The 60948-nt window shown below is 31.0% G+C and overlaps 1 protein-coding gene and 1 long non-coding RNA gene across 3 annotated transcripts in view; both read right to left on the bottom strand.

The window, feature by feature from the left end:
* Positions 1-23554: 23554 nt before the first annotated feature.
* LOC129902740 (serine/threonine-protein kinase-like protein At3g51990) lies at positions 23555-25697 on the bottom strand. The gene has a single exon (XM_055978116.1). The coding sequence runs from the start codon at positions 25416-25418 to the stop codon at positions 23952-23954; it is 1467 nt and encodes a 488-aa protein (XP_055834091.1). The 5' UTR covers positions 25419-25697; the 3' UTR covers positions 23555-23951.
* A 28388-nt stretch (positions 25698-54085) lies between these two features.
* LOC129904650 (uncharacterized) overlaps positions 54086-60948 on the bottom strand; it is a 7730-nt gene continuing 867 nt past the window's right edge. Inside the window, exons 3-5 of one of the 2 annotated variants that reach the window (XR_008770463.1) lie at positions 60784-60860; positions 56955-57017; positions 54086-54402 (exon numbers count right to left, since the gene is read on the bottom strand). This is a non-coding gene — a long non-coding RNA (uncharacterized LOC129904650). The remainder of the gene's footprint in view (positions 54403-56954; positions 57018-60783; positions 60861-60948) is intronic. The other variant, XR_008770464.1, reaches the window with a different exon arrangement.

Here is a 60948-nt window from a genome sequence, read left to right as displayed (position 1 = left end):
TAAATTCACCCCTCAATTAGAATAACCCTAGTTATCAAATAGTCCAAAATACCCATTAAAAATTTATGGAATGAGTCTTTTATTAAATAAAAAAAAACTAGTACTCAAAATGAACTAATGAGTCATACAACAGATACCAATTTACCTACCGTTCGTCCCTAAATGGTCAAAAGAAGAGCGAGGGTTGAAAAGGGTACATGACTTGGCGAACAGATGTGGATATTTTCCACGCATATCCGCCTCAGTCTCTCAAGTGGACTTTTCAACCGGACAATTCTTCCATTGAACCTTCACAGACACAATCACCCTTGACCTCAACTCGCGGACCTCCCTATCAAAAATAGCTACAGGCTCTTCCTCATAAGACAAATTCTCATCAAACAAAACCGAATCCCAGCGAATAATATAATTTCCATCACCATGATATTTTTTTAGCAGAGAAACATGAAACACTGGGTGCACTCCAGACAAACCTAGAGTTAAGTCCAATTCATAGGCCACCTCTCCAACACGCTTAAGAACTTCAAACGGCCCACTATACCTCGGACTGAGCTTACCTCACTTATCGAATCTCACCACACCCTTCATGGGTGAAACCTTCAACAACACTTGCTCTCCCTCCATAAACTCCATGTCCCTGACCTTACGGCCTGCATACTTCTTCTACTTGCTCTGAGCTGCTAGAAGTTTCTCCTGAATAAATTTCACCTTCTCTAGTGATTCTCTCAAAAGATCAGTTCCCCAAGGTCTCACCTTAAACGCATCAAACCAACCAATAGGAGACCTACATTTTCTCCCATACAATGCCTCAAACGGAGCCATATCAATATTGAGTGATAGCTATTATTATACGAAAACTTTATTAAGGGTAGGAACTGATCCTAATGACCACCAAAATTTATTACGCACTCACAGAGCATATCCTTCAGCACTTGAATTGTCCTCTCAGACTGCCCATCAGTCCGAGGGTGAAATGCAGTACTAAGATCTAATCTAGTACCTAACTCAGCATGCAAGGTCCTCCAAAAGTTAGAAGTAAATTGTGTACCTCTATCTGATATGATAGAAATCGGAACTCCATATAATCGAATAATCTCGTAGATATAGAGTTTGGCTAAGTTCTCTGCATCACAAGTCACCTTGACTGGAATGAAGTGAGCAGACTTAGTTAACCTGTCAACAATCACCCATATCAAATCAAACTTACGCAATGTCTTTGAAAGACCGATCACAAAATTCATTGCAATCCTTTCCCATTTCTATTTAGAAATGATCATTCTTTGAAGTGTCCCTCCAGGCCTTTGGTACTCATATTTTACCTGCTGACAATTTGGATAATGGGCAATGTCACGATTCATTCTGCTCCACTAATAATGTTGTCTCAGATCGCGATATATCTTGGTTGCACCAAGATGTATAGAGTACTTCGAATTGTGAGCCTCTGCAATCGCTATTAAATGTCTATCTATGATATAGAATAAATCATAACCTACCTCACCCGAAAAATCGAATTCAAGCAAGCTAATTCACCAATGCTTTTTCTTTCTTCAATGCCTCACGTTTCCAATCTATCAAGTATACAATATTCGCAAGCAAATAAATTCATAGACACTAATATTATATATATGTCTAGTCTAGACCCAATAGCTCACCCAAATCTATAATCAATTTCTAAATATCAAGCGTAGGGTTAATTCTTAATTCCTCCTAGTAGCATAACTCTAATTGTGTTTATATAATATAAACACATACTATTTAATTATCTATCTCAATATATCAAAACTTGAATCATAATTTGATAACCAAATAAATTAAAAATGAATCCTCTAATTTATGCAATCAATCACTGCACTGCAAACACAATTAAAGCTTAACCACTTCCCAAATCTATTCAATATATATACTATAATAATTGTTATTACTCAATGATTGGCATTAAAACTTGTACCCCTAACTTAACAGACCAATGCACAACGTATTAAAACTCAAACAATGAAATTCGTGTTACTTCACTTTCTCCCTCAAACAATAAAATAATAATACTAATTTAGGTTACTCTACTTTTAGGACATCACTAACTTGTCCCCAATCCCAAATACACACAAGGTCATTTTCCAAACCATTAATTCACTTCACAAACCATTAATTCTCCCCTCCTTGATTTATATTAATATACTACTATGATTTATCACATACACAAGCTATAATTTAATGCTAACAATTTAATGAAGGAATTAGAGGTAAAACCCTCACGTATCGTTGCTTCTGGTCGCCGCACTTCGCAATATGTAGTTCCTTCTCCCTTTTGTTCTCTTTTTTAATTAATTAAGTACTAAAAGTGATAGCCCTACTAACTATTTTAATAAATATGGAATAAGTGGTACAGGGTATTAAATATATTACCACTTTAGCCCATTAATTAAATAAGTTATCTAAATTCACCCCTCAATTAGAATAACCCTAGTTATCGAATAGTCCAAAATATCCATTAAAAATTAACGGGATGAGTCTTTTATGAAATAAAAAAAACGCTTGTAATCAAAACGATCTAATGGGTCATTACATCCGTTCCATATTAGATGTGCACTTCTACTTTACACGATAATTAAGAAACCATTAATACATTGAAAGATTTTACCATTTTGCCATTTGTTTATATCAATGCAATATAAATAGGATATAGAAATAGCTAGTATTGAAAATTATTTACATTCAAAAGGCCATATTAATTGTAGAGGTAAAATAGAAAAAAATTTAATTAATTCTTTCTTGATTTAGTAAGTGATCAAATAATATGAGAGAAACATTTTAATAAGATGCCTATCTATTATGGGACATGGGACAGAGGGAGTATCCTTTTGATATATTTAATTAGAAGTATTAGTAACATCTAATGGGAAAGAGACAAAAAAAAGTTACTCTCTACATTTCATATTAAGTGAATTTTTGAGGGATTTTTTATTATTCAAAATAATTGAATTGTTCAAAGTTCCAGATAGATGTTTGAAACTTTTTTCATATTTGCCCTTTCATTTATTGAAGTTTTATATTTTCTAGGAGATAAATCATACTACTTGTAAAATTATAAATTATAATTTTACAAGGGACAATAGTGAAAAGTATTGTTGAAATTATGTCGTTGAATATTTTTTCTTAATATATGTATATTGCCTCACAAATTTACTTAATCTGAAATGAATGATACTTAGTAAAGTCATTAATTAATATGGGACGGAAGGAGCAGAAAAAAAGGAAAATAAACCTAATTAGCTCAAAGAAGCAAATAACCCGACGGATCATGAAAAATTTAGAAGAATTAATGAACCCTAAATTAATACACACGATTCTCTAAAAGTTATAGGGTTTTAAGGAAGTTTGAAAATGTAGTTAGAATGTGTCATTATTTACTTCCTCCGTCCAATAATAATTGTCTACTTTTGATTTTGCACATTTTTTAAGAAGTTATGAATAGAAAAATAATTTTAGTATATCACTTTTTGAATATAATAAATATAATGTCTTTAAAAATGTAATAGGGAAATGACTATAATTAATGGTGAAGATAAATTAGAAACTAAATGTAAAATTATTTTTTGATTTCATAAATTAGACAAGTACTATTAGACATCTATTTTTAATATAGTGGACAAGTAAATATGGAGAGAGTGAGTAATTTAAAAGTTTAAGTTATTGCTTGATTAAAGATTTTTATTCAATTTTAATATTTTAATTATTTTGGTCATAAATTTTAGATCAAATTTTTTTGTCTTCAAAAAAAGTTGAAGGTGCAAAAACTTGATTTTAATTTGGTAGCACAATTTTTTTATTTTTTCTCAAGTAAATACATGCCTAAAGTCTAAACACAACTTCAAGTTATAAAAATTCAAATTTTCTAATTCAAATTTTCTAATTTCAAATTCTATATCTATGGCTAATAGGGAGCTAAGCTATTAGCTAGTGAACATTTTATTCATGTACTTATATCTTTGAGCTCGCTTTTTGACGTGTGGCTTGATTTTATTTTTTACTTTTACGAGCCAAGAACATTAAAAAAAAATCAATAATGAGTGACGATGAGATTAAGCAAATATAAAATCTCGATTTGTTTGCTTTAATAACAGGTTATACTATTTTATTTTAAAATATAAATAAATAATATTCTTATTTACTTAAGTATCTCAACAAAATGATTTTTAACTATATTATAGAAGTGAATGTTGAGGAGCTTAGGTCAGTCGGTCATTTAATCGATTTGCCCTTCTCCTTTAATTTCTTCTTCCTTCTTTTTTAATTCCTTCTATTTATATACTTAGTATCTTTTTTTATATTATTTTTCTTTATATTATGTTATGTATTTAAAAATTATGAAAAAATAATACTATAATATGTTATTTAAAAATTACGTAATTATGTTAATAGTACTATATATTACAATAATTAACCACTTAAAATATTTTAAAAAAATATTAAAAATTTAATTAACTCTCAAACTTTACATGTGCTACATAAATTGGAACAGAGGGAGTAACATATATTATTTGAAAATTAAGTTTTGATTAACTTTCAAAATTTTAATTGTGCCACTAAATTGGGCCAGGGGAATAGCATATATTATTTAAAAATTACGTTAAGAGTATTATAAATCACAATAATTAATTAACAACTTAAAAATGTTTAAAAAAAACATAGTAAATTTGATCAACTCTCAAATTTTCACATGTGTCATGTGTGCAAGAGAGGGGGAACATATATTATTTAAAAATTATGTTAATTAAGAGTATTATAAATGACTACAATTAACAACTTAAAATATTTAAAAAATATAGAAAAATTTGATTGACTCCTAACGTTTCACCTGTGCCACATAAATTGCGACAAAGTAAGTAACATATATTATTTTAAAAATTACGTTAAAAGTACTGTAATATTTAACAATTATATTAAAATTTGATTAACTGTCCTAATTCTATTTGTGTCCACATAAAATGAGATAAATAAAATAATATATATTGAGTCCATGCTTAGACGAAATTTTGTATTTAGTTGGATCATATAAGAGAATGAAATGAATTTTTTTAAAAAAATCAATTTGATAAACAAGTACGAGTTATTCACTTTTTCCACAAATTCTTCCACTTATTTTGATTTTATTTTCATTTATTTAATAATTGGATAATCAACTCCATGTAATTAAGATTCATTCTTCTTATCCATAAATGATCTTAGTTCCTATACCAAACCAAATAATGCATGGCCGACATAAGTCTTCTAAGTATGTTGTGTCACGTATGTAGCCATGGTTATAATACTTAATATGTACTTTACTTTATTTTATAATTAAAATTAATGTTAAATTGCTTGTGTCGTGCAAATACAAGGAGCAATATAATATACTATTTTGTTCTAACCAAGCTAGTCAAAAAAGGGTTTAATTTTATAGGAAAAATTATCTAATTACACTCCCTAATTTATCATATTTTTCGTATTTCCATTCATTTTCAAAAATTTCAAAAATTCCTTTTTTCCATCCCTATACATTAATTCAGTAATCCAGATACATTAATTCTGATTCTTAAATTATCTCTATGTTCAATGCATCATGCTTTAAATGTTATCTGCTGATACTTAAAGATCCTAATTTGTTAGTAATTTTTGTATTCGGAATTGAATTAATGTATCCGGATTACTGAGTTAATGTATCAGAATTCCCATGTTTTTAAGGATTTTCTGTAAATTGAAAAAGGGTAGGAAAAAATGATAATTAACTCTTTACACTATGTGATTCCTAAAAATTTTACTTTATTTATTGATAGATGTTGGAGCAAAACTCACCGCAATAAATAAAAAAATTTATGGCAATTATTTAACTTCAACAATATAGTTATCGTTATATAATATTTAATAAAAATTATACAATAGAAATATTTATAACCAAACATTCAGTATAAATACACAAAATTTTAAGGACTCTAGATGTTCAATTACCGTGAAATATTTTTATAACAACATAATTGATTGACATAAAATATCACTTTTTCTGTAGTGGCTCCTTGATTATTTAATTAGAAGAAACAAAAAATGTTATCTAAACCAAAAGCATCCAAATTATTCAGGCTACGACTGGGGATGTCAAATGGACGAGTCTACTAATAAAATGCGAATCGTAATTCAATTCGCTCAAAATTTAAATTAAATTTTAGATATTTTTTTAATATTTCTTTTAAATATCTTATAAAAGATTTTTTCTTCTTCTTATGGTTATATGACATATATACTATCAAACAAAAAATCTCTTTAAAAATATTTAAATAAAATTTCTCGTGGATAAATTTGAAATACATATAAATTTATATTTTAGATGGATCAATTAAAATAAATTAAACTAATAAATAAGCACATCAAATTCAAATGAATCGAACGAATCATGTTAATTGAGGGTTTACATCATTTGATGGAACTTTGAACTTTGAAGTCATTCATAATTAGATGGATATGATTTGAACCTTAAAACCTTTAAACAACTACTCGTAGGTTATTTGATTGGTCTAATAACAATCCACACGTATGAATTTTGCAACTAAATCTACCTATCTTTTGTCTTGGTTAAGCTTTCACGCTATACATTATATTGCTGACTTCTTCCACCATTCAATTCATTCACTTCTGCATAGACTTGTGGTTTGAAAAGACAATTTATGAAGTATTTATTTGTTGAACCTTGGTAGATATCAAACTTCTGTATAGTCAAAATGTTTGACTAAAAAATTTATAGTTATTTGTTATTATTGACGGATCTAGAATTTGAAGATCATCGATGCTCACTACCTTTTAACGTAAAGTTGCTATCCAAAAAATGCTTCTTTCTATAAGCTTGCTAGTATTTTTATAGTTTAGTTAGTAAATAAAATAGTGAAAAGTATAAAAGGAAGAGTAAAAATGTAAAAGAATGTTGCAGTCACCGAAATTCAAACCCTCCTAGAGGGAATCGAAACACTTAAACTTCAGCTTCAGAACCAAAGCACCCATCAGACATTTTGGTTTATGGGTGTTCACGAATAGATTATATCAATTTTTCAATATTTTCTATATACATATACCATGTTTCTATCAGGGTCAATGGGTGGTCGAGCACCCAATATCTATATCTGGGTCCACCACTGATTGTTATAATAAGATGATGTTATAAATGTATGCTATTATCTAGTTGTTATAAAGAAAAGTATATAAATATGACAAACATCAATAATCTTTTCTCGTGAAGTTATGATACTAATGGGTATCATTTAAATATAATATTTTTCAATTTACATATTCATACTTAAAATTTACTATGTTTTACTATGTGCACGACATATGATAATTACTGTATATAGAAATTGACATCACTACAACAAAAGAAAAATCTAGTGGCAAAAGATTTTCTTTTTAGCGGCAGTATTTATAATTGCAATAATATTTGACGATAATTGGGTTAACATCATTATATTCAAGATTGCTAAAGCTTTTAGCAGTATTTATATAAAATATTAATTTTAAATATCATATTTATTATTGCTGCTTAATATAATATAATAAAATATATATTATTGTCGCTTAATAATTACAATTCAATCCTTAGTGATTCAATTATTAAGAAAAGACAAATTTAATACTATAATTTTCAATTTTCATTTTCAAAACACCTACTTTAAATACACTTCTCTACTTCTTATATCTTTCACATGGTTTACATTGTTAATCGTAGAAGTCAAATCAGGAAAATTAATTAGTTCACTGTGACAGAGGAAGCAATGTTGCTTCTTGATGATATCATTGATGGAAAAAGGTTATTTGATTTGAACCAAAGAAAGTTGACTATTTCTTAAACTAAGAGAATGTATCTATCGTAGGTTACATCAAATGATGGAGTTTTAATTTTTAGCCTAATTTACATTATTTGTATGTCAAGAATCCTATTTTATTCCATACGTAGCATAATTATCACACCAATTTTCAACTAAATCCAACTATCCTTGGTTTTTAACGCATTTTTACACTGTGTAGCCATTACATTATTACATATTTTATATATAATTAATGTATATTTTTTAATATTTGACTGGTGATTATAATTATTTTAATCGAGAATTCAAATATATTAAAACCCATGCCACTCATTTCTTCTTCCAAAATTCAATCCATTGACCTCTTAACATGATTGGAAATCGAATGGGCCCAAATAATTTTGTATATTTCTATTCGATTAGTTACGAACAGAATACGCAAAATTCGAAGAATAGAATATCACATTTATTCTTTAGAAATATGTTGATTTATCTTGTATTTTAAACAGAAAGTCATTCTATGATCTAAATTTGGGAATTTTATTACATATTGATCTATATATAGAACCTTAATCTAATAGTACAAAAATTTACTCGATATATTATCGATGCACTAAATTAAAATAATGACATTGTCATCAAGGTGTAAACTAATCCATTTTTCTCAGTTTCACAAAGTCGGTTGGATTTGGAAGGCAATTGGAAAAGTTACACGTATGACAGGTTGGTAAAAAATAATTACGTCTGTGAATCATAAATACAAAAACATTAAGAACCTATGTTGAAATCAAAAATTTGATGAAGGGCATGAAAATTTTCTTCTCAATTATACTCTTAAAATTGCATTTGCCGTAAATGTATAATATATGTATAATTTATGTATAATATATGTATAAATCATGTATAATTAGTATATTATCAATGTATGCTAAAGAAATTATACTATTATGTATAAAAGAACTTTCTTTATGCATATTATAAAATTGATATACAAAAAATTTATACAATTATTAAATATTATTTTGATGTACAATTATATAATTTTTGCTATTTCATTAAATTTTCGAGCACCTCTTTCAACTATCGCCTAATCCCTCAACATGCTTAAGAACCGAGAAACGCATGGATGGAAAGTCCCTTAAAATTTTAAGTTAGAGCTGCCCTAGTTTAGGCTTTAATCATGGAGCCTGAAGTATAGGGACAGATTGATGTGGTCCAACCCAAATATTACATGGATGACCATATGTGTTGGGACAATATTGACTCTAAATCAGAATGCCAGACTTGCAAGCCAAGAATTTTTAATACCATTTGATAGTAACGCGTGCCAAATTAGACTATGATTCAAATGATTATATGCTTCTAAAATAGGAAAAATTACAGATATATACAATTCAGTCAACTAATTTATTAACATGAACAAAATGTATACAATATATAAACTATCAATGTATTTATTGTGTATAAATATGTGTACATTATATAAGTAAATGTATATTAAGTAAAAATGGACACAATGTATATATATTTTACCTATTATATAAATTAGTTGTCGGAGTCTATAGAATCGTAATTGTCTATATTATAATAAAAGCCCAAAGGTTCTAATAATGTTGATATGAGACCCAACTCTCAGATTCCAAATCTGCTCGAGATTGAATCTTGATTTCGGTGTCGAGTCCTACATAAGCTTTGGGGTTGAATCCTGAGTTGGGTGTCAGGATTCGGACTTGAGTCAGGTGTTAGAATGGTGTTTCGAATCGAGTGTCAAAGTAGGATTTTGAATCGAGAGTTAAGTTTGGGTCATAGGTCAACTGTCGGGTTTGGGTCCCAGATCAATCATTGGGGTCAAATATCGAGGCCGAATCTCGATTCAGAAATCAAGCCATGGGTCGACTTTTAGGATCGGGTCTCAATCAAGTGTTGGGTCTGATATTGCTTTGAAAGTTGGATCTCGAATTGAATATCAGGATTGGATATGAGTTTGAAAGTCGAATCTTGAGGTCGGATCCTAAATCAGTCGTTACTGTCAGGTGTCGAGGTCGAGCTTGATTCAAAAGTCGAGTCCTAGGTCGGTTGTCGGGGTAATGTCCTATTTTGAAGGTTGTTCTGGATTGAGAGGCAAGCCTCGAATCGGTAGTCGAGAGTTTGGATCAGGTCCCGCCTCAAAACTTGGGTCCCACATCGGGTCCTGGTTCAGATGTTGGATCTCAATTTGAATGTCGAGTCCCGAGTGAGGGATTCAGAAGTCATGTCTTAGGTCGAGTGTCAGAGTTAGATCCCAATCGATCGTCGAGGTCATGTCTAGATTCGAATGTCGAGGTTAGAGTTTTCCATAGAAAACATTTCTTACATCTAATTTACTCCCTAATTATTGATATGGTGGTGAGTTATAATATTTCTCTTTAAGTGTATTTTTATCTTAAAAACTTACGTTATTTCATAAAAAATTATATATATATATATATATATATATATATATATATATATATATATATATATATATATATATATATATATATATGTCATTAATTAATGCAATATACACGTGTAAATTACGTACACTTATATATATATATATATGTGTGTGTGTCATTAATTAACGCAATATACACGTGCAAAATACGTACACTTAACTAGTTCTTCTAAAATATGCTTTTGCTTTCTTTAAGAAGACTTAATGATATTAACGTTAGGAGTAATATATAAGTTAGGCTTTTCTAGGAAAAGTTTGTTTCAACTTTCAACCATTTTATAGTTTTAATTGCAAATATGTAATCATGATTCGTTTTTCTTTTTATGACCCAAAAAAAAGGGAAAAATTTTGCATTTTACTCCACGTATATATTTGCATGAAATTTATTTTATCCAAATGGATGTGCGCTGCCAAATTAGTACAATACATGCAATAATTATATTATGCAGAAAAACAACGTAGGTGTTCATGTGTTTGAATTCTTCGAGAAAACAACTTTTGATTATGGTCTAAATTGGAGCCCCGTTAGTGGGTAAGATTGAAAAAAACAACTTATCCATTCTCACCTCACGTTTTAAGAATCAAATGAGGACATACAATAATCCAAGCTCTTTTCAAGAACCATAAGCTTTTAATCATTTCATGGAAGTAGATATACATGATATAGCTGTTGGGTTTAACTAAGGTAGTGTGAATTAGAAAATGAGAAAATGAGAATTGAAAAATGTGGGGAATCAAATGAAGGAAAAAAAGAAAAGTTATTTTTTTCTCATTGGTAGAAAAAAGGAAATTTTTTGTCCTTATATAGGAAAAAGAGATAAGTGTCAAAAACACACCTAAACTATTTCCCATTTTTTGAGTTTCATATCTAAACTATTGAAAGTGTAAGTTTCATACCTAAACTATAACTTACTAGTTTGAAAAACATACCTCAACGGTGTGTGTAATACACTCTCTCTACTATCTCTATTTTTTGAAAAAATCTTGCCACATGAATAAAATATTTCAAATTGACAAAAATTAAATAAACTATTAATATTAATTAAAAGTTAAAGACTAAAGTATTTCTGTCCCAAAAAAAGAAATTATTTTTTTTAAAAATAAAATTTAAAATATTTTTCTGACCCACTCCACCACCTCCCCCCGACAATCCCCCGTCCTTTTATTTTTATAAATTCATTTTATAAAATATTTTAAAAAAATTCATACTTCACCCGTCCCCCGCTCCTTTCTAAAAAATATTGTTATTTTTATTTTTTAAAAAAATAAAATTATACCACCCCATCTAACCCTCAGCTCTTAATTTATATATATATATTTACATTTTTCTCATTTTGTGTTGGATATGTACATATATTTTTAGGAAAATATTTTTTTCTACTTGTATATCGAGTATGATAAAAACAAAAATTTTATTTTAGGAAAAATCTTGCGGCAAGTACAAAATCCTTTCCTAAAATCATATGTATATATCTAATACAAAACGAGATTTTTTTTGAAAGCAGAGTGTTTGTAATGACCCTAAAGGTCATTTTTTTGGAATTTTTGTAAAATGACCATTTTATCCCTCCCTTTAGATGCCCCGAGTCGTTTCTAATTGTTACCGATTGTTGATTTTTAGAAAATCCCATGAAAAGTTAAGTCCTTAAAAATTTTGAGTTTTCATAAGCTTTAAATATTAAAAAGTGATATTTGGAGTCAATTGGAGCCACGGGTCTTAGAATGGAATTCTGTCGATTCCAGCAGCTTCGAAATGCGAAATAGGCTTAGGAGACTTTACGGAATCAGTTTTAGAGTTGTAACGAAGATTTGAGGCCTTGAGTTGAAAATTTGAGGAACTTTAAGCCAATGTTTGACTTTGGTCAACTTTTGGAGTTTCGATGCTCGGAATGGAATTCCGACGACTCCGTTGGATTCGGGAGATGGTTTTTGGTCTAGAAGAAGTGTTGGTTGAATTTTTAGAGGTCCCGAGTCCATTTTGGTATTTTGAAGGCCTAAGTTAGTTTAGTTGCGACTTTTCGAGTTTTGGTTCAACGAAATCTCGGATTCAAATTCTGATGGTCCCATCAGCTCCGGAATGACCAAATTAGGCTAGTAGCACTGTTGGAATGACTATCGAGTCAATCGATACGAGTTTGGGGCCATTTGGCGCTTTTGACTGTGAAAGTTAGCCTATGGTTGACTTTGATCAACATTCTTAGAAAATACGCTCGAATAAAAATTCTGAAAGTGCGGTTAGTTCCGGAATGTCGATTTTGGTTACGAACGACCTTTCGTTCCCTTTCCGAGGCTTCCGAACAAATATCGAGGCCCGTTGTGGAAAACGGCTCTTCGGTGTGGAATCCACTTTTTAATAAAATAATCTCGTATGGGAATTCTGAATGCGTCATTGAGTCCGTAACGTTAAATTTAGTGGGGTAGCATATTTGGTTTATTTTTATCAGATTCCCAACGAATTCCGAGCACCCCATCGGAGATTTTGAATTTTTCAAAATCTCATTTGACAACAGCTGGTGCAATCCCATTTTTGGGATATTTCTTCAACTTTAAAACCCCATAACTTGAGTTATATAACTCCAAATTGGGGGATTCAAAAGTTAAACTTGTGAGATTTTTCACGGAGAACGCATTGGAGTGATTGAAAACTGATTTGGAGCATTCGATTTAGGTAAAAATCATAATTTTATTCGCAGCAGTGTCCATTTTCGGAATGCATTTTTGAAGAACTTTGACAAGTTATTTCTTGACCTATATAAATCCGATTTGGGTGATTCCAGAGGCTATCTTGCGTGGAATTTTGAGGAAAACATCGTGGAAGTTTCAGAATCTGATTTTGGCACGTTTTTCGAGGTAATAAATTGATAGTTTTACTGCAGATTTAGTAATTTTCGGAATCAAATTTTGTTGAATTTTGAAATAGTGTAACTTGGTCAATATAACTCCACTTTGAGTGATTCTTGAGGCTAAATTGTGGTATTTTTCGCAAGGAACATCATGGTATAATTTATGTTGATTGAAAGAGTTTGTTTTTGAGAAATTGATGCGTAAAGAGGCTGCCTTATTTGTTTTCTTAGTTAGAAAATGTGGGAATTGATTGTTTGATCGTCTTGCGTAATTTTCCACCCCGAATTGTGTTATAAATCTGATTTGTGAGCTTGGGGTGATGTTTAGAACCTGTTTTGGGGGTCAAATCTGGAATTTCGTATGTGGGTCCCACAATTCCAGTTTTCGATCCCAAAATTGGTCCGTCTCCAAAAATTATGAAATTAGTATCTAAACGATCGTATTGACATCTTGGTTCTATTTTTGACAGCTTGGAAATATTCCGAGGTAGTTCGAAAGGAAAAAGTTCCGACACAGTGATTTGGAGCCCGCGTGTTTAGCCTACAGGTAGGCTACGATTTTACCTTCCTTTAGATTGAGCTGAAATATGTGAAAGCATATTGAAATAGTTGGAATTTGGGTTGGGTAGTTTGATTGTATAACTTAGGTGTTTGAAATCATGCTTTATGCTTATTTTTGGGTTTTCGGATATTTAGAAGCATGTGTATCTTGTCGTTATTTGTTAGTATTATAAGGAGAGTTGAATGAGCATGTTGTTGATACGGTGGGGTATGTTGGCCTTAGTATAGGATGTAAACTTGCTTTAGATGTCCCGACGTCGCTCCGATAGACTTAGATCCTTATAGAATGGTGTAGCGGGCTAGTGCCTGGTAGTTTGATCTTAGCTAAGCGTTACTCTTGCTCTTAAAAATACCATCATCCATAACTCGGTATAATCGTAACTTTCATGATGCGTCAGCAATACTAGATTTCGTGATCATTGACTTTGGCTCCGATTTTAGTTTTGACGGTATATTAGTTGATTCATTGGGAAGAAAATTCTTGGTACTATTATTTTTTAGTTGAAAAGGAGAATATTCGGCACCATAGGATAAAATATCTGTGAGCATCCGGGTACCCAGCCCCGACCTCTGCCGACTTGCTAGTATGATGAGCATCTGGGTATCCAGTTCTGGCCTCGATTATATCGATGTGTTACGGCATGCATTCGGGTACCCAGGCCCGACCTCGACCATTTGAACATTCGGGTGAGCATTTGGGTCCTAGTCCTGTCCTCGACTCCTAAGTCACCACTAGATTGATTGACTCTTAGAGATTCTGGGTTTGAAAATGATATAGTACTTCGGCTCCTAACATGGTTCCTAACCTTGGTAGTTGTAGCTATTCTGTGTACTCGACGGGCTTATGGGAGTTCGTCCGAGTTTTTATTTAACTTGTGCACGAGTGTTCTGGCTGGGCTTATGGGGGCCCAGTTGGGTATAGTTAGCTGTAGTTCTCATAGGTAGTACTCTTTCCCCCCTTTTATACTTATGTTGACTCCTATATAGGCTATTCCTCTTTTTCATATTGTTTTTACTTTTTTTGCTCAGTCGGTCTATGATGCCTATTGGGTACCTGTTGTCTTGGTACTCATACTACACTCTGCATCTACTTTTGTGATGCAGGACCGAGCACCAGCTATCGACGTGGATAGATCGAGCCTGTTGCAGTCAACTTCGGAGACTAGGGTGAATACTTGGCGTTTTGGATCATTCATGTCTCCTTCTGCATAGATGGCCCGTCTTTTGCCTTCTAAGACTAGCCAGTTGTTATATATATTTTTGGTCCACTTTCGGGACTTGTACTCGTATTTTATTTTGTAGCAGCTCTGTACTTGTGACTTCTAGGTTTGGGGAGGGATCTTTAGTTGTTTAAAACACGTTTTGGTTTACTTCCGCTTATTCATTATGTTTACTTTTATAATTCGATACTCTTATTTAGTTTCTGCATCAAACCCATTACTTGAAGTTCCGGGTTGATGGGTTGGCTTACCCACTAGAGGGTTATAGTAGGTGTCATCATAACCTAAGAAATTGGGTTGTGACAGTGTTAGATGGAGCGGGGTAGATTTTTTTAAGAGAAAAATTAAAATAATATCTAACTTATTATTTGAAGAGAGAGGGAGGCGAGGGGGGGGGGGCAGTAAGAATATTTCTTAAAAACTTTTTTAAATGAAATTTAAAAAATAAAAATAAAACTAAAAATTTTGGGGGGACAGGGTGTATGGTGGGAAAAAGTAGTGGGGTGGGGTAAGAAAAATATTTTATATTTCATTTTATAGTTATTCTTCTTTTTTTTTTGGGGGGGGGGAGGCTAATAGTAATACTGTAATCTTTAGTTTTAATCAATTCTAATAATTTATTTAATTTTTGTCAAGGTGTAATGTTTATCAATGTGAAGTGTGATGTGTCAAATTTTTAAAAATGAAAGAGAGAGTGTAGTACACACCATGATGAAAGTGGAATAAAAGAAAGATGTGTGTTTTTTAAACTAAAAGTGATAGTTTAAGTATGAAAGTCACATTTCCAATAGTTTAGGTATGAAACTTAATAAACGAAAATAATTTAGACGTGTTTTTGACACTTATCTCGTAAGAAAATATTTCTTTTAGCTCTTAAAGGGTTAAGTAGAGGGTACCCCTTGCGCCGTCGTCGTCGCTCGCTCGGCTCGGCTTTGGCTCTGGCTTTTAATGTAATTGGTTGAAGACATAATTTATTTATTAATCTTATTAATTTATTTCTTTTTTCTGAATATTAATTCAGAGTTGTTTATTAATTAATTATTTATTTGATGAATTAATTTTAATTAATTAAATTCATGCAACCGAATTAACTAAATTAATTTTCGCATTTGAAATTCACTCAAAAAGGACTTATTTCTTCAGAACAAACATTTATCTTTCTAAAAGATACCATGACTGTTCTGAAAAGAAAGTCATTCTGAACAGGCACTTTCGCTCATGTAGATGGCTATAAATTGAGAGGTTTTTTGTCATTTTTCAACATCGAATTTTCCCCCTTCTCTTGCATACTTTTCTTACAAATAAATTGATCGAGTTAATGTGTGATATTATTGCTGTAGTTTGAGTTCGACGAAGTTATAGAAGTTTGAAGTACTGCTATTTCTGTAATAGTTAATCCATTTTATCTTGGGAGAAAATAATCTACAACCACGAGTATAGTGAGGGGGTTACATTCCTTAAGAACACATAGTAAATTTTGTGGAGTCGAATATTATTTTCCTTTTAATCTTTAATTTTTCTGGTTTGATAACATTGTTACAAGAGTCAACAATAACTTGTGGATGTAAAACTAGACAATGATCCAAGTCTTGTCAAATTTCGAATTTCTTGTACAACTCAAAGTTTGTGAATTTTTTGAACATCGACACTAATTTTGTTGAAAAAAAATCTATCATTTTAAATTTTATTAAAAAAGACACTTGAAGAGAATGTTTGTATCATATGAAAAAGTTGTATTTATATGTGTTTGTAATCACAAATATTTATTTATAAATAAACACATGAAGATATGCAATTTATCAATATGTTATCTTAGGATATACTTATATATATCTTATTTATAAACACTATGGTTTGCTCATTTGGTAAGATTATATAAAAATTTAAATTTTTTTGATATTTTTCACAATTTGTTAGGTTTTGATCATATTTCTGATGAACCAAAATAACTTCACAAAATTCAAATTACATATCCAAATAAAACTTTAACTTCATATAAAAAAAAATTCAAATCATGTCAAAAAGTGACCTGAGCTTGGAATATAAAGACCCATTAAGCTCAACAAAATATTGAGTGAACCTCATGAGCAACGTTAGTATCTAAATGAACTGAATTGAGAGAGAAGCCCAGTGCAGCTCTATGAATTAGTCGGAAAAAAAAGGGGATATTTACAGAAATCTTACTAATTTTGGAGCTAATAACTTAGAGGTATTCTAGCTTATAATATTATGAATCTTATCAAATTTTGATACATTCAGATATGTCTAGATACATGTATATTGGGATATATAGGGTTAAAATTAGGTATAATTTATTTTAGATATACTATATTTTAGTAGATTTGCATGTATCTGGATATATAGAAAAATATCGCCCGCCTCCCTTCATCTCACTCGCCACTCTCTTATGTATCTGGTATCTCAGATACGCAAATCACATCCATACATATATATATATCTAGTGTGATTCGCATGTATTTGAGATACATGACTTTTCCACTCGCCTCCTCTATCTCGCTCGCCTCTCTCCCTAGTTTTATTGTATCTGATAGTAAATATATATATATATATATTTAGCTATATCTTTCTCAATATATGATAAGAAATTCTCAATTAACGATAAGATCCGTGATTATTTTAAATTACATATAGAATTAGTAGACGGATGTATCGATGGAATGACCAGGAAATTATGAACTCTTTCTATAACCCTTACACATTTGATACTGACAAAAGTATTTCTCTAACAAAGTTATCTTGAAAAAATATAAAATAATTCAAGGGCATATATCAACATGGAAAATGACAGTTTAATTATTTTTTATATAACTTAGATTGTGTAGAAAACCCTTTTACATTATGTAGAAGTTAACTCTATTTTATTGCATAAAACTTGTGGTGCTCTACATTGCCATAACTTTATAATTATGGATGGAGACTTTAAATATAAATTAATGTCTAAGAAGCTTTTTAGTATGTGCATACATAATGCAACCAAAATATTTGCAAATTCGTGTAGCGCATTGAATTGTTTTTTATCGTTGATTCTATCTGAATATATAATTATTATTTTTTGTTTTTAAACGCACTCCCTTCCTATGTTTATTTTTATTTGTTTTGTATGAACTTCATATATTCTTTAAGAAATAATAATTAAAATAAATATTTATTGTAATACTTATATTATTTAATGTTTAATTTTAAATTTCGTAAAATGATTTGGAGAACAAATTGTTTAATACTTAGAGAAAAACATAAAAATATAATTGATTATTTTGATATATTTATACATGTCAAGTAGAAGTAGAAGTGGAAAAAAAATATTTTTTTACGTATTTAAACAAGTAAAAGTGAATTAAAGGAGTAATAAATAAGACACAAAACTATTCTTACGACATGATACACGACAGTTTATTAATAAATGAAATTAAATACAGGAAGGTTAAAGCCGCTATACATAAATGCTCCTAATTCCCCTATTATCGACAGCCACCTCTCAGCTAATTAATATCTCCGTTATTATTAAACATTAATCTTCCAAAATTTCTGCCATCCCCATGCCATGTGTCGTAGCCATTTTTTTCATATTTCTATCAAGTTCCTACTATAAAAAAATACTACTGAAGAGATAAGATCTAATGTTGGGAAGAATACTAAGAAAAGCAAATAAATACTTTAATGTTTTTTGAAAGCTAAAATTTTGCCAGCATTTTGTCCTGATTTTGAAAATTTATCTTCAAATATTGATTTGGTCATGAAATTTAATCAAAATTTGATTTTCAAGTTTTCAAAAATCAACTCAGATCAATTTTGAAACTTTCATTTACAAAACTTCAAAAAAAAAAATTAATATAAATACAAGTTCAAACACGACTTCATATTTCAAAAATCACAAATTTTTAAAGATTCAAATTTTTAAATTTCAAACTTTAAAATATATGATCAAACAAAAATTTGCTTAATAAAATCAACTAACATTATGGCGGGGATAATAGATACAAGAATGTCCTTAGAAACACCCAGTGTTGTCACAGCCTGAGAAGTACATATAAGTCTTGAGAGAAAGTGACCTGCATTTTTTGCTTCTTTTGGAATGTGTCTTCTAAAATGTTAGTGGTATTTTAAAATTAAAGTATTTCTATAAACTCAAAATATTTTGTAGGGTAAGCATTTAATAATATTTTGATGATAGATGACATAACTTGAATTAGGACCTATATAATTAGAATATTGAATTATGTGACCACTCATATAAGATTAATCTTTAATCGTGGGGAATCAAATGAAGGAAAAAATGAAAAGTCATTTTTTCCTTATTGGTAGAAGAAAGGAAATTTTTTGTTCTTATATAGGGAAAGAGATAAGTGTCAAAAACACACCTAAACTATTCCTCATTTTTCGAGTTTCATACCTAAACTATTGGAAGTATGAGTTTCATACCTAAACTATAACTTATTAGTTTGAAAAACATACCTCAACGGTGTATGTAATACACTCTCTCTACTATCTCTATTTTTTGAAAAAATCTTGCCACATGAATAAAATATTTCAAATTGACAAAAATTAAATGAACTATTAATATTAATTAAAAGTTAAAGACTAAAGTATTTCTGTCCCCAAAAAAAAATTATTTTTTTAAAAAAAGAATTTATTTTTTTAAAAAATAAAATTTAAAATATTTTCTCACCCACTCCACCACCTCCTCCCGACAATCCCCCGTCCTTTTATTTTTATAAATTCATTTTATAAAATATTTTTAAAAAATTCATACTTCACCCATCCCCCGCTCCTTTCTAAAAAATATTCTTATTTTTATTTTTAAAAAAATAATATTATACCACCCCATCTCTCTCTCTCTCTCTCTATCTATCTATCTATCTATATATATATATATTTACATTTTTCTCATTTTGTGTTGGATATGTACATATAATTTTAGAAAAATATTTTTTTCTACTTGTATACCAAATATGACAAAAATGAAAATTTTATTTTAAGAAAAAAAATCTTGCGGCAAGTACAAAATCCTTTCCTAAAATCATATGTATATATCTAATACAAAACGAGAATTTTTTTTGAAAGCATAGGGCTAGATGGGGCGGGATAGATTTTTTTTTAAAAAAAAAATAAAATAATATCTAACTTATTATTTGAAGGGAGGGGGAGGCGGGGGGGGGGGGGGGAGTAAGAATATTTCTTAAAAACTTTTAAAAAATGAAAATAAACTCAAAAAATTTGGGGGGAGGGGGTGTATGGTGGGAAAAAGTAGTGGGGTGGGATAAGAAAAATATTTTATATTTCATTTTATAGTTATTATTCTTTTTTTTTTGGGGGGGGGAGGGGGAGGGGGAGGCTAATAGTAATACTTTAATCTTTAGTTTTAATCAATTCTAATAATTTATTTAATTTTTGTCAATGTGTAATATTTTGTCCATGTGGAGTGTGATGTGTCAAATTTTTTAAAATGAAAGAGAGAATGTAGTACACACACCATGATGAGAGTGGAATAAAAGAGAGATGTTGTGTTTCTCTAACTAAAAGTGATAGAGAAGCTCTTTGTCATTTTTCAACATCGAATTTTTCCCCTTCTCTTGCATACTTTTTTTACAATTAAATTGATCGAGTTAATGTGTGATATTATTGCTGAAGTTTGAGTTCGCCGAAGTTATAGAAGTTTGAAGTACCGTTATTTCTGTAATAGTTAATCCGTTTTATCTTGGGAGAAAATAAACCACAACCTCGAGTATAGTGAGGGATTAAATTTCTTAGGACACATAGTGAGTTTTGTGGAGTCGAATATTGTTTTTCTTTTAATCTTTAATTTTTCTGGTTTGCTAACATTTTTACGGGAGTCAACAATAACTTGTGGATGTAAAACTAGACAATGATCCAAGTCTTGTCAAATTTCAAATTTCTTGTACAACTCAAAGTTTGTGATATTTTTTGAACAACGACACTAATTTTGTTGAAAAAAATTCTATCATTTTAAATTTTATTAAAAAAGACGCTGGAAGAGAATATCTGTATCATATGAAAAAGTTGTATTTATGTGTGTTTCTAATCACAAATATTTATTTATAAATAAACACATGAAGATATGCAATTTATCAATATGGTGTCTTAGGATATACTTATATATATCTTGTTTATAAACACTATGATTTTGCTCATCTGATAAGATTATATAAAAAATTATTTTTTTTTATATTTTTCACAATTTGTTAGGTTTCGATCATATGTATGATAAACCAAAATAACTTCACAAAATTTAAATTACATATCCAAATAAAACTTCAACTTCTTATAAAAAAAAATATTCAAATCATGTCAAAAAGTGACCTGAGCTTGGAATATAAAGGACCCATTAAGCTCAACAAAATATTGAGTGGACCTCATGAGCAACGTTAGTATCTAAATGAACTGAATTGAGAGAGAAGCCCAGTGCAGCTCTATGAATTAGTTGGAAAAAATGGGATATTTACAGAAATCTTACTAGTTTTGGAGCTAATAACTTAGATGTATTCTAGCTTATAATATTATGAATCTTATCAAATTTTGATGCATTCAGATATGTCTAGATACATGTATATCGGGATATATAGGGTTAAAATTAGATATAATTTATTTTAGATATACTATATTTTAGTAGATTTGCATGTATCTGGATATATAGAAAAATATCGTCCGCCTCCCTTTATCTCGCTCGCCACTCTCCTATCTATCTGGTATCTCAGATACGCAAATCACATCCATACATATATATGTATCTAGTGTGATTCGCATATATCTGAGATACATGACTTTTTCAGTCGCCTCCTTCTCTATCTCGCTCGCCTCTCTCCCTATTTTTATTCTATCTGATAGTAAAAGTACATGTATTTAGATATTATTTTCTCAATATATGGTAAGAAATTCTCAATTAATGATAAGATGCGTAATTATTTTAAAGTATAGATAGAATTAGTAGACGAATGTATCGATGGAATGACCAGGAAATTATGAACTCTTTCTATAACCCTTACACATTTGATAATGACAAAAGTATTTCTCTAACAAAGTTATCTTGAAAAAATATAAAATAATTCAAGGGTATATATCAACATGGAAAATGACAGTTTAATTATTTTTTATATAACTTAGATTGTGTAGAAAACCCTTTTACATTATGTAGAAGTTAACACTATTTCATTGCATAAAACTTGTGGTGCTCTACATTGCCATAACTTTATAATTATGGATGGAGACTTTAAATATAAATTAATGTCTAAGAAGCTTTTTAGTATGTGCATACATAATGCAACCAAAATATTTGCAAATTCGTGTGCCGAAATAATAGGTGCATACATAATGCAACCAAAATATTTGCAAATTCGTGTAGCGCATTGAATTGTTTTTATCGTTGATTCTATCTGAATATATAATTATTATTTTTTGTTTTTAAACGCACTCCCTTCCTATGTTTATTTTTATTTGTTTTGTATGAACTTCATATATTCTTTAAGAAATAATAATTAAAATAAATATTTATTGTAATACTTATATTATTTAATGTTTAATTTTAAATTTTGTAAAATGATTTGGAGAACAAATTGTTTAATACTTAGAGAAAAACATAAAAATATAATTGATTATTTTGATATATTTATACAAGTAGAAGTGGAAAAAAAATATTTTTTTACGTATTTAAAGGAGTAATAAATAAGACACTAAACTATTCTTACGACATGATACACGACAGTTTATTAATAAATGAAATTAAATACAGGAAGGTTAAAGCCGCTATACATAAATGCTCCTAATTCCCCTATTATCGACAGCCACCTCTCAGCTAATTAATATCTCCGTTATTATTAAACATTAATCTTCCAAAATTTCTGCCATCCCCATGCCATGTGTCGTAGCCATTTTTTTCATATTTCTATCAAGTTCCTACTATAAAAAAATATTACTGAAGAGATAAGATCTAATGTTGGGAAGAATACTAAGAAAAGGAAATAAATACTTTAATGTTTTTTGAAAGCTAAAATTTTGCCAGCGTTTTTGTCATGATTTTGAAAATTTATCTTCAAATATCGATTTGGTCATAAAATTTGATCAAAATTTGATTTTCAAGTTTTCAAAAATCAGCTCAGACTAATTTTGAAACTTTCATTTACAAAACTTCAAACAAAAAAATCAATATGACAATATAAATACAAGTTCAAACACGACTTCATATTTCAAAAATCACAAATTTAAAGATTCAAACTTTAAAATATATGATCAAACAAAAATTTTCTTAATAAAATCAACTAACATTATGGCGGGGATAATAGATACAAGAATGTCCTTAGAAACACCTTGTGTTGTCACAGCCTGAGAAGTACATATAAGTCTTGAGAGAAAGTGACCTGCATTTTTTGCTTCTTTTGGAATGTGTCTTCTAAAATGTTAGTGGTATTTTAAAATTAAAGTATTTCTATACACTCAAAATATTTTGTAGGGTAAGCATTTAATAATATTTTGATGATAGATGACATAACTTGAATTAGGACCTATATAATTAGAATATTGAATTATGTTGACCACTCATATAAGATTAATCTTTAATCCTCCTAAGAGTATTTCATGCATTACTCTCAACAAGGTATACTAGATTTCAATTCTATAAGCAAATTACAAATTTCTCTTTCAAACCATGAATGAATTTAATAGATACTATTTCAAGAAAATGATCTTAATGGTGAGAAAAAAAAACAAATGTCTAAAGTTACAACAAAATGGAAGGAAATAATATTACAACAAGCAAGAACAAAAAAAAAACAATGCAATCAATTACTCCCCCCTTTGGGGTTCTTTCCGAACGAGAAAGACAACATATCCAGCAAAATTGCACAAAGTAGGATTTGAAAAGGGTTGAATGTCGATGGTATGCAGACCTTACACGTATCTAGTGAAGATAGAGAAATCTCATAATTTGAGAAGATCGATTATATGCCGACCTTATCCTATCTCATGAAGATAGAGTGAGTTTTCGAAAGACCCTGGACTAAGTGCGTTGTTTCACTACATCAACTAGCAATTTAGACTCCTCTAGTTCTTTTCCATTTGGTTTCTTTACAAACTTAACCACAACTCCATTACTATTATTCTTGTTCATTAATCTTGTACTACTTTGTATCATGCCCATTGATCTTGACTTACTCAACCTTACCGTAGGCATCTTCACAGCCAATCCTCCCTTCCTCCTAACCGTCTGATTATTATTGTTAGCCAGATCCAACGGCTCAGATGCAATCTCACCAAGTGAACCGATAGATTTTGATCTGATTACTGGTTTTATTTTTTGACCAATCACAGAACTTCCTAATTCTGCGCTCACCACATTGGATACTTTCCTATTTCTTCTACTTCCGATTCTCGAGATCTTGACTATTTCCATACTATCATCCAACGGCTCATATTTCACCACGCGCGTTGATTCTCTCACGCGCCCCACTCGCCGCCCTATGTTATTCCATATTGGCGAGCTCTTTCGTTCATAGACCAGTTTTAACCACTCCACCACCTCCGCCATCGCCGGCCGTTTCGCTGCCGTCTTACGGACGCAACGCGCTGCCACTACGGCCAACTGCCGTAAAGCTCCGTCGTCCTCCGGTGAGCTAATTCTCGGGTCATAAATCTCTGTATACTCGCCGGATTTTATCAGCGGGACAGCCCAATCCACCACTGACGGCGGACTATAGTTCACGTCGATTGCATTCCGGCCACTGATGATCTCTAATAACAAAATCCCAAAGCTGAAAACATCAGATTTTGTACTGAGATCACCCGGTGCAAGATAAGCAGGATCCAAGTACCCCAACGTACCCGCCGGCGGTGTACTTTTAACGACGACGTCTTCAACATGTCCTCGCAAAGACAACCCAAAATCACCAAGTCGAGCCCTGAAATTTCTATCAATAAGAATATTTGAAGACTTAATATCTCTATGAATCACCGGCGGATTTGAAGAATGTAAAAAATGAACACCCCTAGCAATTTGCAAAGCAAATCGAACACGGCGATTCCAATTAGGAGGTTTAGAATCACAATGAAGCAATTCATATAAAGACCCATTAGGCATAAACTCCACCACAATCAATTTGTTCTGATTAGAGTCCACTGCATAACCCAGCAAGTTAACTAACCGGGGGTGGTGTACTCTAGAAAGGATTTCGATCTCATTATCCGCCGGAGAATTACTAGAACTGTTACGGGGTTCAGTTAATTTACCCCTTTTGACAGCAGCAATATTGAGCTTATATTGATGAAGATGAGCTCTGTATACATATCCATGGCTTCCTTTACCAAGAAGGTTATCTTGAGAAAAGGCATTTGTAGCAGAGTGAAGATCAGAGTAAGAAAACTCTCTGATTTTAAATGGTTTATTATGGGTATGATTTTTTTTAAAGTTCCACTTGTAAGAATCGCAGGTGGCAATAGCAGATTCGGCATTGCATGAAAGATAACCCATAATAAATTAAGAAGATTAATGTTAAAGGAATTCAGAGAAGAAGTATTGTAATGTGGGAAGTGAAAAAGAAGAAAAATTGGGTTTTGAGAAAAAAGTGAAGAGGCAGAGGCCATAACTGTGGAAGAAGAGGAAGAGTGGGTGAATGTTTGAGGTGGTCGTAAAGACATAAAGCGGTGGTAAAGGACGGATCTTTCTCTCTCTTTTCTTATTTTTTAACAGCTTTTGTTAATACCCATTTGAATAGAAACTTGTGAAATGTGTAACCCCATAAAAGTTAAAAATGAGAGGAAAAAAAAAACTAGATAAAGGAAAAAATTATTTAAAATTAAAAACAAAAAAGACTAGAGAAAGAGAAGGAGAAAATGATTAAATTTTTTATGTGATTAATAGGAAGAATTAATTTTGAGATAGTTTTTGAGTGATTTTTAATCTTTTGTTTGATTGTAAAAAATGGGATAACTTATCTCAAAATTAATAATTAGTATAGGGATAAGTTATTTTTTTCAGCGGATGGAATAGTAATCTCAGAATAACTTATCATAAGATAAAGATGTAAAAAAACAAAATACCCCCTTGAACTTTCTTTTATACAACACTTTTACATTCATGTATATTAAGATTATTTTTAACAACATTTCTAATATCAGTCATAACTTTAATTAATCATTGTTTTTATGATAATATATTTTTCTATTAAAAAATTACATTTTATAAATACAATTTCTATTTATAAATATATTACAAGTTGAATTTATTTGTCTAATTCTTATGTTTATTTATATTTTGATTTCTCTTAAAATGTCCACTCCACTACTAAATTACATATTAAATAGTTTATTACTAACTTAAAACTATATATATTATATACCAATCAAAATGTAGATAACTTTAAATGTAGATAATTTTAATTATAAAATTTTCTTTAATTTAATAAAGTTAAAATGAATATTTTATTTTTTAAGCAAAATAATATGGACATTTTATTTTAAAATTATATAAGATGGAAATTTTATTTAAAGCTAAATAAGATGAAAGTTTAATTTTAAAACCACATGGCACAATCATGAAAATGCATAAATAAAAATATTTAAGTTAAATAAGATATAAAACTTATTTTTAGGAATGAATAACTAAAGCTTGCAAAGAAAATATAAAAAAAAAATTAAATAAGATGGAGGGTATTTTTATAAATAAATAATTTATTCTTACAAATTATGTAATGAATATAATTTTGAATATGACCAACCAAACCAACTTTAAAAACTACTCTCAACATAATTTATCTTAGCATAACTTATCCCATCAAAACTTATTCCAACATAACTAATACCAACATAACTTATATTTAACCCTTAGTGTATGCACTTTGATGGAAATAGTCTTTTATGTATGTTAAGAAGTGATTAGTTCAATTCTAAGTCATATAAGTAAAAATAATTGTTTTTTTTGCTTTTAAAATAAATGGAGACATCAGCTTGTAGTTTCTATTTTGTCTCATAAGAAAAGCAAGGATTTGCCCCCCCCCCCCCCCCAAAAAAAAAAAATGGAGACTCTTGACATGTGCATTATATATGAGTGTTAAACTACGGAATAAAAGCACTTACTTATATTATTCAATTAATTTTAGTATTGCTTCAAGAAAATATGGTGAATATATTTGATGGAAGTATGACTTTGACGGGGCTAAATAGGTTTTGTATGGAGGAAGATGTTAAGAGTCTATTTATTATCTATCTATGTGGGAATAATACTCTCAAATATCTAAGTTCAAAGGATAATTGATAGTATTATTGATATTTTTAAGTGTGCAATTAATAATTCGTTCCATATTTAGAAGACCTTTGATGTTTTAATTATTCTTTCAATTTACTTGAATCATGTTGACTTGATATAACTTTTTAGAAAACTTTTACTAGGAACTTGTTTTGATCACTATTTTATATATTTATTTAAAACTAAGAGTCGTATAAAAAAAAGTTAATTAAATTGTCTTGATTTGTTAAAATGGACAAGTTAAAAATAAATTTTATTTTGAATATTAAGGATAAAAAAATGAAATGAAGAGAATAATTTAATAAAAATAAAAAGATTCTTTACTTATATGAGTTTAAGAATTTTTTTTTGATCTAATTGGTGAATACGTCCGCCAATTCTTTATACCAATTTGTCAATATTGGCTACAAATTACATTCATTTAATCCTTGACTTTGTTAATGTCAAAAAAAAACATCCTTAACTTTCCGTCCTTTGAAAAATACTCCCAGCATTTCATATACTTTACAGCTTGATTTTCCTATTCATGTTTGGACTGTTTGGGTGAAATTTTATAATTTTTCTCATCATACTGGAAGGAATTTGTTTTTGATTATTTTTGTGATTGAGAGACCCAAATGACTTAAAGAAATGGGAAACATATACAAAGTCAAAATCTTAAGGGTTGAAAGTGTAAATATGAAAAATTAGAGGACGATTAACTTACATTCTCTTGTTAGTTAATTAAGAACAAGAAGAAGTGAAATAGTAGCTCTTGAAATTTGCACCAATGCATATGTTACTTTTCCTTTTAGTAACGTTGACGTTATTATAAAAAGAAAACATTTGTTTTGCTTCAACAGATAAAAGTAAAGTTACTTGTCGATTATGAGATGGAAGTGCAATGTAATTGCAATAACTAATGGGGCAAGAAAAATAAACTAAGAAATAGAGGGTTCAAGAGGAGATAAATTTTTAATAGATAGAATTCAGAATTTAAACATTATAAATTTAAGCTTAGAATATTGTCATAACTCAACCTTTTTTATGGTTATTATATATTTCATTTATTTAAGCATTCTCTAATATCATCATAGAGTGTATTACAAATTTTGCCGTGATCACAAAATATCTAATTTTTTCAGCTCTTATTTTCTTCTTTATGTTTGTGAGTTAGTAAATGTTAGTTACCTCATCAGTATTGGTAAGGTAAGGTCTATGCCTCATTGCTTGTAGTTAATCTTATTGAGATCTTTTTATTTTTAATAATAGGCTGGTAGACACTTTGTATAATGGTAAATTTGCCAGAATTGTTTTTTTTAAAATTGAATTTTTCCTCTTTCGTCCATTTTTAAAAAGAACGGAAAAAGACCTAAAATATTCTTGAACTATTGAAAATGGTATAAAACTACCTTTCATCCACCTATTAGCTCCAAAATACTCCCGACGTGTACCTTTAGGTCCTATATTGCCCTTATTTCTAACGACCTCTAATTTAAACTCAATTAATACATTCATTGATGATATGACACTCATCTATTGATTATCCTATAATTAACCTAAACTAATTAAAAACACACTCATTTCCAAATCAAATAGATCCACTCCAAATCAACTAGGAGCCCGTTTGGATGAGCTTAAAAAAAGTAACTTTTATGTATGAAGTTTTTTTAGAACTTTGAGGTGCTGAAAGTTATTTTTATAAATAAGCAGTTGAGTGTTTGGATAAAAGTGCTTAAATGAGGAAAATGATGTGAATTTTAGGATTAGAAAAATAAAAAGGGTAGTTTGAGAATTTAGTTAAAATATAAGGGATATAAAAGTAATTTTCATGGTCAAAGAAAATGATTTTAAGCACTTAGAAAAAAAAAAGTTAGGAATCCTAACTTTTTATTTTTGACTGACTTTAAGAACTTTATGGCTTAAAGTTAGCATTAGGCAAACACGTTCATAAGCTAAAAAGGGGTTTTAAGTTAGTTTTGACCAACTTAAAGCCCATCCAAACGGGCTCTAGACCCGCCCCAAATTAATTTAACCCATCCCCCAAATTAAGCTAACTTACGTATTCCTCATCTCTTTCCTTGTTCTTCAGCTTTCATCATTCTCCCTCTTTCTCCGGCGAAAATCAAATTATTAGTTTCCTTCTTTATTTCTCTTGCTCTATCATTCCATCTCTTTCTATTTCCTCTTCTCCAAAACCCTAATTTCGTCTCTTTTTTTTTGAATTTTGTGATTCTTTGTGTTTTTGGTACACTCAGATCTTGAACGTGAAACAAGAATATATAAAAGGCCATAAAGATGAGATTTTTATTTTGACATTTTGTTAATTTTCAGTTTTTCAAATCAAAGTCTTGGAGTTTATAACATCCGTCTAATTTTTCAAGCAGTTGATTTCTATTTTATTCCAAAAACAACGAATGTAGAATTCAATTTCTTATGAATTTTTTTTGTTTCTTCCATCAATTCTCACCTATTCACAGATACTAATACAATCAATTAGTCAATCTTTTTTTACTCAACATGGTACATTTATCCCGTCTTCATCATTAGTTGGAGAATTCTTGAGTAATTTATTAAAAAATAAAAATGAATCTGATATGGAGAGAAAGCCAATTTGAACAAATATGGAGAGAACATTGTGAAGTTAACTATGCAAAGCTTACAGGATGAACAAATACATAAATTTTATTTAAATAACTCCAATGATTGATAAACAACCAATGTGCCATTAGAAGTAATATGATCCCACGTGTTGGGCGGATGGATTAAATAAACTTGGGGCAGGTCTCTTTGATTTGGTGCGGGTATTTTGGAATGGGCGAGCTTTTAAATTAGTTTAGGTTAATTATAAGGTGATCAATAGATAAGCGTCATGTCATTAATAAATTTATTAACTGGGCATAAATTAAAAATCGTTAAAAATAAAGGTAATATAGGACCTAAAGGTAGACGTTGGGGGTATTTTGGAGCTATTAGGTGGATGGAGGATAATTTTATACCATTTTTAATAGTTCAAGGGTATTTTAGGTCTTTTTTCATAAAAAAAACCAACAAATTCTTTTATTTGACAAATATTGAATGACACTTTCAATATTTTAAAAATATTGGGTCTCATTTACTTGACAAAAAATTCAGGTGTACTATTTTTAATGATAGTTTTGGGACGTTGCAAAGTATTAACAATTTTTTAAAAAACACGTGTCAAATTTAACTATATTACATAAATTGAGACAGACGAAGTAATATAATCATACACAAAAATAGTAACCAATTAGGTTGGAGTCGAATCCACAAAGAACACAAAAGAACCTGTTTCAGAGGCAAAATGTTGAGAATCAGTATCGAAGTTCACTCAGTCATGGTAAAGTTGACTTGCAAACAAAGAAGAATATACACGAAGGAGATGAACTGAAAGAGACTAGTTCTCCTTGTATGAATCAAAAATCTGATACAAAAGGGAAAGGTAGAACACGTGGCAACATCACAAAGAAAGTCTATATATGTGATGGATTAAATCCTAAACTTCCTCCTGAAAAGCACAGCTATGCAAATCCAGAAGCTTCTCAAGATATTTTTCAGCCTTTGCACAAGCTAGTCACGTGAGAATATTTGAGGTTGTTCGAAAGTTTTTTTACATAAAAATCAATTATTAGGAGACAGATGTACAAAAATTATTTCTCTTTATACTTTATTTTATATAGAATTTAGATATACAAGATTGTATAAATACAGTACCTTTGTACAGTGATTACATCAATGAGAATTACAGAAAATTTCCACATATTTTCTTTCACAAAATAAGCAAACAAGTAATGAAAAAGAGCAACTTAATGAAGTAAGCACCGTGGTTAATTTTTTTTTGACCGTATTCCAGCAACGGCGCCAATTAGATTCAAATATACAGGTAACAAAAGCTCTAGTTAGCCTCTGGGTTTCTCTGTAAAGTAACACAACTTACCACAGTAGTGACTTATTCAAATGAGAAGTAGATAAAAACAGTGCAATACTTGTTATAGTCAAAAGTTAGTGTAAGAGATGCGAAGCTGCGCCTTTTTACTTTTAGTCAATGATTTTATTTTTGAGTTTAAAGTATGAAATCGTTTTTGATAAAAAGACATTTTATTAAAGATTAGTCGGACATCAAAACGAGGCTGGAAACAAAAATAGAAAAAAGTGGCGTGCAAATGGCTTAGGGAAAAGGAGAGAAGAGAGGGGGAATATATCGGGTACGTGATCTAAATACAGTAGGGTCAAAATGTTCCCATCATTTAATCTACTTTAATTATTATTTAGTGCTTCTCTGCTTTTTAGTCCCCCCTTTTTCAGTATAATACTCTTATTAGTGGGGGTTTCTAAAATTATTAAAGTTTCATAGAGTATACTCTAACCATGTACAACATAGTTTTATGCAACTCGAATTTTCTCTATTATTCAAACGCTTACAGAATATATAATTGGGCTCTAAGCGTCGTAAGTAATTTGAATTAATAACGTCAATGAATATTGAATACCATATGATTATAAATAAAAAATTCAAATAATAATCTTTTGGTTCCTTATAATGAAAATTGCTATCAATCTTGGAAGAACAAAAGGATAAAAAATGTGAGGTTAATGATTTGACTATATAGATATAGGTCTATAATATACTATCGAATATCAATTCCAATAAGTGAGTAGTTCACAATAATATTCGTCCTTTACTTTTTTTTTTTAAATTAAGATTTGTTCGTCCCGTTGGTGTTTATTTCAAACAACAAAGATAAACGGACACCTAATAACTAGATTATTGATTTACAATAAACCAATTTTATGTGGATAGGTAGCTTTTCATTTCAGCAACCTAAAAATCATAAATGTACAGTAATTTGATATAATTAATTTGTACATCGACTTATAGCTCAAGTGCTAGTTAAGCTAGTGCTTGAGCAAGTACAAGTTAGTAATTAAATTACAATAATTCCTTTGTGACATTTGTCTTCATCACGTTGATTGATGAATTTGTGGACAATATAATACAGCAAGCTAATGAAATAATAAACCGTCAATAATAACACAAGAATAAGAGTAAGATAGTGAAATACCCTCCTGATTAATATTTTTTTAATTGACGTATAAATAAAAACACGATAATTATTTGATACATGGGATTAACATTATCTTTTTGAATGTTCTATTTAAAGAGTATTGACTACTTAGTTTTATTGGCTTGGCGTTTAGCAATCATATTAATTAGGTGTGAAAAGGACTAGTTAAACAGGTATCTCAATGCCTTAATTAATTAATTAATTAATTAATTCTCCGTGGTCTAGCCTTTAAACTTATTTCTAGACTTAAATTCTTCAATCAATCTCATAGGCATCATTTTTGAAAATGAGAGGAAGAGGTTTCTTTTCTTCAACTAAAAAAGGGTAAAAAATAGTTTTCATTTCCTACTAAAAAAGAGTACTATTTAAGGTTAAAAAACGTGGAAAGATGGCAAACCAAAGACAAGGATGTTTTACACCTTGTTTGGATAGTTGTTAATTGTTGTATTATATTGTACTGTATTGTATTATTAATCTAAATGCAATATTTGTTTTGGTTGTTTCTTAAATTCTATTGTATTGTATCGTTTAAATCCATCGTTAGGCAACGATGAAAAGACACATTTGGTGTAACGATCGAGTTGGGTGCATCGTTACCTTAATATTTTCTTCTTATTTTGTCTTTACTTATTATTTAATAATTCTATTTTATCATTACCCTACCTTTTCATAGAAGAACTTTTTTTTGTAGGTTTATCATTCAAATTATGAATATGTGATATTATGTAACGACAGAAAATAATACAATCTATCCAAACATTGTATTTATTAAAACAATACAGCACGATACAATACAATACGATACAATAAATAATGAAATAATACATAACTAATGGGTAGACGTATGATCTAAAATAATAGATGAATTTTTATAAATATTTAACTAATGTGTACTTGCACATTTAGAAAGCTACACAACTAATTTCTAACTAGATGGCCATTTATGTCATCTCCAAAGAGGAAAAGGTAAGACTATCGTCGAAACCTACCAGAATTAATGTCCACATGCATATGTTTTTTCTTTTCTTCTGGCCATTTAAATCGATTTTATGTCATTTATATAGTGACATTTGATTTTATTGTATATATTGAGTTTAAATTGTATTAATTGATGGCTTATAAATATTTATATAATCAGGTCACCTAAAAAAGTCACTAATCATTAATGAAAAACCTAAAATAAATAGTCAGCAACATATTATAATGGATTAAACTGTTATAAATTAACTAACTTGACAATTTTATAAAAGAAGAAGAACAAGAGAATATGTATATAGAAAGTATTAATATAGAGAGAGTAGTAGTAATTCTCTTCTTTTATGTATTTTTTGTGTGTTTTTACATTGAAGTTTAAGGCTATATTTATAGTCATATTTACAAGTGGAGGAAAATATTAGTGGACAATTTACCACTTAAAAAGTAAATGGACTATCCACCATTTTAAGTGGACAACCATTTTACTTGGTTAATAATACTCCCCCTTGGATGTCCACGAGAAATGTGTCTCGTTAAAACTTTATAAAAAATAAAATAATATACATTGTTATTTTAAACATCCATAGATGTTGTGCCTCGTTAAAACCTTATTAGGAAAAACCCAGTGGGAAAAAGCCTAATGAAGGAAAAAGAGTACACATATCTGATAATACGCCTTGAGTGCTGCCTCATTAAAAACCTTATCAGGAAAACCCAGTGGGACAAAACCTTGACTAAGGGAAAAAGAGTACAACGCGTATTTTGCTCCCCCTGATGAAAATATCACTTAATATCTCGAAGACGACGCATTCCAATTTTGTATCTCATTTTCTCAAAGGTTGAAGTTGGCAATGCTTTGGTGAACATATCCGCCAAATTATCACTTGAACGAATTTGTTGAACATCTATTTCACCCTTCTTTTGAAGATCATGAGTGAAAAAGAATTTTGGTGAAATATGTTTTGTTCTGTCTCCTTTGATGTATCCTCCCTTCAGTTGAGCTATACATGCAGCATTGTCTTCATACAATATTGTTGGAGCGTCTTTGTAATATCCCCTAAAAACGTTGTATACGATGTTTCAATTTTTGCCTAAACATGATAAAACCTCTGTATTTTGGTCATAACTTTTCATAGAAATATCCAAATTGAGTGATTCAAATTTTTGAGTAACCACAAGATCATTACCTACAACTTTTAGGAAGACCATATTTTAAGATTCGGAGGTTAAGTAGGTCAAATAAATTAATCTTTGTAAGGTAGGATACTGTTACAGAAATGAGTGTTTATAGAAGAAAAATCATATCTCACTGTAGGTTTATCCAAATTGGTTGATTCTTGAACGATATGAAACTAGACTTCCATATCTACAATTCTTATGAAGACACCAAATCCTAATAAGGAATTTATCTTATTCAAACGCAGCTCCCAAAAAGAGTATTCTGTCAAAGATAACTCATTTCACCTACCATAGAAAGATCTAGATACATTTGACATCACTCATGACATAAATTGTCCTCCATTTAACATCATCCATGACATCAATATATTCCACTAAATTTTCAGATTTTTATTTATAATTATTTTATTTATTGTTAGGTCATCTTTCCCACCTATAAATACCCACCTTATTTCCTCATTTTATTCATCAAGCTTTCTCAAGCAAATCTTCTCTCTATACACATTCTCAAATATAGTTTTAGTTCTTAGTAGTGAAGAAATACTATTCCGGTGATTCATATATTCCGGGTAGTACACAAAACGTTCCGGCAAGGAGAGAAGCTAGGACTCAAGAGTGTTCATTAAGTCTTCCGGTACCAACTAAAGCTTCGGTTTCCAGGTATGTAAGGCTTCAATGAGAGTATTCCTTCCACTCTCATGTCTAAATTATTTTGATTATATGATAAATTATGTTTATTTTCTTTAAGCTTTACTCTAAGTTATGTGGGTGTTTATCCATGGGTTCTTCCACCCATGTAGTCCAAAAACTCTTTCAATTAAGTCTCTTGGTTTCAAGTAATATTTTCTTATGGTAAATTCTTATTTTTACTTAATAGTATGAATCATGATTAAACTAATGATTATTGCTCTATTTTGATGCAACATAATTTCATATATATGAATTGATGGTTTACAAGTAATTCCTCTATTTATCTATTTAAAGGCTCTTGAAATTCATGGTGGGTTGTTTAAATCATGATTTTTAATTAATGGATTTCAAAGTATTTATGAATATTTATTTACATACATATTTGCAAGTTGAAGTGATTTGAACCCACCTAGTTTTACTATATTTTTAATAAAGTTTGACTTGAAAGCTTTGACTCCAAATAAATGTTTATGAAAGCAATATCTATGATAAAAAATGGAGTCTTATGAAATGAAAGAATGATGAAATGATATGAATGATGGATTCTTTATGCAATAAGGACAATTCTTGCATATTTGAATTATCAAATGTTTTAATGAGCTATTCTACCGAATATGATGTTTGAATTCTCAAGTTATATGCTATGAATATTTTGAAGTATTAAACTATTCTGTGGGATTGACTTAGCACCGAATGAGGCATTGAGGTGAGATTCGGTAAGGGAATCCTAGTAGCAACCCCTTGTCTCATTAACTATGTGCCAACATAGGAGCCCTTGTAGGCTTAGGCTAATGGATCCATAAATAGCCCTTAAAGTTAAAGTTAAAGAAATGAATGAAGTTGACGGAGTTCTACCTGGCAAGTAGTCTCCCCGGCCAACGTAGGGGGTTATGTTGGATTCCATGTAATAGCTCGCATGGTCTTAAATGTCGGTTATGGTTAGCTTCCCACAAAATGAATGTTTTAAAGGATATCCATATGATTTATTATGCATGTATTACATTATGTTTCATATTACATAAATGTTATAATATTTTCTCAATGTTCATGCATCCTTACATACTTAGTACATTCAAAGTACTAACGCATACTCTTTTGCCTACATGATATCACCATGTAGGGATCGGTGCTCCTCCTCGTTCTCCTCCACGTGGCTAGTTGATATTCCATTGAAGACTACTTTTGGTGAGTTCCCATGTTCCGGGAACAATACTCCTTTGTCTTTCTAGCTTATGATATGTTAAGATATTTTATTATGGCATTTCTTCTATTATGATTGAGGGTGAGCTAGGAACTTGTCTTAGCCCCATTAAATCTAATAGTTAGAGGTATTGTTGGACATATGTAAGTTGAAGATTTATTATTATGATTTCCGCTTGTCTATTTATCATCATTACCTATGAAAGGCTAAAAGAATGCTAAGAGGCTTGTTTGAGGTACTTTCGGGTTTCTCATTCGCCATGTCACGTCTAGGCCCTAGGCTTGGGTCGTGATAGTCTTTTGTCAAAGAAAGACCACATGTTTCTTGAATGTGTTCAGTTATTGATCTTAACCAAACACATTCTCGACTTACTTCATGAATGATTATTATCTCTGCATGATTTGAGGAAGTGGCAACCATAGTTTGCTTTGTTGAATGCCATGATATAGCTGTACCACCACATGTAAATAAATAGCTTGTTTGCGATCGACCTTTATGGGGATCAGATAAATATCCCGCATCTGCATAACCGATCAATTGTGACGTGGAATCATTTGAGTAAAACAATCCCATATCAATGGTACCTCGAAGGTATCTGAATATATGCTTAATTTTATTCCAGTGTCTGCGTGTTGGTGAAGAACTAAATCTTGCTAACAAGTTTACTGAGAAAGCTATATCTGGTCTAGAATTGTTGGCAAGATACATTAATGCACCAATTGCACTAAGATATGGTATTTCAGCACCAATAAGTTCTTCATCATTTTCATAAGGCCGAAACGGATCTGTATTAATATCAAGAGATCTCAACACTATTGGAGTACTCAATGGGTGTGCTTTATCCATATAAAATCTCTTTAAAATATTTTCAGTATATATTGACTGATGGACAAATATCCCATTTGTAAAATGTTCAATTTGTAGACCAAGACAAAATTTTGTCTTTCCAATTGGGACATATACCGCACACCCAAATATTCTAAGATGGAATATATTTGGCTCCCTTCCAAACGCCAACTGTAATGGGGAAAATTCATGATAATTTGTTGGCCTTATGCGCACAAGTGCTGCTGCATGCAAAATAGCATGCCCCCATACTAAAATAGGAAGTTTTGTCCTCATTAGCAATGGTCTAGCTATCAATTGGAGGCGTTTAATCAATGATTCTGCTAGACCATTTTAAGTATGTACATGAGCGACCGGATGCTCAACTTTTATTCCAACCGACATACAATAATCATTAAATGATTGAGATGTAAATTCACAGCATTATTAAGACGAATTGTCTTTATTGCATAATCTGGAAATTGTGCTCTTAACCTTATAATTTGAGCTAACAATCTCGCAAAAGCCATGTTGCGAGTTGATAATAAGCACACATGTGACCATCTTGTAGATGCATCTATCAAGACCATATAATATTTAAATAGTCCACATGAAGGGTGAATTGGCCCACATATATCACCCTGTATACGTTTCAGAAACGCAGGGGATTCAATCCCAATCTTAGTTGCTGATGGTTTGATAATCAGTTTTCCTTGGGAACAAGCAACACAAGAGAATTCCTTAGATTGAAGAATTTTCTGATTCTTCAAAGTGTGTCTATGTGAATTCTCAATAATTCTGTGCATCATATTATAACCGGGATGGCCCAACCGGTCATGCCAAATGATAAAATCATTAGAATCAGTAAACCTTTTGTTTACAATGGCATGTTATTCAACAGTACCAATATTTGTATGGTACAACCCAGAAGAAAGTGCAGATAATTTTTCGTGCACAATTTTTTTCTCCATATTTATGTAGTAATATAAATGTATTCAACCTTTTCTTCATTTGCAGTCTCAATATGATAGCCATTTTGGCGAATAACCTTGAAACTTAACAAGTTTCTTTGAGACTTATTACAATACAATGCATTATCAATTACCAATATCGTTCCTCCAGGTAGTAATAAGGCCGCTTTTCTAGAACGTTCAATCAATTTTGTACTACCAGATATTGTATTGACATAGGCCTTTTTCATAATCAAATGACAAAAATATTTCTTTTCTTTTAATATCATATGAGTTGTGGCACTATCCAAAATGCACATATCTCCATTATTCATCTTGAATCCAATTGAAGACTGATAAATTTATTTATCTTCATAAAATAAAAATGCATTATAAGAAATAAAATAAATAACAATTTTGCTAGAAAAATATAAGTCCCTTTTTTTTAAAGTTAAATTATGGTAATTTAGAATTTAAAAAATTATATGATTCAATTATGATGAATGTTACAATAATTTAGTTTATGGAATTATATACTTATTAACCTTAAATAAATATTATACACAAGTATTAAAAACAAATATAAAATATTATAAAACATTAATATAATATTATTCATCATGTATAGATAATTTGTTTATTGGCAAAAACAATACAATCATTATATATTATTAATGTCTAAAACATTTACAAGAATAAACAATTAGTATAATGACATTAAATAAGACAAATATTATTTTTAGTAACAATATGATATTAAGATTAAATAATAGCACACTAATAGTAATTAATTACAGCATTGTAAAATAGCACAATGTAATAAATAATATACAATTATCATAAAAATGTGGCCTTGATTTTTTTTTCTTCAAATACATAAACGTAAAAATACAATAATTCGAAGTACATGACAACATATTGAAAAACATGAAATTAAACATCAATTAAGATCCTTAAAAAAATCTTCAACCTCCAAATGAGTAATATCATTGAGGTCATTAAAATCATCATCCCTTAAGGCCAGATTTGCTTCAATATTATCATTATTCAAAGGCCTTGCCTCAACATTATTTTCGAACGCCAAGTGTGACTCTATCCGAGCATTAGAAGAAGAGGCATCACCTCTATTTGCCTTTCTTTTAAAAGAATTTTGATAAAGTCTTACAAAATGCTCAGGCGTTCGACATTCATTTTTTCAGTGGCCTTTCATGCCACAACGATGACAGTTACTTTTTGAAGGGCCATTTTGAGAACTGATATTGTTCTCCCTTTTATGTTGACCACCACCTCGACGATTATTAAATCGTCTTCTGTCATTGCCACGTCCACGCACATTATTGTGGCCATAATTTTTATTGTCTTCTTTCAAACTGGCCATGTGCCTTACCATATTTACCTCCGATAACAGAGCAGTTCCAGTGGGACGGGCTTCATGATTTTTCATTAAAAGGGCATTATGTTGTTCAGCCACCAGAAGGCATGATATCAATTCAGAATATTTTTTAAAACCCTTTTCATGATATTGCTACTGTAATATTACATTTGAGGCATGAAAAATAGTTAGTGTCTTTTCTAACATGTCCTCATCATTTATAGTTTCCCCACATAATTTTAATTGAGAAGTTATTCTAAATACAACAGAATTATACTCAATTACGGTTTTAAAATATTGAAACCGTAAGTGCATCCACTTATAATGAGCTCTTGGCAATACCGTTGCCCTGAGGTGGTCATACCTCCCTTTTAAGTCTTTCCACAATTGTCTCGACCCAAAATGGGCCATGAGTGACACCCACACTTAACCTCTTGGGTGGGAGAACCAACGATACAAACCCCAACTAATAACAATAACGCGGAAGCTCAAATAAATATATTTTTCCCCAAAATCTGAAAGTCATCACATCAAGGACATATAATTCTAAAATACTAAGTCCAGAATGTCAAACGCTAAAATAAAATAAGTGGCATAGTTCATGTTCGAACACTAAGGACATCATGTCATGACTAAGAGAATCCATCACGAGCTAGAAGGATAGCTCACCCTGAAATCCGATGATCTTGAGACTGACTAGAGCTGAGGTCGAGTCGAAGTCTGTGGAACACTCGCTGCACTCCACAAAATAAAATAAGAAAGATACAAGTAGGGGTCAGTACAGGACAACATGTACTGAGTAGGTATCATCGGTCGACTCAAAATAGAAATCAATATACATAAAATAATAGTGGGAAATCAACAACAACACTTAACAGGTGGCAACCAACGAACAATTACATAACCAGTCAACAATATCAAGATCACACATGAGGACTCAAGCCTCCACACCACACTCTTTGAAATATGAGTTTTTGGAGATTGGGTAGCATTAAGTAATTTTAATTTATTTCCCTTTAATATTACCGTGCCGGAACGTGATATCCGATCCAAATATACCATGTCGGAACGTGACACCCGATCCAAATATACCGTGTCGGAACGTGACACCCGATCCAAATATACCGTATCGGAACGTGACACCCGATCCAAATGTAATTAATTTATCATTCCTTATGATTATATTCCCCTTCATTAACAATATTTCATCAAGACTTCTTTATTCAAGGCACCATTTTTGATAAGGCAAGTTCAAGATTATGGATTTCATGGCCTCAGAATTTTAGACCAATCACAATAACATATCAACCATCCAAACCACAACAATTAAATGCGTAGTAAACTTCACACATATTACTCCATGAATATCAATCACTATTAAGAGTCTATCTATGATGTAGAATAAAACTATAACCTACCTCAACCGAAGAACCGAAGTCAAGCAAGCTAATTCACCGGTGATTTTCCTTTCTTCGATGCCTCAAAACGTTCCCAATCTATCAAGTATACCATATTTATAAGTAAACGAGTTCGTAGACATCCATAATATATATATATGTGTTTAACCTATACCCACCAACTTATCCAAATCTATAATCCATCTCTTAAATCTTAAGCCTATGGTTAAGTCTTAACTCCTCTAAAGAACATAATTTTAATAATATTTATATAATATCATACACATATTATTCGATCATCTGTATTAATATATCAAACTTAGATTACAAGGATCACTCACCGAATTTCGGTATGCAAAAGCAGTTTAAAAAAAATAATAAATAAACCTAATTGTCAATGCCATCCTATCATCAACCAATCGTTAGTTTCCTTTTCACATTAGTTTCCTTTTAAAAAGGAAATTACCTTGCACATTCTTAGCAGTACTGACTCAACAATGGAATTTTGAAAACTTAGATTCCTTTTCACAAACTAACCAATTTGATATAATATATATATATATATATATATATATATAACCAACCTTCTAGAAACTTATGCATATAGAATTAAATTGGTCTTTGTTTAAGTTATTACCTGGAGCACAGAACCTTCTCGTCAATTCGTGCAAGTTCGCCGCAGGGTTAGTTTCTCCTTTCTTGCTTTTCTTTTCTTATTAATTAGGGCAACTAATCATGAATTAATAAATAAATAAAAGCTAAATCCCATTAATATATTTTTATATGTATTGAACAAGTGGTATAGGACATTAAATAAATTACCACTTTAGCCCATTAATTAATTGGTTATTTAAATTTACCCCCCAACTAAACAACTATGGTTGTCAATTAGTCCAAAATACCCATTAAAACTTTACGGGATGAGTCTTTTATGAAATAAAAAGCTTTAGTTCTCAAAACGATCTAATGGGTCGTTACAACAATTCAAGTGGATCTTTCACTGTCAAGTATTCCATTTTTAGGCTTTCATCTAGATGATGACGAAGGAAAATCATAGCCTTTGTTTTATCCTGACTTGATGTTGTATTTCCTTCAATTATAGCATCACCAAGACCCTTAGCGGTAAGGTGAATTTCAGCATCAAGTACCCATGACAAATAATTTTTACCAGAAATATCAAGTGCCACAAATTCCAATTTTGACAAGTTTGACATGATGAAAATTAATTTGAAAGTAACAAAGATAACTTAAAAATTAAATTTCTTTAATAGATATACCTGATATAGAAGTTAATTTTCTGAAAAATTAGAGCTTCGTGCTGATAACGTGTTATAAATTAACTAACTTGACAATTTTATAAAAGAAGAAGAACAAGAGAATATGTATATAGAAAGTATTAATATAGAGAGAGTAGTAGTAATTCTCTTCTTTTATGTATTTTTTGTGTGTTTTTACATTGAAGTTTAAGGCTATATTTATAGCCATATTTACAAGTGGAGGAAAATATTAGTGGGCAATTTACCCACTTAAAAAGTAAATGGACTATCCACCATTTTAAGTGGAAAACCATTTTTCTTAGTTGATAATATAAACATATATATATTTGTAGCGTAATTGTTTTCTTTACACTATTAATATAAAATTTTAAAATATATTTTCTAAAAAATTATAGTTGTCACGTCATTAAATAGGTACTAGAATTATATTTTCAACTAAAATGACCAAAGAAACTAATTAGAGAAAGTTGTGCTTTTTGAAAAATAAATAAAGTTATGTGACTATAATGACTAATTACTCAAAATTAAGTGAACATTCAAACAGTTGGGAAAGACAAGCACCAAATAAAGGTGCACAATAGGCAATAACGGAAGAAAATCCAATCAAAACTTTCCCTTTTATTTGAATCAAGAGAAGAAAAACTAGTGCAAGCACAAACACTGTTTGGGGCAGCAAACAAATTACCAAAAATAAATATGGCAAGGCAAAATTAAATCAACATACGAGATAACAAGATTTACGTGAAAAACTTTTTTGGTGTGAAGAGTAAAAACCACGAGACTAAAAGCTCCACTATAATCAACAAGAGTTACAAAAGTGTTCCCAAAATGGCAACCAATGAATTGCCAAACAAAAAGAAACAATAACTACAAGATAGCACCAAAAACTAGAGAAGTAAAAGGAGCAAAATCACCAAAATGCATCTACTATTCATGAGCTAAAATCTGGAGCTACAGAACTCTAAATCCACTTCTGTTAGTTCCCAATCAAAAATTACTTTGAAAGAAACAAGATGTCCAAAAATCAAATTAAACCAACAAGAAACGAAGTGGGAATCATGATTTGAAAATGGCTGCTAAGGCTGAAAGTAGGGTGCGAAAATCTGCACTCTTTTCTCTTTTGTGTGGCTGCTATACTCTCTCTTGTTCATACTTGAAAATAATACCTAGATAAATCTTACATATGCACTATAAGAATTTGGATTTATGGGAAAAAGTGGGCTAGTCTAAATTGAGCTTTTATTTATCCACATAAGAAGGGAAAAAGACCAAAATCCAATAATTCTCCCCCTTCCGACTATGTGGAGGAGACCTCCATCCCGGCGATCATGCAACATTCTTCAAACTTCCCTCTTGGCAAAGATTTAGTCATCATGTCGGAACCATTATCATCCACATGAATCTTCTCAAGTTCAAGCAACTTAGAATCCAACACATCTCAAACCCAATGTTATCTCACATCAATGTGTTTAAACCGATCATGAAATTTAGAATTCTTGCCAAGGTGAATAGCACTTTGACTGTCATAATAAAGCACATACCTCTCTTGAGCACAACCAAGTTCCTCAAATGTCTCTCCATCCTAAGCAACTCTTTGCAAGCTTTAACAACAGCAACAAGCTCAGCTTCTATAGTAGATAACACAACACATTTTTGCAACCTAAATTGCCAAGACACAACTCCCCCGGTAAAAGTAATCAAGTAGCCTGAAGTAGACTTATGAGTATTAACAACACCGGCCATACCTAAATCAGTGTAGCCACAGAGAATAGGTTTTCCTACTCCAAAACACAAAATCAGACTAGAAGTGCCACAAAGATATCTCATGATCCACTTTACAGCATTCCAATGCTCTCTTTCTGGATTAGAAAGAAAATGGCTAATAATACCAACAGCATGAGCAATATCCGGTTTGTACACACCATTGCATACATCAAGCTACCAATGGCTGAAGCATAAGGAACTTTCTTCTTATCTTTCTTCTCACCATCACTTGAAGGACAATGTTTTGTGCTCCATTTGAAGTGCATAGCTAAAGGTGTATTGACAACCTTAGCTTTGTCTATGTTAAATCTCTGAAGTACTTTTTGAATGTACTTCTCTTGTGACAACCACAACTTCTTAGCCCTTCTATCATGGACAATCTACATGCCAAGAATCTTCCTTGCTGGTCCTAAGACTTTCACAGCAAAAGACTTATTCAATTCTTACTTCAAATCTTGAATCCTGCAAGCATTCTAACCAACAACAGGCATGTCATCAACATAAAGCAAAATGATGATAAAGTCAATATCAGAGAATTTTGGCACAAAACCACAATGGTTTGAAGAAGTCTTCTTAAAGCCCTACTGACTCATAAAAGAACCAAACTTTCTGTACCATTGTCTAGGAGCTTGATTTAGACCATACAAGCTCTTCTTTAATTTGCAAACATAATTCTCTTTTCGCTTGACTTAAAATCCTTTCGGCTGCTCCATATAAATTTCTTCATCTAAGTCACCATCGAAAAAAACATTTTTAACATCTATTTGCACAACCTCTAAATCTAAAATTGCAGCCAAGTCTAGAACCACGCAAATGGATGACATCTTCACAACTGAAGAGAATATCTCATCAAAATTAACTCTCTTTTTCTGGTTAAATCCCTTCATAACTAATCTAGCTTTTTACCGTGTAACTGAGTTGCCATATTTATGTTTCACTCTGAAAATCCAACTGTTTTTCAAAGCTTTTTTTGTTTTTAGGCAGTTTAACCAAATCAAAGGTATGATTCTCATGTAGAGACTTGATTTCATCTTCATAGCATCAAACCATCTTTCTTTTTCTTCACTTTTCATGGACTCGTCAAGACTCTCTAGTTATCCCCCGTCAGTCAAGAGTACATACTCATTAGATGGATAACGAGATGAAGGTATTTTCTCTCTGGTAGATCTTCTGAGAGAACTCTCTAGAGCATCAATAATAGTCTGTTGCTGACCAACCACATCATCTTATACTGGAGAATCAACATTTATGCTGGTCAATCTTAGTATGATCACTATTTTCATTATCAACTTGATTTTCATCATTTTTGAAGATTTTCTTCAGGTGCAATAGTCAAAGGAACTGGATCTACATTAACTAAGCTCTCATTGCTCTGAGAATCAACTTTCTTAGCTTTGTCAGGATCTTCAATTATTTGGTCTTCAAAGAACACAATATCACAGCTTCTAACAAGTTTCTTCTCAACTGAATCAAAGAAACGATAACCAAATTCATCTTGACCATAACCAACAAAGATACATTACCTAGTTTTAACATCTTAACTTTAACCTCTCATCTTTAGGAATATGCACAAAGACTTTACATCCAAATACTTTAAGATGATAGTAAGAAACATTCTTACCTTACCAAACTCTATCAGGGATATCACTATTCAAAGCAACAATAGGAGATAAATTGATAATATAGGCAGCTGTATTAAGTGTTTCTGCCCAAAAAGAATATGACAGCTTAACATCTAACCCTCTCAACTAGAGTTCTATTCATCCTTTCTGCTAAACCCTGTTCTCTATAATATTTATCAAACGGACCAATATACCCACCACCATTATCTGAGCAAATGCATTTTAATTTTTTCCCTATTTGTCTGTCAACCAAGGCCTGAAAATTCTTAAACACATTAAGTACTTGATCCTTGTACTTTAAAGAGTACACCCAGAGTTTACGATGATCATCAATAAAAGTAACAAAATAAAGTGCACCACCATGAGATCTCACCTTAAAAGGACCATACAAAGTAGAATGTACAAATTCCAACAAATCAAAATTTCTTGAAGGTGGATGACTCTGAAAAGAAACTCTTTTCCATTTACCTGCTAAGCAATGAACATATTTCTTCAAATTTACTTGTTTCACTCCAGAAAACAAATTCTTCTTAGCCAAATTATCAATCCGCTTCTCGCTCATATTACTCACTCAGCCTTCTATGCCATAATTCTGATGAAGTATCATTCTCCACCAAATTTACTGAGCCTCTAGAAATGGAAACCTAGAATATGTATAAGTCAGACAACTTTTCACCTCAAGCCATAATCATTGAACCTTTAGTAAGCTTCCACTGACCAGCCAAAATGTGTTAATATAACCCTCATCATCAAGGATTTCTACAAAAATCAGATTTAAGCGAACATCTGGAGCATTCTTGACATTGTTGAGAACTAATCTTGAACTATTGTTACTTTTCAAACAAATTGTACCAATGCCAAGTACCTCAACATCATTATCATTGTCCATTTTCAACATTCCAAAATTACCTATAGTATAAGAAGAAAATAGTTTCTTCTTTGGCGTGACATGAGAAATAGCACTAGAATCCACAAATAAGCTAGACTCACCAGAAACAAGATTAACAACATCTTCACCACAAGCAACAAGAAGATCATCATTAGGAACAACAACACGATTTTTATTATCATCTTTTTTTTGTCTCATATCTCTTTTGTACCTGTAGCAATATTTTTTGATATGCCCATTATTGTGGCAATAGTCACATTTAATATGCTTGTATTTAGACTTTGACTTGCTTCTACTTTTCTCTATGTCATTATGACCTCTGAACTTGCTTCTCCCCATATCTTCAGTAACAAAAACATCGAAGTGTGAACTTGAAAATGATGAGCCTTGAAATATTCTTCTCATCTCTTCATTTAAAATATCACTCTTAGCATATTCCATAGTTACAACACAACTGGAAGCAAAATTCGTCAAAGAAATTCGAAGAGTTTCAAAAGTTTCTGGCAGAGTATTAAGTAACCTGAGTCCTTGTATTTCTTCATTGAACTTTACACCCATTTCGGAGAGTTGGTCAAGGACACATTGAAAATTATTTATATGATCAGTAATAGGATTTTTCTCTTTATAACTGATAATTATCAATTCTTTCAGCAGGAGTAACTTGTTATTGCCAGACTTTGAAGCATAAAGTTGTTGACACCCAATTTTGACCTATAATTATTTTTTTTCTTTTTTTTTGAATTAATATCTTAATAGATAAGCATTTTTTTAAAATTATTTATATATATATATATATATATATTTTATTTTATTTTTATTTTATTTTTACAAAAATAATAATAATAATAATAAAAATTATATATTTTGGCGTTCATAGCTCATAATATATTTTTTCTATTTGTTAATATTATTAACATCTTTTTTTTACCGTTTATGAAAATAACAAGCTTTGTACATTCAAATATAATTTTTTTTTCCGCATTATTTAGTATATATTATATGTGTGTGTGTTTGCTTTGTATAAATATTACTTAATTAAGTATATTTTACCAATTTACTTATTCATATTAATTTGTGCATATTGCATACCTATTTTAATACGACTTATATGCATATGCATATAAGGTTATTACTTAATTAAGTTTATTGTGAATTTTAGTTAATATGTATGTCATATCTATTTTTAGTATATACGTAAGTATTTCTTTATAAAATATGTTATTTACTAAGTTTATTTTTTGTAATTTACTTCTTCATATTAATATATACGTATTTTAATAGGTCTTATGTACATATGTATATAAAAGGTTTATTATTTAAGTTTATTATATATTTTAATTTGTTTATGTTAACATACCTATTAAACATCTATTTTTAGTATGTAATATATATAAGTGGCATTTATGTGTATATATACACAAATATTTATATTGTATGTACATGCATATTTACTTTACATATATAATATTATAATTTTATAGATTTATGATTTTACTTATTCAACATGTATTTGACAACTAATTATATGATATTTTATTTGTATGACTACTTATAATTATATCCTAATTAAATTTAATGTAGTCTATTTTTATATCAAATTATAATCTCAACCATAGATTGCATTTTGATCGAACGGCTCTCATTCGTTCTTATCCTTTTTCACACCCCAAAACCCTAAAACTATCTTATTCTCTCTCTACCTCTTTGACCTAACTCTCTCTCTATTCATCATCTTCTCCAAAGGAGAAGAGACAACAAAAGCCATAGCCGCCGCCTCCCTCACTCTCTTCTTCTCTCCCTCCACCGTGCCACCTCCCTCTCTCTCTTACTCGCGTCCTTTTCTTCTCTCCCTCCACCGTGCAGCAGCCCCTCTCCAACGAGCAGCCGCCGCACGACGGACAGCAGCACCAACGACGGCGGCCTCCAACCAGTGACGACGACCTTCGAGCGTCGTTGCTAAACGAACAGGACGACAAATTGAAAAACGGTTCTTCGTTGATCCGTCTTGGTATGATTTCATTTTACTTTTATTTTATTATATACGTATATAGATTTATACATATATTGTGTTTCTTGCAAGTCTAAAATTTCATATGATTGTTGTGTATATGTTGGTATGATTATATTTAAATTTTACTTCATTATATGTGTATATAGATAAGTATGTTATGTTTTCTTGTAAATCTAAATTTCATATGATTGTTGTAGATATGTTGTTTTGATGATATTTTGTATTCTATGTTCTTGATAAGTTCTTTGCTTGAAAGATTTAGATCTTTTTATTAGACTCCGTTTATAGAGCCCGTTTGGATGAGTTTAAAAAAAGTAACTTTTATGTATAAAGTGCTTTTAGAACTTTGAAGTGCTGAAAGTTATTTTTATAAATAAACAGTTGAGTGTTTAGATAAAAGTGCTTATGATGTGAATTTTAGGGTTAAAAGAATAAAAAATGGTAGTTTGAGAATTTAGTTAAAATATAAAGGATATAAAAGTAATTTCCATGGTCAAAGAAAATGACTTTAAGCACTTTGGAAAAAAAGTTAGGAATCCTAACTTTTCATTTCTGACTGACTTTAAGAACTTTATGGCTTAAAGTTAGCATTAGGCAAACACGTCCAAAAGCTAAAAAGGGGCTTTAAGTTGGTTTTGACCAACTTAAAGCCAATCCAAACGGGCCCATAGTTTTGTTTTAAAAAAAATGTGTTGGGTTGGTTGTCTACTTCAAATGATTTGTTAAATTTGAGTTTCGAAGTTGTTTGTTAGTTCCTAATCGATTAGTATTACAACGCATATATCTATTTTTTTTTCTTTTCATGTTCATGTTCATGTTGATGTTATTGTTCATATTCATGTTCTTACATTTTAATTATACACAAAATATAGTTCATTTTTAGATGTTTACTTGCTTATTAATCGATTAAGATTATTATACATGTTTGTGTTGTTTGTTTTCTGTCCATGTTTACATTCTTGTATTTAATTATGTACAAGTATAGTTGAATTTTTTTTCTACAATAAGATTGTTATTATTCACCATTGTATAAAATACATATCTTTTAATCCGGGTGTCTATCGGATTAGTTTATTTGATAAATGACATTTTGTTTTTCTCATTTGAATTTAGGAAGAAGGTTAAATTTGTTTTACTTGATATGACAAATTTTGTTGATTGAAGTTTTTAGTGTTAAAAATAATTATAGTAATTGCTAATATGATATAATCATTTTGTATTGTGTCATAATTAATTTTGGCCCTTTATGAAAGTTTAAAGTAAAGTTACTATCAACTTTAAATATTTTTAATGTCCCACCACTTTAAGGTTAATGCTCCACTATTTTGAAATAAAACATCTTTTGAGTGATTTTAGGAGTAAATCTTGGAAAGTTTTTATTAATTTGATTGATTGTCCACTTATTTGAAATTTTTTGAATTAAAGTTTTTGGCTATTTTGTCTTTATTGACTTGATGGTATTCTTACCCATAGATTGATCAATATAAGTAGACACAAAGACACACACAAAAGAGAAGAAGGAAAAAGAGGAGAAGAAAAACACACACAAAAAAGAAAAAGACAAGAACACAAAAACAAAAGAAAAGAAAAGAACACTAGAATTGAGAGAAGCCTCTTTTTTTTTTAACAAATTACTTAATTACTTTCAAGTCTTTTCTTTTGCCTCTTTGCTACTTCAACTTGCTTGGATCTCGGATATTGCTATCGCTTTTCGTTGGCACATTAACAAAACTCATATTAATCGGTTAGTACTTCTTTTTCCTATTTTTATTATATTATCTTTACTTTAGATTCTTATATATTATACCTTGTGTTCTTGCTTTGACATATTGGTTTATTATTTTGAAATGTGTTCTTGCTTTGTTTGTTTACTTTGTTGTAGTAAAAAAAAATTATATAATCATGACATACCTCTACATATATTCGCATATTGCTTGTTTTTCTTTTACTTATGGTTTAACAGGTTTTGAACTTCAAAGTTCAAGATGCCGAGAGTTGCGAATCAAATTTTGAGATGCCGTTATTTCGTTCACATCTTTTGTATCATTTTATTCACTTACCCTTTGTTTTAGTTTTGTAACAATCTTGTAAACTCTACTCTGTATAATAATATATATTTGGGGACTGTGTAAAAGGGGAGGGGAAATCTACGTGCTACTTGCAATTTATTTTTTATTTTGACATAATTTTATGTGGTTGCGTGCGCTAGATAAATATGTCAAAAAAAAAATTATTAGTTATTTTAATTATTCTGTTGACTCTTAGATTTAATTTTAAATAAAATACGTTTATCACACAAATAAATATCGATAAACTCTATGTTTTAATTCATCAATCTTAATATTTTCATATATTATATGTATTAAATAATATGCCCAACTCTTGTATATTTTATTCAAACTATCAACCATTCTATTATTACATATCATGTACATACGCTTTCGATAGATAATTTCCAGCATGATAATTAAATCATATGTCACAGTTTAAGCTTAATATTTTCAGCATATTAATTGAAACTATACCTACATGACTTTAGCATGTTAATTTTTATAGAAATCATGTTTAAGATTTAATAAGTTTAATAGGCTACTTTAATAGATACAATACCTATATATTTGCTAATAAATATTTTTATAATGTTATGTCATATAGAACTATGTTTGTAGAATTGAATAATATTGCAAGCATATAAAACCAAGATTTTCACCGTAAGAAATATACATAAATCACGTCTTTAGTACTTAATGAATATTTTTAGTATTTTATAAGAGTTAATTTACGCTTACAAGATTACAAATATTTTTATCATATTGACTCATATAGAAACTACATCTATAGAATTTAATTAATGTTCTAATACATACTTTATTTGGAAACCATGGCCATAAGATTTTTAACCATATAGAAATCATGTTTAATGTAGGATGCGGTCAATATATATAAATCATGCATTTAAGTTAATAAATAGTTTATCTGTTATGTAGAATTCATGTCTATAGGCCGTTATAAAATATATATTTTTAGTATAATATTGTTAACAAAAATCATACCTCTAGATTCTTAATAAAGATTTTAGCACCTTTTATTAAAACCAAGCCTCTAGAATTGTAACAAATGTTTATCATAGTTTAGAGACCATGTCTATAAGATTTGATAAATTTTTGTCATGTTATTTTATTTTAAAATCATGCTTACAATTTTAATCAATTTTCAACATATCATTTCATTTAGACACCATGCCTATAAATAATATTTAAAATAAATTTCAACATGTTTAACCCCCTAGATATCGTTTATAGGATTTAATATTATTTCAAGCATATAGAAAACCATGTCGGTAAGAATATTTTGAGCCTATTGGGTCCATGAGATCTAACAATATTTCCCGCATATTTTTATCATATAACAATTATGTTTATAGGTATAATAATTCTAGCATGCCAATTAAATAGATATTAGGCCTTCATAAATATATTTTTTCATAACATTATATGTAGAAGTCATGCCCATAGGGTTCTAATAAGTATTTCTCATGTTATTTTATTTTTTTGAAATCATGTCTATATTTTAATAAATTTCAGCATATCAACATTTAGAAGATCATATCTATAGTGTTCAATAAATTTTCAGCATGCTCTTAACTAAAGTCATGTTAATAGGGTTTTTATAAAATATTATTAGTTAATAATTAAATTATCAAGCATGTTTCTTTTATCACAATCATCTTAGTAATTAAGTTTGCCCGTCATATAATTCAGGTTTGTACGCACACACATGATCATGATGACCTTCACAACTTATCTGTGTTTTCAAGCATGTTAATTAATTAATTTAGAGGCTTACTTGAGATTTTATATGCTAACTGCTTGTCCTATCTGTTTTGTTTGACGATGTATCTAATTAGGATGCCTATATTTCCTTTGGTCTAAAACCTACCCTAAATAGTATATTCAATGCCTCTTGGATATTAAGTTGGGACGTTAGACACCTTTTAAAGACGTTAGTTTTTATTATTTCTTTTAGATCGCTTTAGGATTATAATAATAAATAAACTTACGAGGGGTAGGGGTAATTAGGCCGTTCGGAAATGATGGAAGTTGACCCGAGCAGAAAAATGACAAAAACTTTATAAATTTTATCTTTCGATTAATGAGCCGGCGCTGATCCGAAGAAAATAAGAACGTAGATAATTTTATTTCCTGTTGACTTTTAAATATTTTTGTTTGTATATATATTTGGGGTAGTTTAATATTTTAAAACTCAATGATTTTTTGGCATCCTTAATTTTATTAGAGATTTCACCCAAATTAGATTTATAACATATTACATATTCATATATCTACACTTGCCTATTATCTTATTCATTTTTTTTATTGTGGCTACAAATAAAGTAATTATTGCTAATACTAGACATTTATTTTACCATAAATTAAGTAAGTTATTTATTCAAATGATTTTAAAATATACATTTGTATTTTTATATATTTTAAGTATATTATTTATTATTTATTTTTACTATATAATAAATATATTATTATTAAATTTGGTTCATTCATATATAAGACGTATATATATGACATACCTTATATTTTCACCATTTTCTCAAATTTAATAAAAACCCTTCTTCTTAATATTCTAAAACAAACAAAATGAATAAATATCCCTAATTATTTTTTCTAAAACTAAGTTTAAGGACTATCTTTGGATAGTCTCTGAGGGATGCCTAATACCTTCCCCTCGAGTAACTAAAACCCTTACTTAGAATCTCACAGGTTTCGCAAATCAAAACAGAGTTTACATTTACAATGATTTTCCTAATATTTTCCTTAAAATTAGGTGGCGACTCTAAACAAACAATTTCAAAATCAGAGTCATAGCTATTTTTATGTTGTGAACTATTTCGATCTCGTTCGAAAATAGGGTGTGAGAAAAGTATCTCAACCTTATCCCATAAACTTTTAGCATGTGTCTCATTAATAATATAATTTTTATCATTATTTTCAATCCATTATCTGATATAGCCACAAACATGTAGGTGCTCAAATTCTCAATCTTCATTATTCATAAACTCGGGTTTATTAAAAGCAAACACAAGTAAATACATTCAAGTAAATTCTTAATCTTGCTCATATTTGACTTTATCATTCAAATAGACAATCAACAATAATCCAATGCTCTGATACCATTTTCTTGGGAAAGGCAAGCACCAAATAAAGGTACACGATAGGGTAATAGCGAAAGAAAATTAATTCAAAACTTTTGCTTCTATTTGAATCAAGAGAAGGCAAACTAATACGAGCACACATACTGTTTGGGGCAGCAAACAAATTATCAGAAATAAATATGGTAATGCAAAATTAAATTAACATATGAGAAACCAAGATTTACGTGAAAAACCTCTTCGATGTGAAGAGTAAAAACCACGGGGCTAAAAGTTCCACTATAATTAACAAGAGTTAAAAATTATTCCCCAAAATGGCAATCAAAGAAGTGCTAGACAAAGAGAAACAACAACCACATTTGCAAAGGTGTATTATAACTAAAGTCATAAAATTAGTATTTGTAACAAAAAGATTATTCAATCACATATTTATTGCATGAAACATGCTTCTGAAAATACAAGTTATCACGTGTATATATAAATCTTCATATCTTTGATTGAAGTAAAGTGATCTTTTTTTTGGTAATAGGAGAGTTTATATTACGCTACTACAACATTGCAAATTGTTTTTGGGTTATACCGGTACATAGTTAGAGGCCTAACTTGGCCTAAATTGTTAAAATTATATGCTTTGATACACCTAGTATAAATAGTTCCTAGAGTGTCTGTCTCAAAAACATCTACGGCACACACCGGTGGAACTTCTAGTAGGTTTGTTTCCTCCAAAAAAGAGTGCCTCCATCCCTCTTTAGCTAGCTTGTCCGCCACTTGATTTTCTTCTCTGAAAATGTGACTAATGGTTGTGACCTACAACTTTATCATGAGGTACCTGCATTCAGAGATAATATTGTTAAAACATTGATAGTTGTTGAAAATCATACGTATAGCTTGCATCGAGTCAATATTGACTTCTAAGGGTCGCAGGTTCCTGGATAAAGCTATCCTTAGGCCGTGTGGGCATAGAATTTGTTGTAACCCACTACCCATTCCTTATTATGGATACGAATAACTCCTCATATCCCTCCTATCCCAGGTTATGTTGGGACAGCCCCATCGGTGTTAGGTTAAAAGTGTTATGTGTTGGAGGTTTCCAACATATTTGTACTTGGATGGATTGATTTTTCCGTAGGGGCTCCTTTTGGTTAATGAAGTAGTATTCTTTTGCCTGTGCCATCACATGCTTAGTGTTTGTAGGATTTTTTAAATTTTGAAACAGGTTCTCATTCCTGCGTTTCCATATTTTCCACATACAAAATAGCAATACTGCTCCCCAAGGAATCCAAGCATCAAAATGCTTGTTTTTTACGTGGTTCCAGTTATCCATTCAGTTGTTTGAGTTGATTTTGGATGAATCAATGTAGCCCAAAGATATGTTGAGACTTGCCATGTTTTCCCATAAGGTTTTTGCTCTGTTGCATTGGAAAAATATATGGTTTATATTTTCAAAGTCTTTTTCACAGTATTTACATATAGAATCAACATTTAATCCAATCCTATAGAGATAATGGCTGGTGGGAAGTCTCCCATGATATAGGAGACAGAGGAAGGTTCTTATTTTGACCTTTGATCTTGAATGTCAATTAGTATATAAGCATTTTTAGTAGTGAACAACCCATCTTGAGTGAGGTCCCAGGTGATCAGGTCTTCTTTTATGTAAAGAGTTAGGAGGAAACTATCCTTGATGGTTCTAATGAGGTGTTAAAAAAGGGTGAAAGACAGGAGGGATAGGTCCCAGACTCCTTTTTCACGACTTCTTCCTTACATAGGGAGTTGACCATAAGGGTTTGGTCCTGCTTAGTGAGAGGCCCAGAAATGTGGTCTTTGATTGCTCTAAGACTTGGATCCACCTATCCTCTATGAAGTTTACTCTATTCTCTTAGTTTACAAACCATCTAATACTTTTGGTGCCTGAATCCTATTCTCTCCTTAGGCATTGTTAGTATCTAGAGACATTGGGTTTGCTGTTAGGGAAAAATTTATTATGACAATATTTATGGTACATAACTTTGATCCAAAAGGATTAAGGATTATGGTATATTCTCCAGGCTAGTCTAGCATGCAATAATTTATTCCTAAGCTTACATTTTGCATTTCAAGTCCTCCTTGATGTCTAAGCTTTGTGACAGTTTTTCAATTCATGAGATGCATTTTTCTTTTAGTGAAGGTTGTTCACCAGATGAAGTCTCTTTGAATTTTATCAATGTTCTTAGCAGTCTTAGAGGGTAGGCTAAGGTATTGCATAACATATAAAGGGATGCTGACAAATGAGGCTTTTGCTAATGTTGTTCTACCAGCCATGTTAAAAAAGTTTATTTTCCAGCCATTACACTTATTCTGCATGTTATCAATAATGAACTGGAAATCCTTATAGGTAAGTCTTGAGTGGAAGATAAGGGACCCCAGATACTTGCCAAAAGTATTTTTGGCTTGGATGTTCAGGATTTCAGTGCACCTATCTTAAGCTTACCTTGAACAATTGGTGGAAAACATCACTTTGAATTTGGTAAGATTTAGATTTTGTCTAGAGTTTTTGCATAACTCATTAAGGATTTTAGATATAGTTGCACAACTATGAGGATCTACCCTAGAAAGAAGAGGTAGGTCCAGTAAAGTAGAGATGTGATATCTTAGGTCTAACAGCTTCATCAATGGTTCTGGAAAGTCTTTTCATACAAAGGATGAAGATGTGAGGGGATATGGGATCACCTTGCCTGATGCCTCTAGAAGGCTTGAAGTAGTCAGTGGTATCACCATTCACAATGATGGAGATATAGGAGGTGGTGATAAAAGACATGATGAGATTGAAAAGTTTATTAAGACAATTGAAGAAATCCAAAATGTTTTTAATGTAGGACCACTCTATTCTATCAAAGGCCTTTTCAAGATCAATATTAAGAATCATATTTCTTTTTTTCCCTTTTATTTTCTTAAAGTGATTAATGTATTCCTTAACAATGATGACATTGTCAGATGCTCTTCTTCCAGCTGGGAAACTAGTTTAGCTAGGTCCTATAATGCTATTGTCAGGACGCAATTTCTCAAGTCATGATGACACCTACTATAACCCACCAATAGGTAACCCACCCCATCAACTCGAAACTTCAAGTAATGGGTTTGAGGGCAGAAACTAAACAAGAGTAGCGAATTATAAAGATAGGCATAAAGAATAAGCAGAAGTAAACCAAAATATGATATAAACAACTAAAGATCCCTTAAAAAACTAGAAAATCACAAGTACAGAGCTGCTACAAAATAAAAGACGAGTACAAGTTTCAAAACTGGACAAAAAATATATACAATAATTGACTAGTCTCAAAAGGTAAAAGACGGGTCATCCATACTGAAGGAGATAGAAATAATCCAAAAATGCCAAGTGCTTACCCTAGTCTCTAAAGCTGATTGCAATAGGCTCGATCTATCCACGACAGTAGCTAGTGCTCGATCCTGCATTATAAAAGTAGATACAGAGTGTAGTATGAGTACCAAGACAACAGGTACCCCATAGACATCATAGGTCAACTGAGCAAAAAAGGTAAAAACAATATGAAAAAAGAGGAATAGCCTAAATAGGAGTCAATATAAATATCAAAAGGGAAAATAGTACTACCTATGAGAACTACAACTAACTATACCCAACTGGGCCCCCATAAGCCTAGATGGGACACTCATGCGTAAGTTAAATAAAAACTTAGATGAACTCCCATAAGCTCACCGAGTACACAGAATAGCTACAACTATCAAAGCTAGAAACCAAGAATCTGCGAGGTCAAGAACCGCAGAACTGTATCATTTCTAATCTCAAAATCTCTAAGAGTATAAGAACTAGGGGTGCTTTAGGGGTCGAGGCTGAGACTGGGACCCAAATATGTCACGACCCAACCCCGTAGGCCACGACTGGTGCCCGAGTTGGGCACCCAAACGTACTCTTATCCTAAATTAGCCTTTTAATCGAATAAACATGGATAGTGATTAGAAGATATTGCTAAATATATCACAAAAATAGATATAGTGCACGAAGGCCGATAGGCCATCACGAATCACACAAAATCCAAAATATATATACAAAACCCATAATATAACTCTGTCTACAGACCTCTACAGATGATAGCCTAGTCATATTACAGGACAGGGCCCCGTTGTACCCCTGACCAACATATACAAATATACAGAGAAAAAGTCAGTACCAAAAGATAAGCTCCGGACAAGGGAGCACTATCAATGACACGACAGATATCCTAAGCAGGTGGGTCAGTAAAATAAACGTCTGTACCTGCGGGCATGTAACGCAGCCCCCAAAGAAAGGGGGCCAGTACGAAAAATGTACCGAGTATGTAAAGCATGGACTGTAATAAGTAAAGCTATTACCATAATAGAATGTACAAAACTGAGCAAAATATCCGAAGATATCAAATGCTTATCAAAACCACAGATAATGTATGCAGAAAAACATATGCCATATCCGGCCTCATTATGAGACTCGGTGAACAAACGTGGTCGCCCTCTCGTCATTGGCGCCACAACACAGCATAACACCATAGTAGGAAATATCTCCGTAACAGATCATATCATATCAGATGACCATATCAAATCATACCATATCATATCAAATTATATCATATCATAAGCATATGTGTACATGGCACAACATAACTCCATGGCATAACATACACCACAACCCATGTATATGTCATACCTTCCCCCTCACGACGGGGCACGGCGAATAGTGCAAAGAGGTACGCATGAAAATAAAACCTGACCCGAGCTCGGTAAAAGAAGCATTGAGGCATCCATTAGTGGAGTAGTGAGAAACTAAATGCACTTTAAATCAGTTTTAAGACTCGATGGAGTTAACAAAATGAGTTATTATTCAAAAATCAAGACAAGAGTCATATCAAGTACGTTTTGAATATTACTATGAGTTACTCTTAACTATACTGACCTCGTCGTCTCTTGAACCTATTTAACATGAAATTAATACTAAGGTTAATAAACTTCACTTTCCAATTCCAACTCTCCACCCAAGTACCCATAGAGGTCATTTCCTTATCCATTTCCCTCGAATAATTCATTACTAGTTCCTAAGTTCCCAAAAATCGGGCAGCATCTCCCCTATAACTTCAACATCCCCGAGATTTCAACTCGGACACCATGTCAACAACCATACTAACAACAACAGCCAGCAGCATGTATACAAATAAATTACTTCAACTTTACATAATACAAGCTCTAAACAACTCATTCAAAAGTACGATACCAAAATAGAGTTTTTAACCTTTATTTTGTAAAATATTTAATCATACCAAACGGAGGGTCGTGTGGCTGTAACCAGAAGCACCCACATACATTTTTGAGTACTTTACATCCCTTCAACACGCAATTAAACCACCACCAAACTGCAACACCACCACAACAACACAATACGCGACTTCGATTTAACTACTACGACTTCTATTTAGTTTGTTTCTAACGTCAAACATCCTTATACATTTTTTCCACTTCCATCATATTTTAAGACATGTAATCTACTTCATAACATCATCATAAAGTCCAGTTCAAAAGAAAAAAACTTTACCTTTCCCGAAATTCACCAAAACTCGCCAAAACGTGCCTCGGAATTTTCTTTAGCGCAGCTGAAACTTAGGGACTGTTTGGTAACATTTTGGGATGCTTCAAACCATAAAATTTCATTACTAAAATCTTCATAACATCATGGTATATCTCATATAATTAATTCTTGGAACGGAATCAAAAAACTTACCTTTTTCTCCTCCCAAAACCATAGTTTTTTCTTCTTTCTTGCTTAAGTTTCTCTTCTCTTCTCTTCTTTCTTTCTCTTGTCATTTCGCTTTGTTTCTCTTGAAATCTCTAGATGAGTGTGGAAATTAATGATTCATAAGACTCATATATATATATATACTACTTTAGGGGTGACACATATCATCCCCCAAGTGGTGACACGTGTCAAGCCCTAAGTGGCGACACATGTCAAGACCTAAGTGGTGACACGTGTCAAGATCTCATTAGTCCAACACACCCCTTTCCTCCAATCACGGGCTGCCATGTGGCATGTGGGGGACCACATGAATCTTCTTGAAGACTTTATGAAATTCTCATTTTACCCCTAGCATTCCACAATATTACCATGGGCCACTTTGCGAATTTTCTCTTTTGCCCTTTGCCTTTCCCAATATTTCCACACTATTAATGATCATAAATAATATTCATAACCAACTTGTATGTTAAATAAATTTTGAAAGATGGTCATTCCCTTAACTTTACTACGGCTACCTTAAAACATCCAACCGTATAAAATACGGGATATAACATCCTCTATAAGAAATTCCAATTTTTGCCCCTCACCTTTTATAATATTTCCAAGTTGATCACTCGAATGTCCAACTTGGCCAAGGTCAGAACTAGATACCCAGATGCTTGTCGTAATACATAAGTGTGATCGAGGCTGAGATTAGATACCCGGATGCTCGGTGTAATACATCGGTATGATCGAAATCGAGATTGGGTACCCAGATGCTCGTCATACTAGCAAGACGGTAGAAGTCGGGGTTGAGTACCCAAATGTTCCTCGATAATTTAGAATGAGGCCGAGACTTGGTACCCAAATGCTCATAGACAATCCAGAATAGAGGCCGGGATAGGGTACCCGGATGCTCACAAATATTATATCCTATGGTGCCGAATATTCTCCTTTCCAACTAAATAATAACAACACCGAGAATATCCTTCCCAATGAGTCAACCAATATGCTGCCAAAATTAGAACCGAAGCCAAAGTCAACGATCATGAAATCTAGTATTGCCGACGCATCACGTAATTCACAATTATACTAATTTATGAATGAAGATATTTTTAAGAGCAAGGATAACACCTAACTAAGGCCAAACTACATCATTCTACAAGGATCTAAGTCCACCGAAGTGACGTCGGAGTATTTAAAGCAAGTTTACATCCTATACTAAGGCCAACATACTCCACAATATCAACAATATACTCATTCAACTCTCCTTATAATACTAACAAATAACGACAAGATACACATGTTTATAAATACCCAAAAAATTCGATAACAAGCCTAAAACATGATTTTTAACACTTGAGATATACAATTAAACTACCCAACAAAAATTTGAACTATTTCAATATGCTTTCACATATTTTAGCTCAATCTAAAGAAAGGTAAACTGTAGCCTACCTGTAGGCTAAACACCTGAGCCTCAAATCACCGTGTAGGAGCTTTTCTCTTCCAAACTGCCTCAGAATATTGTCACACTATCAAAAATAAAATCATAACATCGATACAATCATTTAGACATAAATTTCATAATTTTTGAAGCTGAATTAATTTCGGGGTCTAAAA

The sequence above is a fragment of the Solanum dulcamara genome, chromosome 9 (genome assembly GCF_947179165.1).
Source record: "Solanum dulcamara chromosome 9, daSolDulc1.2, whole genome shotgun sequence".
Taxonomy (NCBI): domain Eukaryota; kingdom Viridiplantae; phylum Streptophyta; class Magnoliopsida; order Solanales; family Solanaceae; genus Solanum; species Solanum dulcamara.
The sequence above is the reverse complement of the archived record's forward strand: the minus strand, read 5'-3'. Positions and strand labels throughout refer to the sequence as shown.

Bases quoted from the DNA above. Each gene is read 5' to 3' on its own strand.
- LOC129902740 (XM_055978116.1), bottom strand. From the start codon at position 25,418: ATGGGTTATCTTTCATGCAATGCCGAATCTGCTATTGCCACCTGCGAT.